We start from the raw sequence: 68490 nt of genomic DNA on the forward strand, positions 1-68490 counted from the left end.
TGTATGTGATACGAAGTTGACCACCCGGTCAACTTCGTATCACGTAATCTAATTCTGAATAAATCAATATTGATTTGTAATTATAATTTTCGTAAACAACAAGTTGATGCTATGTTCGTTATGCGGTGACATTACAAGTTAACCTGACAAAATAAAACTGGGCAGAATTAATTATTAAAAATATATGTTGATTATCTTATTTTTATTGATATCCTAAGCGAGACTCGTTTGTTTAAGAGGGCGACAGGAGGGAATCAACAGACCGTCGAGGCGGTGCGCCCGGTATTCGCGGACCTTGTGAATTGTGACTGGGGGCGTCTAACCTTCCGGTCGATGTATTTTTTCACCGGCTTTTGTTTTCCTTTTGCATTTGCTTTCGGGCGGTACCTGCATGACGATGGAGTGCCACTACTGTGAACTGACACCTGATGGTGTCAACGATGCGGCATCCTACTCTGTCGACTTCGTGGAGGGTGCGATAGACTAGGTCACAACTCTTATGTCAGTAGGCTGAGAGGCAGAGTTGCAGCCTATTTGAAGGCGATTTTTTACCGGAGAAGGAGTTTACGAAGGCTCTGGGCGACTTGTTATTCCAGGAGCAAACGCTAGCTTAATGATCGGAAGCACAGCTGGCCCGGAGCGGGTGGGCGGCAAAAATGTGCCGTGGCCCCTCCCCTAACATGTAGAGGCATGGGGCCTATAGCGAGCCCCACCCGGCTGTAGCTGGCTTTGTTGTTGTGTAAATATTTTAATATTGTTACGCGCTGAGGGTTCTGGATAAATAAAATTTCACCAAAGTACGACTCAACTAAAAAACTGTATTCAACACTTAAAACACTTCACAAATACTTTAAAACACTCAACAAACACTTTAAAACTCTCAATTCGCTTGTTCCGCTTCGCTTCAGGTGATCCGTTCGCTGTTTCGCTTCGAGTAGTTCCGATTACTGACTGACTACGTGCCATCTCAACTACGCTTTTATAGCCGATACCTCATCCCTAGAACCATCGAGAATATTCCACACCTCTCTAGTAGCAGTTTCCGCTATTTCACAATAGATGGCGTTGTAATTCTCGAGCAGTCTGGATCCTTCGATATTCGTTCGACTATTCAGCGATAGATAGCGTTATTATTACCGGCGTAACAATATTATGTACTGTAAAACTGCTACTGTAATATAATACTTGTTATAGTAGTTAGTAATTACTTATAGTTAGTAAGTAGGTAGATCAAGCAAAAAATTGGAGCAATGAGCCGCCGGTTGGTGGAATTGCTCTTATAAGCCGCTGCGCGGAGTACTCTGCATGCCGCGCCCTCTCAACGGTCTTACCACCGGTTAGCTCGTACTTTCAAATCGGATACGGTAGTAACCTTGCCTCCCTAGTAGGCTTCCTTTGGGCCGACTTGCAGCGTTCGATGATGACGAAAAAGCAGAGCTGCTGGCCGATAAATTGCAAACCCAGTGCACGCCCAGCACTCGATCTGTGGACCCTGTTCATGTAGAATTAGTACATGGTGAGCACACGCAGAGCCTCCTTGCCACCCTCAAACGCGTTATCATCCGTCACCCTGATGAAAGTTAAAGATCTGATCAAAGACCAAGGCTCCCGGTTCAGACGACATATCTAACCGCGTTATTAAACTTCTACCCGCCCAACTCACCGTGATGTTGGTGTTTATTTTCAATGCAGCTATGACGAACTTCATTTTTTTCACCGTGTGGAAAGAAGCGGACGTCATCGACATACATAAACCCAGTAAACCAAAAAATTATACGACGAGTTACCACCCGATTATCCTCGTCATGTCTCTAGGCAAACTGTATGCGCGCCTATAACCGAACAAAGCCGATCTACACGGGAGTTCTCTTCTTCTACGTCGCAAAAGCGTTCGTTCGACAAAGTCTGGCATAACGATTTGATTTTCAAACTATTCACATGGGCGCGCCGAACAGTCTCGTGCTCATCATACGGAACTTCTTGTCGAAGCGCTCTTTTCGATTTCTTTATTTTTTCTTATCAGCCTACAGACGTCCACTGCTGGACATATACCTCCCCCAAGCCTCGCCACAAAGACCGGTCCTGCGCTGCCTGCATCCAGCGGATCCTCGTGAACCTCAACAGATCGTCGGTCCATCTTGTGGGAGGCCTACCCACGCTACGTGTTCCGTTACGTGGAAGACATAAACTACATAGAAGGCGAAGACGGAAGACTACGTACATCTTGCTGATATCGGGTCGAGGGAATTATTATTCGCTGACGACACGACCGTTTACTACTCCAGTACAAACAAGCCCCTAATCACTCCTTTTTAGCTTGTGTACTAACGACATTCCCCGGTGTAGCCGTGGACCCATTCAGCCTTATTCGCCGACGGCACGACCGCTTACTACTCCAGTAGAAACAGGTCCCTAATTGCGAAGAACCTTAGGACAGTGGTTCCGAAAAGCACAGCGTTGCTATTTCAAAGGGGAAACTCAGCCCGTATTTCCTCCCGCGTTAGGAGGAGGAACCTCAGTCTCCCGATCACTCTCTCTTCGGCCAATCAGTACTTGCGCCAGGAAGGTCCAGTACCTGGGAGTTACCCTGGATGCATCCTTGACATTCCGCCTGCACATAAAATCAGTCCACGACCGTGTCGCGTTTATTCTCAGCAGACTATCTACCCTATGATCTGTAAGCGAAGTAAAATGTCCCTACAGAATATGGTTTATAAAACTTGCATAAGGCCCGTCATAACTTACGCGTCCTTACGGACCCATCAGATCCAATAACTCCTGCATTAGACGCCTTTAGTTTTAACACCGGGAGCAAGTTTAGAGACTCTGGTAGCCTTACTCGTCGAACCTAATCCATACATCAGCCCGCTAAGTTTCACGCCGGATCTTCTCAGCGGGTCGCGATTCCGATCGGATAGTAAATGCATTCACAAAGCACCTACCCTTGAGATGTTAGATCTTCTTCGGAGGCGCTCGGGCAGCTGTTAGCAAATCCCACCACTCTTGGCTGAGCCTTTGCTCGCCCATTTGTCCTGGTGAAACTGAAAAGGCCTCCGGATCATAAGTAATCCTTTTTCCTAAAAAAAAACATAGGCGGATACTTTACTTTTTCGATGTTAACTTCAGTTGCAGATAAAATTGTAAGCTAAATTTTAAATTACTGATCCCTTAAACCGTCTGATCTTTTGACCACTGAATGGACAAAAAAATATGTAAGCATGCACATATATTAGACAATACCGAATTTAATACTTGAATCAAATTGATTTAATTGTATATTTACATTTTAAAAAGAATTACCGTAAAACAATGAATTAGGTTACTATATAATGCAGTTGTTTATTGAATTTGTTTGTCAATTTGGTTATAGCAACATAAGAAAAGTTACCAAATAGTTTATTAAGATGGCCCCGACACCTCAAGACAACAAGATACTAGAAGATGTACCCAAGCAACCTGTCATCGGCGAAAGGGTTGTAATTTCCGGAATGTCTGGCCTGTACCCTGATTGTAAATCTGTTAAGGATTTGGCAGATATTTTGTATAACAAGGTTCGTAACTTGACACTTTAAACTGTGCTATCGTAACATGACGCCCAATTATATCGAGTGATGCGACTGTGCAAGGATCCAAATCCCACATTAAGATAAAATCAATTTCTCTAAAGAAATACGTATCCAATACATGCACATGAACATCTTCCATGATGGAGCAATAACATTGTGTTATAATTTTATAAGCCACTAGCTGACCCGGCAGACTTTTTAGTGCCTCAATCGATAAATAAAAGACCTTTTTCCAATTTGTTTACCTTTTAAACCTACTCTGGACTTCCACAAATAATTCAAGACCAAAATTAGCCAAATCGGTCCAGCCATTCTCGAGTTTTAGTGAGACTAACGAACAGCAATTCATTTTCATATAAAAGTATATAGATGATGGTGGTATGGCGAAATACTGTGAAATATCGTAAAGTTGAACTGATAGTTTAAGCCGTACTATCTTCGTTTACCGCGAAGCAGTCATACCTTATGGTTTGAAGGATGGGACCGCTGTTATGTATTTTCAAACTACAATGTAGTGTCCTCAAGGTGTGCAGCAGCATTCACAATATGTCTATGGGTTACGACCCCAGCGGGGTATTCCGTAGGATAGACCATTCTAACCGGCGCCATCTAGGCGGGCTTCGGATAGCCTGCCGACCGAGAAGGCTGGTGGTCGTGGCGCCGACGATCGCCAGTCCAGCGTCCCGAGAGGGAGGGTGATGGGAGAGATGTGCTCCGCATTAAACGCTTCACTTTCCCCCCTTTGCCTTTTCATGAGTTTTGTCTCATGCGAGGTTTGGACGTTGGTTGTTGAGAGACAGGAGGTTTTAGTCGGTTCGACTCCGACATGCCCCGCCCTCCATCCCCAGTGAAGGGCGGAAGTCCGGCGATTTCCTCCTGACAAAAAAAAAAAAGGGTTACGATGATCACTAGTAGCATTGTCTTTAAGTCCAAAAAACTATAATAATATACATATAAATGCATATACTAAACATCATACAAAAAAATATACATAAAACTTTCAATTTTAAGTATTTTATGATGTATTAAATCTAATTACTTTACCCTTCTAGAAAGATCCAATAACATCCGAGCGTCAACGTTGGAGTTATTCCCACCCTGAAGTGTCACAATGCACTGGAAAGCTCCTTGATCTTGACCGTTTCGACGCTCAATTCTTCAAGGTACATTTTCGTCTTGGAAACAGCATGGATTCAATGGGAAGAAAAGTGCTGGAGCAAACATATCAAGCAATATATGATGCCGGTAAATAGTTCAATGTTGTTACGATATTACTTAGATAGGCAGACTAACAAAATACTAACTGTACAGAGTACAGAGCTCGAAAGGCATAACCGATATGTAATTCTGTTCAAGTGTGTTAGTGCGACCAACTACTAGGCAGACTTTCATCCACTTTTTTATAAACAAATTCAGTATATTGTTTTTTTTTATAATTTATATCTAAATCCAAAAAAAATCCAAAAAAAGTTAGTACAGTAACTTAATTGATAAGCCCTGAATTGCGCTCACATTTTTAAGAAAAAAATGCATGCATTGGAAGTTCTGAACATAACATTATTTATTTATCGTATGGCATTCGTTTACACTGCGTGGTTATAATTTAAATTTACAGTTTGTGAAATAATCGATAGCTTCTTCTGTTAAATTTAACATTAGGACTGGGTTTTATCGAAAAAAAAAATCCTTCCCTTTGTTAATTTTTACAAATAAATGAAGAGCCTTTTAATGCATGTGCATGCATGAGCATCTGGTTTGTGCTACTAGGACTCAGCGTCGTGGACTTAGGTTAAGGGCTCTAAATCGTGGAGCTCGATAAATCCCAGGCCCTGTTGTTTCGCAGGGCCCGGAGAGCGCCGTCTCAGGGGGCCCACATCGTAATCGGAGGCGTTCGCATCGAGTTCGAGGCGACCGGGTTGCGGTACCTCGGTCTTCTGCTGGACGCTCGTCGGAGCTTCCGCGCTCACTTTGGAAGATTAGGCCCCCGACTGATGGCGGCCGCCGGCTCGCTGAGTCGGCTGTTGCCGAACGTCTGGGGACCTGATGTGGTGGTGCGCCATCTCTACACGGGAGTGATGCGGTCGATGGCACTGTACGGGGCTCCCGGTGGTGCCACGCCCTGACCCGCGACAACGTCGCGGCGTGGCGACGTCCGCAGCGGGCAATTGCGGTCAGAGCGGTTCGCAGGTACCGCACCGTCTCGTTTGAGGCGGCGTGCGTGCCGAGACGCCTCCCTGGGACCTGGAAGCGGAGGCGCTCGCTGCGGATTACGCGTGGCGATGCGATCTTCGCTCCAGGCGGGAGCCGCGTCCCGGCGCGGCGGAAGTCCGAGCGCGGAAGCTTCAATCTCGGCGTGCCGTGCTCGAGGTGTGGTCTCGCCGCCTGGCGGACCCCGCCTACGGGCGATGGACTGTTAAGGCGATCCGCCCGGTCCTCTCGGACTGGGTGAATCGCGACCGAGGACGTCTCACCTTCCGAGCGACGCAGGTGCTCACAGGACACAGCTGTTTCGGCCGCTACCTGCACCTCGTCGCCCAGAGCGAGCCGACGCCGAAGTGCCACCATTGCAGTGGCTGCAACGAGGACACAGCGGAGCACACGCTCGCGTACTGCCCCGCTTTCGCGGCGCTGTATCCTCGTTGGAAAAATAGGACCGGACTTGTCGCTTCCGACCGTCGTGGCTACAATGCTCGGCAGCGACGGGTCCTGGCAGACGATGCTCGACTTCTGCGAGTCCATCATCTCGCAGAAGGAGGCGGCGGAACGGGAGAGGAAGAGCTCTTCTTCCCTCTCGGCGCCGTACCGCTGCCGCCGAGTCGGAGTTGGAGGAGAGCGTTTGTCCAGTTCCGGCCCCTATAAGGAGGCAGTCTCCCCTGAATTGCAGGGGAGTCGTTTAGTGGGTGGGCCCTAAAATTCCTTGGGCCCGCGGTCTGTTCTCAATACCTGCAGATCATTGAGTCCCACATACACCGCGCGCCTCCTAGGCGCGGGGACGTCGTAGGAGGATCGGCCCCCGGCCCGAAAAAAAAAAGAAGGTTTCTAGATCGTCGACTATCGCTTCGACGACCCGTCGGTCGGGCGTCTTCGGCCTGGCGCCGCGAGTCTGGTTGTAGTGTTGACCGCGGGAAACCTTCTAGTCTGACCGGGTGCTGACCCCGGACGAAGATTGGACGTTGGTTGTAAGCGTGCAGTGCAGTCGTTTAGTGCGGTAGGGCCTTGAAACACCCTGGGGCCCACAGTCTGCTCCCAACATCTGCAGATCGCCAAGTCCCACCTACCTGGTCACCCCAAGTCACGCCTAGGAGATGCGCGGGGACTCCGCAGAAGGTTCGGGCCCAGCCCGAAAAAAAAGCCTTCTAAGTAAGCTAAAGCTGAAGCTTTTCACGAATTGATATTATGCCGCGAGTTCATTAAATTGTCTGAGTTAATCATTAATAAATCACTTTCCGAATCTCCGAAATCAAGAATGGTATCGTATCGATCGGCATAACACAAAAGTGTTTTTTTCCATTTCGTGTCATTAAAATAACTAAACACTACTTTCGTTCCTGATCAAGAAGTATAATTTCATTGTTTGTTTGATATTTATCTATTACTAGCGACCCGCCCTCGCTTCGCTTCGGAAACATTAAAACACACATGAAACCAAAAAAAAAAAAATAAAAAAAATAAAAAAAAAGTAGCCTATGTTCATCAGGGACAATGTTGGCTTCTAATGGAAAAATATTTTTTCAAATCGGTCTAGTAGTTTCGGAGCCTATTCGAAACAAACAAACAAACAAATCTTTCCTCTTTATAATATTAGTATAGATAGCGACCCGCCCTCGCTTCGCTTCGGAAACATTAAAACACACATGAAACCAAAAAAAATAAAATAAAAAAAAAGTAGCCTATGTTCATCAGGGACAATGTTGGCTTCTAATGGAAAAAGAATTTTTCAAATCGGTCCAGTAGTTTCGGAGCCTATTCGAAACAAACAAACAAACAAATCTTTCCTCTTTATAATATTAGTATAGATATAGATAGCGACCCGCCCTCGCTTCGCTTCGGAAACATTAAAACACACATGAAACCAAAAAAAAGAAATAAAAAAAAATAAAAAAAAAGGAGCCTATGTTCATCAGGGACAACGTTGGCTTCTAATGGAAAAATAATTTTTCAAATCGGTCCAGTAGTTTCGGAGCCTATTCGAAACAAACAAACAAACAAATCTTTCCTCTTTATAATATTAGTATAGAAGTATAGATAGCGACCCGCCCTCGCTTCGCTTCGGAAACATTAAAACACACATGATACCAAAAAAATAAAATAAAAAAAAATAAAAAAAAAGTAGCCTATGTTCATCAGGGACAATGTTGGCTTCTAATGGAAAAATAATTTTTCAAATCGGTCCAGTAGTTTCGGAGCCTATTCAAAACAAACAAACAAACAAATCTTTCCTCTTTATAATATTAATATCTATTATATCGTACCTAGGGGATTCATGAGGTACAAAGATTGTCTTACATGATGAAAAATCATTCCTAGAGCACCCGTTTTTTCCCGTAATTCCGTGTTTACATCGAGTTAATTTTTATTAGAAATTTGTATTTTAATATTTTTCATTGCTGGAGGCATTGTAAAGTGAGAACAGCTTTTCTAGTAAGTCTATTAATCTAATAGTGGATAATATCCCTAAAAGCGGTGCAAATCTCGTCCGCAGTGTCTGTCTTTACAAATTTATGATTACTTTCTTTACGTTTGCGGATGCGCGAATAGATAGATAGCAGCAATCATTCGTGAACGAATCGCTTCCCTGATTTGCCGCGTACGGTTCAATCGCAGCAGCTACCTGCGGCTGTTCGCCACGCGGTTGGATCTAGACTGCCCAATAATGTAACACTGGACACGTGTGCATATTGAGCACTCTGGATCCAAACCAGCCTTTGGATTAAGGTAGTTTTGACATTCATTTTTGTTTTATTATTATTTTTATTTTATTCCGAAATTGTTTTTAGTTATTTTTTTTTTATTTTTTTGCTATGTGAAATGCTATTGTTAATTAATGTAATATGAATGCAAGATCTGAAGTAAATTAATAAAATAAATATGTCTTCTTTTGGCTTTCCGTGTTGCCCAATTCCCATGTGCCATGATAAGAGAATACGCTTGCGGTAGGCAGCGGCTTGGCTCTGCCCCTGGCATTGCTGAAGTCAATGGGCGACGGTAACCACTCACCATCAGGTGGGCCGTATGCTCGTCTGCCTACAAGGGCAATAAAAAAAAAGAGATATGCTCCGATCCCACATAAAGTGGGATAAGGGAAAGGAGAAAGGAGAAGAAGGGGGCTTTGTCTTCATAATATTTCGCTCTTCACAACATCAAAGTTATTATATATTGGGTACAATTTGGGTATACCAATATCCCGCGTTATTCTGTTAACAGGTGTTAGCCCACAAGATCTTAATGGAAAAAAAGTAGGAGTGTACATTGGGACATGTTTCTCTGAAACTGAAAAGGCTTGCTTTTATGTAGCAAGCTCTAGGACAGGTTTTGGCATTGCAGGGTAAGTTACACAATTTTAAAATGTATTTTTTTTTTCATATAAATATTGAAGGGCTGCCAGTATTAAGTGATTACTGAGGCTCATAGGATTGCCAGGTTAAAGTGACAGTGGGTAGGATACATTGTTCGTGGAACGTATTGCCGCTGAGTCCAAAACGTTATCTAGTGGCAACGGCGTACCGAAAGACCTAGCCTACGTAGATCCTCTCGACGATCTGTTCAAGGCCATGGGAATCCACTGGATGCAGGCAGTGAACACCGATTGTTGTGGCGAGGCTTGGGGTGGCTCCATGTCGAGCAGTGGATGTCTGTGGGCTGATAGATAGAGGTTTTTTTTTATTGCCCTTGTAAGCAGACGAGCATACGGCCCACCAAAAAGTGAGTGGTTACCGTTGCCCATGGACTTCAACAATACCAGTGGCAGAGCCAAACCGCTGCCTACGTCTTAATACTCTCCACAAGCCTCGTTTGAAGAAGGACATGTCATAGAGGTCCACAGATTCCTCAATTTTAATGCTCCCTGCTTCCATTATGGTTGGAGTAAATTGCCTGGGATAACGATAGGACAATTCCGATTCATGATTAACTCAAAATGTGGATTACGACGTGCAACATAGAAATCATAGAAAAAGTTGGATTAAAAATGAAGGAAAATAAAAAGGCTAATAATGACAAGAACTGCGATTTTTATTGTCATTATATTCTTGCCGAAATTTTGAAATATTTAGTTTTCGTCGTCACGGACAAAACGCACGGATCAAGTTGATCGACATTCAACGGTAAAAGTGAATTAATTAGTACTAGGAGGCAAATATTGAAAAACAAAATCTTATACTATTTCAGCTCAATCAATACTTTTTTTTACTGAACTAAGTACCTGCAATAATTTTTGTCATTCTAGGTGCAGCAAAACTATGTTTGCAAATCGTATTTCATACTGGTTGAATGCCAAAGGACCGTCGATGGCAATAGACGAAGCTTGTTGTAGCTCTACTGCAGCAATTGAGCAGGCCTACCTCGCCATCACTCGAGGGGAATGCGAAGCGGCTATCGTTGGAGGAACTAACCTATGCCTTCATCCACATTCCTTAATTCATCACGGAAGGTAAACATGATCTTGTAAATATTGTCAGTTTTGATTTAAAATTGCAAAGTGTGTTCGAAATCACTCTGTGGGTTTTGAGTTTGTTACCACGGCAACACACGCAAATTGACGGGGCATTCGTGTCTTGACATCGGTCACTTTTCGGTTGGCAAGATAGATTCGCGAGTTGGCCGCGCAGCCACGGTATCCCCGACTTTCCCTACCACATCCTCATCCTAAAACCTCCAATCCTACGACGCAATACTACGAGATCATCGGTTTGTGGTGAGTGATAAGCTAATAATCTCTTAAGAAAATAAATCATGGCGCCGCGCGATTGCGGCATGTGTTCAACAGGCACCTCGTGCTGATTTCCGGAGCCTTAGGTTACCACGAGGGGGCTGGATTCGGATTGAACAAAGTACGAATTTAAAATATTAACAAACTGAATTTATTAATTCTAGGCTCGTGACTATTTGCATGGATGCGAAAACGAAATCCTTCGATCAAAACGCCGATGGTTGTGCCAAATCGGAAGCTATAAACGTTTTATTTCTTCAGAAGGCCGAAAATGCGCTCAGGTAAAAAAGGGTCAAAATTTTATTACTTCCAAAATGAAACAATATTTTAGAAATTATAAGAAAAGAAATAAAAAAAAATTCTACTACGTAAGCTGCGTTAACTTTCAGAGTTTACGCAGAAATTGTTTTTGTGAAAACAGAATTTACGGCTTTACCGAATGCCGTAACCGGACCAAAGTTTGGATTTTGTCGTGATCCAGAGGTCATTGCAAATTTCCTAAAGAAATTTTATGAAAATGCTGGAGTGCCACCTGAAGCTGTCGAATACGTAGAAGCTTTTGGGTCAGGTGAATAAATATTTATTACTGTATTATAGTTATAGCACAATATCAAGCTAGAGTTTCCTACGGGTAAATCATTGAATGAATAACTGAACTAAACTGTACTTATGTAAAAAGATCATTAAAGAATAAACCTTAACAACTTATTATTTAATTAATAATCAAATGTTAGGATGTCACAGGTGGATAAATCCATAACTTTGCAACATTTTTTTAGCTGTATCTGAAGCGGATCGATCAGAACTAGAAACTATCGATAAGGTCTTTTGTAATAACAGAAATGATCCTCTACTGGTCGGCAGTGTGATGTCAAACATAGGATACAGTGAAGCTGCTACTGGAATCTCCTCCATTACAAAGGTTACTATACATTTTATTATACTTTGTAATTGATTGATTGCGAGATTTAAACACTGGCATACATAAGCGGCACTGAAAATTTCGGAAATTAACGAAGTGACACAGCATTACTATTTAAAAATGTATTTATTTATTTATTTATTTATTTATACTTTATGCACAAAACAAAACTTGTACACAGGCGGACTTAATGCCATGGGCATTCTCTTCCAGTCGACCATAGGGTGGTGCAGAGATAATGCATGGTAGGTGCATTGACAAAAGAATAACAAACAACAACAACAAAACAAAAAAAAAAAGAACAAACTCAAAACAAAAATCTTCCTTAAAATAATATCTCAGTATTATAGAATACACATACTACAATTCAATATACCTATGTATAAAATAGTAAAATACATACATACACATAATTACACACAATAATATACACAATTTAGTATTATAGTTAAGAATGGCTAAAAGTAAATATATATATATATATATATATATATATATATATATATATATATATATATATATATATATATATATATATATATATATAATATAATAATAATAATTGAAAAATGAAATAAACTAGTTTGGAGATGATTCTTCCAGTTTCTTGTGGATGTGTTCGCGAACTTTGAGTTTAAAAGTAAAGCGATTGCTGATCATCCTGATTTCTTTGGGAAGCGAATTCCATAATATTATGGACTGTACAAAGAAAGAAGAATGTAAAAAATCTGAGCGATGGATAGGACATTGTAAGAGACGATTATGTGAAGAACGTAGAATTTTGTCATGGCTTGCGTTCAAGTATTTAAAATGCGATTTTAAGTAAGAGGGTGAAGAGGCAGAGTCCAAAAGAGAAAACAAGGTAGTAAGCGCTCTCTCCTCTCTACGCTGACGGATCGGTAACCATTTCAGACGAGTTCGATGCGCGGACACATGGTCATATTTTCTAAGATTGAAAACGAATCGAATGCAGTTATTGAGAAGGCGGTCTAGTTTGTTGAGGAGTTCTGCATTCAGGTCATAGTAGCACACATCACCGTAGTCTACCATAGGGAAAATTAAAGTCTGCACAAGCATGGCCTTTACATTCGATGGTAGCATATTTTTTAGCCGATAGAGAGATCGCAAGGTCCTGATGACTTTTTGACTAATGGATGTTATTTGCGCTCTCCAACCAAGTGTAGTGTCAATGTGTAATCCAAGATTTTTCACGTTTCGGCTAAAGGGGATGATTATGTCATTGAAAACAACAGGCGGCAGCTTAAAATTACTGATCTTACTCATATTTCGATGGCTACCAACAATTAACGCCTGGCATTTGGTAGGATTCACCGCCAGACCAAACCTATCGGACCAATTTTTGATTGATTTTAAATCATTGTTTAGTTTGGTAATAGCATCCGATATGTGATCAACATCGGTTTGTGCGTACAGTTGTAGATCATCGGCGTAAAGATGAAATGCACACCGTAGCTCAGGGGTGAGAAAATTTATAAAAATTGAAAACAAGAGAGGAGAGAGGACACCGCCTTGTGGGACGCCAGATTCAAGATTACACCAGTTTGATGAGAGTTATTGCTTTTCGAAGTATTCTCCGCGAAATTTGACACATTTTTCCATACGATGGAACCAATCATTGAAGCAACCATTCCATTCGGAAGTTGGGGTCTCCAAAATGGCCGTTTTGTAGGCGTCCACAGCTTCTTCAGGTGATGAAAATCTCTGTCCACGCAATTTATTCTTTATTTTAGGGAAAGTATAGAAATCATTAGGGCTTAGGTCGGGGCTGTACGGCGGATGGTCTAATAATTCTATGTTTTCTTGCTCTAAAAACTCTTTTGTTCTGTGCGCGGTGTGAGAACTCGCATTGTCGTGATGGAGGATGATGCGGCGGTTGCAGTTCTCTTTACGGAGTTCAGAAACGACCTGTGGCAAACAAATGCTAGCATACCATTCTGCATTAACCGTTCTTTGTCCCTCAAGAGGAATAGTCGTAACATGGTCGGTTTTGGAGACAAACGTGGCCACCATTTTTTTTGCAACACTCCGTGAACAAACAATTTTTGTTGGCTTTAACTCATTTTCGAACACCCAAACTCGTGACTGGTTTTTTGTTTCGGGTTCGTACGCGTATATCCAGGATTCGTCACCTGATACAATGTTGTATACAGCATTTGAGGATCCTGCGTGGAATCTTTCGAGAGTTCTGACGCACCAAGTAACGGCAAACCCCGGCAAACCGCGTCGACTCGCGGGCCAAACTGGTTGAGGGGGACAAGCAATTGAACAAGCTTGTCTATTATCTTACCCAAAATGCGGTACTCCCCGCAGTGCATAAAGTCTATCCCGGCGGTGAAGGCAATACGACCGCTAATAAGAGTCTGAGGTTGGCGGACACGGCAAAAAAAAAAAAAAGAGTAGCAAGGCATCGTGAGAAGGCTAAAGGTGGCCGGAGAAGCTGATTGTACTGCCACCTAGATCACTTCGGTGCTTCGTCTGCTTCGGTGGTGAAGGCAATTCTATAGCTGATAAGCGACTGGTGTTGGTGGATCCGGCGTGGCAGCAAGGCATTGTGTTAAGGCCAAAGGTGGCGGTGAGAGTAATCTTGCTTCTGCATAAAACACAGCATCCTGTTTTCTTCCAATTGTAGCGGGTTTCCGTTCCATTGGGGTCCAGAAAGCAAAGGACGAGAGAGTGTATTTGTGTGAAGCGCAAACAGTTATGCACTTAGAAAATGGTCGTTTGTGCAGTTTAATATTTACCGGACGCTGAAACTAAGTCCTCTGGCGATGGACAAAGGTAGAGAGGTCTGATACTGATGACACAGAGGCGGCATAGGGAAAGTGGTCGCTTCTGCATCAACCCGGAGTAACGGTGCAATTCGGCAGCACACTATGCGACGAAGCTGCTCTATTTAGAGAAGCACAGCTTCCCCCGCTCAGCCGGGAGGGGGCTAGAAAAGGTGCCCTAAAGTAACGCTTGCTCCAGAGTTAAGTGGAGGTGGTAACCACGGCTGCCTAAGCATCCCAATAACGTGGTCGACGCTACTATAGAAATAAAACAATAACTAAATCAATGTCTTTCGGCGCGTGGAATGTGCGCACTTTGTTAGACCGGTCCAGCAACATATGCCCTGAACGGAAAACTGCTATAGTTGCGAGAGAGTTCCAGCGCTATAATGTGGATATTGCTACCCTGAGCGAAACCCATGTAGCTGACGAAATGACAGAGCGAGGTGGTGGTTAAACGTTTTACTGGAAGGGCACACCGGCTATAGACCCAAGGCGCTCAGGGGTTGGGTTTGCAATTAAGACAGAAATAGTGAATAGGCTTAACGAACATCCTGTTTACATATCCGATCGCGTAATTATTATTATTATTAAATTCTTTATTTCAGATAATAATCCATATAAATGTTAGTAACAGTTATTTATTAATATTCGTAATTACTCGTAATAATTTCGTAATAACTCTGCGTGTCCATTTAAATGAAAAAAATATTCTAAATGCTATTAGTGTCTATGGGCCAACGATGGATAATACGGATGAAACTAAGGACAGACTCTATGAAGAGGTCACTCAAGTTCTTTCCAGAATTCCGAATAGGGAACAAGTTGTTTTGCTTGGTGACTTTTGAAGTATGGCCTAAAGTTTTGGGCAGGCATGGTGTGAATGAATATGAACAGCAATGCCAACTACTGCTTGATTTTTGTTCCAAATTTAAGTTAGCTATTGCCAACACCATGTTCCGCCTCTCTGCCAAATAAAAAACCACGTGTATGCACCCGAGGTCAAGGCATTGGCATCTTATTGACTACGCCATTGTTCGTCAAAGAGACATTGCTCATGTTCATTTGACTCGAGTAATGCGAGGGGCTCACTGTTGGTCGGATCACAAACTAGTGATCTCAAGGTTACAGATACTACTTCATCCTCCTTCTAGATCTGGTAAAGCTCAAGCTAAGTGAATAGACTTAGAGAAACTGCAAGGCAACGAAGTGAGAGGTATTTATAAGCAACAGTTAAGTGAGTATGCATCGCAAGTGGATATTGAGGGTGGTGACATGCAACTAAAACGGTGTGACTTTACATATCAGATAATCAAAATTGCTTCTGACACGCTTGATTTACAAAAGCGAGTTAATGAGGATTGGTTTGATGAGAATAATGAGGTCCTTGTCGTTGCTATTGGCCGCCATCGGGAGTTACTAAGGAATCAGATTCGCACTTCATAATGTAAACCATAGTGAAAGAGTCAAACCCCGTGCATCAGAACTCAGAAAGTTGACGCGAAGTATTAAAGATAAGTAGTGCCTAGAGAAGGCTAGCTACATGCAAATGCTATCTGATACAAATCAGCTTGGACTTTTTTTGGTGAAGTGCGGAAGATTGTTGGGCCACAGTATAGGGTTAATGTACCGTTGAAGGCTGCAGATGGTCGTTTAATATCTGATAAGAGGGAGCTGTTGCAGCGGTGGGCTGATAATTTCCGATGTTTGCGGGATGTTGACCGTACGGCGGATATTTCTTACATTAACCTACCTAGAAGAAGAGAAGCTACCAGAGCGTCCGAAACTTCTTCAGTTGGATGATGAACCTACTCTTTCGGAAGTAGTTTGTGCAATTCAGCAGCAACGTAATAAAGAAGGCTGTGGGTTTGGACAACATCGCTGGAGAATTATTAAAGTACGGTGGGGATGAATTGCATGTTGCTCTGTGGAAAAATTTCCGAAGAATGTGGCTGGAAGAATGTGTACCCAAGACTTTCAGGAAGTCGAACATATGTGCTCTGTACAAAAACAAAGGTGATCGTGCCGATTGTAATTCGTACAGAGACATATCACTTCTTTCGGTTCCTGGAAAATTGTTCGCTAGGCTCCTTCTCAACCGTCTTATGAAATTGTCTGAAACAATACTGCCTGAGACACAATTTGGTTTTCGGCCAGGTCGGGGAACTTGCGATGACATATTTTCGATTCGCCAGCTGCAAGAGAAAAGCAAGGAGTAGTAACAGCCGCTATATCTCTGTTTTGTCAATTTAGAGAAAGCCTTCGATAGTGTTCCCCGCGAAGCTTTATGGGTGCTATTGCTTAAATTGGGATGTACGGAAAAGTTTCTTAGGGTTTTGAGACTACTGCATGATAATATGGGCTATCGCGTTGTGACTAATGGTGACCAATCTAGCTTCTTCCCAGTAAGTTGTGGCGTAAAGCAAGGTTGTATCTTGGCCCCAACACTATTTGCGCTGTACTTTTCTGTGACCGTGGGAAGGGCTACAGAAACGTCTAATAACGGAGTTCATTTGCGTTTCAGAGCAGACGGGAATATTTTTAATATTGGAAGACTGAGAGCTTGCTCCAAGTGTTCACTTAAGATCATCACGGAGATTGTGTATGCCGATGATCTTTGCTTTGTTTCTGACAGTTCAGTTGGTCTTCAGGAACTTATGACCAATCTTAATAGTGCCTGTCAGATATTTGGCTTGAAAATTAACATAACTAAGACAGAAGTCATGGCTATGGACCGCACGGAGCTTGTTGTACCTGTCGATTATTGTGTGCTTAAACAGGTTGATAAGTTCAGGTACCTTGGTAGTGTGATAACAAATAAAGGAGACCTCGATGCGGAGATAAATGCTCGGGTTGGTGTTGCTTCGGCGGCATTTGGGAAGCTCCGGGATAAGGTGTTTCGTTCGCATGACCTTGTGTTGGATAGATTTCACCTTAAATACTACCGAGAGATAATGAACATATCGTGGTCACATCGTGTCAGGAATACGGAGATTTTAAGAAGAGCCGGTATTGGCGGTATAGAGGTTTATTTAATGCGGCGTCAGTTGCGCTGGTGCGGCCATGTGATGAGGATGTCCGACGAGAGGATAACAAAGCGCATCTTCTACTCTGAACTCCAGACTGGCAAGCGAAAAAGTGGCGGAAAATTCTTAAGGTATAAAGATGTTCAGAAGAGGTATATGAAGAAATGCAACATTGACCCCTCTCGTTGGGAGGCCCAAGCACATAATCGTTTGCAGTGGAGACTAGGAAACTTTTAAGCTATTGAACTGAAAATTTTGGTCGCCGTTGCCGAAACCGGCTTTGAACCATGATGATGATGATGGTCCTACATTTTTGTGATATTTATCAAAACAGCATTTTATCATTTAAAATAATAATCAAAACAATGTCTTAGTATTACTAAAGTCGTTATCCACGACACGGCCAACCTGACAGGTTACACGTCATCGTGAGCTCCTGTAACAAATAATTACATTTGGAGTAACAGGGTAATCTCGATCATCCCGACCAGATCGTAGTAAATCTAACAACTGAACCATAACAATAATTGGCAACACAATGTCAAAACGCAATAATCAGAAACTATACCAACTCAGATCGTATAAAACGCTCAGGGCTTGGCTGCCAGCGCAACTAGTGGGCATTGATGCTACCCACATTATCATTACCACAAATGATAAAACCAATACACATCACTTCACAGTATAGATTCAGCGACTCCCAGCGGCGTGCTTGCTCGTCGAGGCGCCACCTTGGGACCTGGAGGCGGAGGCGCTCGCTGCCGATTACAGCTGGCGTAGCGACCTCCGCTTTAGGGGGGAAGGGCGCCCTGTCGAAGGTGTAGTTCGAGTGCGGAGGCTCCAATCTCGGCGGTCCGTGCTGAAGGCGTGGTCTCGCCTCTTGGCGGACCCGTCGGCCGGCCTCCGTACCATTGAGGCGGTCCGCCCGGTTCTCGCGGACGTCTCACCTTCCGGCTTACGCAGATGCTAACCGGCCACGGATGTTTTGGCCGGTACTTGCACACAATTGCCGGAAGGGAACCGACGGCGTAGTGCCACCATTGCGCAGACCGCGACGAGGAAGACAGCGGAACACACATTGGCGCGTTGCTTTGGATTCGACGAGCAACGCGCCGCCCTCGTCGCGGTCAAAGGAGATGACTTCTCGATGCCGCGCGTCGTGGCTACGATGCTCGGCAGTGCGCGTCCTGGAAGGCGATGCTCGACTTCTGCGAGTCCACCATCTCGCAGAAAGAGGCGGCGGAACGAGAGAGGGAGAGCTCTTCCCTTTCCGCACCGATCCGTCGCCGTCGAGCCGGGGGGCGGGAATGCACCCGTACGTCCCGGCCCCTGTAGGTAGCGGCCTCCCCCCGGTGAAGGTCAAGGGGCAACCTGAGGGGGTAGAGGCCGCGCGGCGCGCTACCAGCACTCTAGCGCGCTGCCGTGGAGTGATTAGAGCGACCGGTCGACGGTGTATCGCGTCCCGACCCGGCAGGCTGGTTCTGGTCCAGCGGGGTATTCCGGGACACCAGCGGCACCGTCTGGGCGGCCCGACGGGCTGCCGCACCGAGACGGCCGACGTTTCAGAGCCTTCGATTCGCCTCGAAGGCTCCGTCGGCTGGGCGTCCTTGGGTTGAGCCGCGCCGTCTGGTTGTAGTGTTGACCGCGGTAGCCCCCCTACCTCATCCGGGTTCTGACCTCGGAGGGGATCGGACGTCGGGTGTAAGAGTGCAGAGGAGTCGTTTAGTGGGTGGGCTCTAAAATCCTTGGGCCCGCGGTCTGCTCACAACACCATGCAGATCGTTGAGTCTCACATACCCCGCGCGCCCCTTTTGCGCGGGGACCTCGTAGGAGGTTCGGCCCTCTACCCGAAAAAAAATAAAATAAAAAAAAATAAAAATGGTTTCCTTTTTTTTTTTTTTTTTTTGCCTTTGTAGGCAGACGAGCATACGGCCCACCTGATGGTAAGTGGTCACCGTCGCTCATGGACGTCAGCAATGCCAGGGGCAGAGCTAAGCCGCTGCCTACCAACTGCTTCGGTGAGTTTCTGCACCGGATCGGAGCCGAGCCGACGGCAGAGTGCCAACATTGTGGTTGCGACTTGGACACGGCAGAGCATACGCTCAGCGCCTGCCCCGCATGGGAGGGATGGCGCCGTGTCCTCGTCGCAAAAATAGTAAACGGCTTGTCGTTGCCGAGTGTTGTGGCATCGATGCTCGGGGACGAAGAGTCGTGGAAGGCGATGCTCGACTTCTGCGAGTGCACCATATCGCAGAAGGAAGCGGTGGGGCGCGTGAGAGACGCACAGACCCGCCGCCGTCGAGCGGGGGTCAGGGAAGTGGATCTCGCCCAAGCCCTGACCCTCTAAGTGTTTCGGGTCTCCCTCACATGTCGGCCTGGAGACCGGCGAAGGAGTCTAAGAAGACGACTTGCAAGCTGCTCTGCACGCGTTTTAAGCATGAGCATCCGGGTGATGGAAGGCCAGCTATCCTCAACCCACGCTGGTTCTGACCCAGCGGGGTATTCCGTAGGATAGACCATTGTAACCGGCGCCATCTAGGCGGGCTTCGAACAGCCTGTCAACCGATGGCTGGTGGTCGTGGCGCCGACGTCCGCCAGTCCGGCGTCCCGAGGGGGAGGGTGAGGGGAGAGATGTGCTCCGCACCAAACGCTTCACTTTCCTCCGTTTGCCTTTTCATGAGCTCTGTCTCATGCGAGGTTTGGATGCTGGTAGTTGTGCGACAGGAGGTTTTAGTGGATTCGACTCTGACATGCCCCGCCCTCCATTCCAAGTGAAGGGCGGAAGTCAGGCAATTTCCTTCTGACAAATAAAAGGGTTTTCAGGTAGGTGATTTTATATAAGTTCTAATATTTATTGGCTCCGCTTCATACCCATAAATTCCTATTTAACGGTTTACCACCAGGACGTCCATCTGACAGTATACCATTAACGATTTACATGTAATGAAAAAAGTAACATTTTGCTTAATCCCAGGTATTACTAGGATACGAAACAGGTGTACTAGCAGGTAACTTGCACTATACAACACCTAGAGCTGATATCAGTGGAATCCGGAACGGAAGGATACGCGTATTGAGTGCAAATATGCCGTTCAGTCGCAACTATACAGCCGTCAATGGCATCTCAGTGACTGGTGTCAATTCTCATGTACTTTTGAAAGGACACTATAAACCAAAGGTAAATGTATTTTACGTAGTCAAACACGGAGAGAGTAAGTAACAAGCCGAGTTAGTTTCATAAATTTTTTTTCCACAGGATCTCAGCCGCTACCAGGCTAGTATACCGTATTTGGTGACCATTTCGGGAAGGCAAGATTCGGCTGTTAAAAACCTTTTGGGTGACTTAAAATCACGTCAAATAGATCCGGAAGAAATAGCCCTATTACATAATATTCACCAAACAAACATTTCCGGTCATATGGGACGGGGATTCGCGATTTTAGGTGACGCTCCTGATTACTAATTGCCATAAGCGAAGATGTATTAAACTTTAATCCAACTACTTACGGATAATGTATGTAATTTACAGATACAAACGACGAGCAGAAAACTATTTGTCTAAAAGAAAGAGCAGAATACTTTGACGATAGAAAACGTCCATTGTGGTTTGTATACAGCGGGATGGGATCGCAATGGCCTACGATGGGATCACAACTAATGCGGATTCCGACATTTGTGGCTTCTATTGAAAGGTAGTACTAAAGTAATACGAATAATAAAACGCAGCTGTGTCAGTTAGTGTAATTGTAGCATTCTAATTTTGGCTAATAAAAATATTGTAAATATGCTTCAGGTGCCGAAAAGTATTGGAACCTAAAGGGGTGGACATTGTGCACATACTAACATCTCCCGATAAAGCAATTTTCGACAACATTTTACATTCGTTCGTTGGGATAGCTGCTGTTCAGATTGGACTTACTGATATTTTAAGGGCACTAGAAATAAAACCAGATAAAATAATCGGTATGAGCAACGTTGAATATTTCATATTTAAATCTATTCGGCAATGGAACTGATTTACTTCATAATTTAAGCTTTTAACTTTCAAATTTTTTGTTTAATCATTTTTCTTAATACAAGACAACACAGCACTTTAGGACTTTCCGGGTGTTATCATGTAACATTTTTAAACGCTGGCCGGATCGGAATATTTCATACGTGTAAAACGATTACACTGTTTATATAATTATTAAAACAAAATGTAACGCGCACCGAACCAGCCTACAGATATGATTTCATTGAAGCATTGAAGATATCGGTGTACTCGCTCCCTGCCTCTCTATGATTTATTTTTATGATATTATTTTGTTATTTTATATCAGCTAATGTTTACTTCCGTATTTGTGTTGATTTCAAATGGAAATCAGGTCATAGTGTCGGTGAGTTGGGGTGCGCTTACGCGGATGGGTGTTTAACAGCAGAAGAGATGATACTATCGGCGTACAGTCGTGGTCTTGTTTCGGTACAGACTCCATTCATACGAGGTTCCATGGCTGCCGTTGGGATAGGACATCAAACGGTAATATTTATCATTTTTTGGTAAACAAATTTTCACACTGTTCATTTGATGATAAAAATGTAACTATGTATTAGGTATCAGCGATGTGTCCAACTTCTATTGAAGTAGCTTGCCATAATAGCTCAGAATCAAGCACAATATCCGGTCCCGCTGAAGATATGAAAAAATTCGTCGCAGAGTTGGCAGCTAAAGGAATATTCGCTAAGGAAGTTCCATGCTCGAACATAGCCTATCATTCAAGATATATTGCAGAAGCAGGTAAATTTACTTAATTATTTTTCTTTTTTTGTGTATTTATTGACTGGAATTATTGGCTGGATGAGTTTAAGCCTGTCAGTGTGCTGACCGGTGCCGAAGTCTATATTTGACTAGTAGTCTACAATGCATCTTCATCATCATCATAATTTCAGCGTTTCCACGGTCCGCTGTTGAACATAGGCCTCTCCAATCGATCTCTAGTGCGGTTGGTCTGTTTCCACCTGGATGCCAGCGATCCCACGTTGACCCAGCGATTTTCACTAGGTCTTCGGGCTATTAGTACTCGGACTGACATTTCAATCCAGGCTTCCGCCGCGTGCGAACTTGCTCATCGCCCATTCGATTGCCCGACCTCTGCTCGTGGCACATCTGGCGTCCAAGTGTTTTCTCGAATTATTACCTGTGATACTTGCGTCGCATCGCCATTTGTGAACGGTCGGACCGCCTAAATTTCTGGAACTCGTTCAGTAACTCAGTGGGCTCTTTGTCATCAGTTGGCTATGCGCCGTAATTCAATCCAAACGTCGAGGAACTCCTACGCTGGGGCCTTGTCGCAAGACGAGCGTATGTAAGACCTGGGGTAGTCCCCCTGGGAACTCAGCAAGCAAGGAGTTGACCATCGCTCTGTTTGCGGAATTCTCCGCCTACAACAGCAAAAGTTAATTTCGGATTTTCTAGCCTTCAGGGCCGATCACGCCGCGAACTTTCTCACGGATTCTCTCACACTCGCCGCTCTGGCGTCTCTTGTACCCGCGCGCAAAACACCCCGTTGTATACCGCGGCCTCCGTCGCGCTCGCTACTCCCGTGTCGTCCATACTTGCGCGTAAAACTCCTTCGTCGTCCGCCGTGACCTCTGTCGCGCCTGCCGCCATAAAGAATATGAATCAGTCCGCAGGTCGCCCGCGACCGCCTCTTCGTCCTTCGATTCTAACTCGGAGGTTGACTTCGCCCTCGCCTTGTTGACGGACGGATACACTTTCGTACAAAAGGGCAAAAAGTGCCGTGGAGTTCCGAGCTCCCGTTGCTATACGCGTAGTAGTTATACGTGGCATCCCCAAGGAGTCCCACGATCCCCCAATACTCGCTAAACTCGAAGCATCGATATGTTGAATCTCACGTTGGTTTATCTTCTACATAATAAGATCGTTCTAAGCAATGATATACTCATTAAGACACGCTTCTCTATTTTACACAATCCTGACAGACACTATGATGTTTATAAGAAACTCGTGGACAATAAACCCAACACCACCTTGGGACTTTTGCTCTCTCTTGGTAATAGAATAAGTGGCCGGACTACGAGGTTATCGTATTCTCTCCCTGTCTTCGGATTTCCCATAAACCAATAAGGTTCCCGTGCAACCTGTCCATCCCTTCTTCCAGCTGGTCGAACTTAACGGCCAGGTTCAAAGTGCACACGTTATGTGTTACCAAGGCCAGTGGTAGTTTTCGTGGGTGTTAGCCGGGTCTCTGTCAGCGATTCTTAAGAAGTCGTCGTGGCCTAAAGGGTAAGACGTTCGGTGCATTTGTATCTAGCAATGCATCAGTGTTCGAATCCCGCAAGCGGGTACCAATTTTTCTGATGTAATACGTACTTAAGATATCTTCACGATTGGCTTCCACGGTGATGGAATAACATCGCATAAGAAAATCAAACCCGCAAAATTATAAATTGCGTAATTACTGGTGGTAAAGAGAGTCCGCACGGGTAGGTAATCCTGCCTAATTCTGCCGTGAAGCATTAATGCGTTTCAGTTTGAAGGGTGGGGCGAGATCTTAGAACTCATATCTCAAGATGGGTAGTGTCATTAACGTTATAGATGTCTATGAATTCCGGTTACCACTCAACACCAGGTGGGTCTTGAGTTCGTCCACCTACCTAAGCAATAAAAAAAAAAAAAAATGTTGAGTGCTCGGACCCATCGAGCTATAGGCCTAACCAAGGCGATGATGCGAATAATAACTACGCAATTCCTGAAGCTTGTTGAGGATTGCCAACTAATCAATGACTGACAGTACGGTTTCCGTCATGGTCGTTCAGCCCGCGGGATTCTTGTGTAGCTTACTCACAGGTGGACTGAAATCTTGGAGAGCAAGTGCGAGACTCCTAGCTGTAAGCCTTGATATCGCGAAGCCCTTCTACAGGGTCTGGCTTACGGCATTTTTGTCGAAGTTACTATCTTACGGAATCCTCGCGGGACCCTGCAAATGGATCGCTTTTTGAATGGACAGAGTATCCTGGTCGTTTTTGACGGTTCCTGCTCTGATACCATGACCATTTACGCTGACGTTTCATAAGGTTCGGTGCTCTGTATGCTATCTGTTGATAGTAAGCATGGCTATGCGGATGACAGCGGGAGATGTGCGATATATCGGCCATCAGAGCTTTTTGTCGGAACGTGGTGTAGGAGAGGCTCAAAACTTGTTGTGAAGCGGAGAACTCTCTGGGCGAGTCTCCGAGTGGGGTAAATTTAACTTAGTTTAATATTTAGTTTAATAATTTGTTTAGCGCAATCGCTGTTCCGAGCGAACATGATGTTGATTGGTTACCGTCGCTTATGGACGTCGGCAATGCCAGCGGTAGAGCCAAGCCGCTGCCTACAGTTAAACGTTAACATTTCCGATTAGAATATTATTTGATGAAGAAATAAACAATATGTATCTTTTCTTTTAAATAGTTTAATTGAAAACTATTTTTACAATTTTAAAATCACTAAATTACTAAGTATAATATATTTTATTCAATTAGTGTTGAATATTTCAGGACCTACTCTATTGGAATATTTAAAAGGAGTAATTAAAACGCCAAGACTACGAAGTGATCGTTGGGTTTCTACATCGGTTCCTCGGCACAAATGGAATGAACCTGTTGCTAAGTATTCATCTGCTGAATACCACACTAATAATTTATTGGTAAAAGACTTCAAAAAAAACCTTAATATTAAACTTGGAGGCGAAATTTTCCAGATATGCTAATTAATCTTGCTTCAATTTATATAGGGCCCTGTTTTATTTGAAGAAACTACCAATTTAATACCATCGAATGCTGTGGTCATTGAAGTAGCACCTCATGGCTTACTTCAAGCAATACTTAAACGCTCATTGCATTCAGATTGTCGTAATATAGCTCTAACACGAAAAGCGCATCCAGACAATGTAGCATTCCTACTTGAGGCTGTTGGAAAGTAAGTAACTTCAGCATATCTTATAATAAATTAAAACGCATGCCACTACTCGTTGAAAGGATAAAAATTTGTTTCAGCTTGTATATGGAAGGCTATAATCCAAGACTACAGGAATTATATCCGAAAGTAGATTTCCCAGTGGCGACTGGAACACCAATGCTGTCCCATTTAGTGGAATGGGTCCATACCGAAAAATGGTAACTATAATATTGATTATGAAGACAATCTGTGTGTAATGATTCCTTAATTACCTAAAATTTTATTGTATAGGCCATTACCGCTCTATATGTCGGCCCATAGAAAAACTGCTGCTTCCTGTAAATTTATTATTACCATTCATGATGATGAAAATAAGTATTTGAGTGGAAATCAAATAAGAGGTAATTAAATTATTTATTCATAGTTCATTTATTTATTGAAATGTTATTAATATCTTTTGATGTTAAAGCAACTTCACTATTCTGAGAAACGACTAAATATTTTTCATTTTCACTCTAAGCTCTGTCTATTACAAGAAATATGGGTCTTAAATAATATGAGTGGATTACAATAACTATACTTACTAGGGGTCCCGCAGTTGCCCCGCATGGGAGGGGTGGCGCCGTGTCTTCGTCGCAAAAATTTGAACCGACTTGTCGTTGCCGAGTGTTGTGGCATCGATGCTCGGCGACGACGAGTCGTGGAAGGCGATGCTCGACTTCTGCGAGTGCACCATCTCGCAGTAGGAGGCGGCGGGGCGCGTGAGAGACGCACAATCCCGCCTCCGTCGAGCGGGGGCCAGGGAGGCGGATCTCGCCCAAGCCCTGGCCCTCTAAGTGTTTCGGGTCCCCCTCACATGTTGGTCTGGGGACCGGCTAGGTGGGCCTAAGAAGACGACGTGCAAGCTGCTCTGCACGCGTTTTACGCAAGAGCATCCGGGTGATGAAAGGCCGGCTATCCTCGACCCACGCTGGTTCTGGCCCAGCGGGGTATTCCGTAATCGGGGTAACACACTCTAACCGGCGCCATCTAGGCGGGCTTCGGACAGTCTGCCGACCGAGAGGGCTGGTGGTCGTGGGGCCGACGACCGCCAGTCCGGCGTCCTGAGGGGGAGGGTGATGGGAGAGATATGCTCCGCACTAAACGCTTCACTTTCCCCCCTTTGCCTTGTCATGAGTTCTGTCTCATGCGAGGTTTGGACGTTGGTTGTTGAGCGACAGGAGGTTTTAGTCAGTTAAACTCTGACATACCCCGCCCACTATCTCCAGAAAAGGGCGGAAGTCCGGCGATTACCTCCTGACCAAAAAAAAAAAAAGAGTCCCGCAGTAGTCGAAATTCGACTATAATTAATTGGAATTGTAAGTTTGTACACTATTATGATTGTATTTTATACTTCTATAATCACAAATTTCGCCAAGATTACACTATAAAAAATATTAACAAAGATAAACAACATTTAATCTATTCTCAATTTGACAACAGACGTCAAGAACAAAAGCTTGACAATAAATAGTATGCATGCGTGTGTGCGTCAAATACATGGTATCTATGTAGTGTGTGTAATGTTTTCTTTATTGATTTAAAGTATCTTATATGCATTATTTAAAAAAAATATTAGCATTGTGCACTTCTTCTCTATATTCTCTATAAGTGTGAGAAATTTCGTACTCCTCCGTCCGCGCAATTTTCGTAAAAAGGGGTACAAAGTTTTTGCTTTACTTATTAATATATAGATAATGATGTCCATATGAAAAGGGGACTTTAATGTTTTTATGTTAAATTTATTTTTTTAGGTAAAACTTTGTTTCCATTTGCGGCTGCATTAGTAGCAGTATGGGACACCCTGGCTATGACAATTCAGGCTCAACGAAAACAAATTTCAGTAAAGTTCCATGAGATAAAACTTTACTCTGAACCGACACTTCATGATCAGCGTCAACTAAGATTGACTGTAGCCCTGCATAGGGGCACGGGAAGATTTGAGGTAGCGTTTTAATATAATTTATTGTATCTTAATAATTGTTATCCAATACAGACTAATAATGTTTATTTGGGATGTAAAGGGACAAATTAACACCACACTGTCTCAAGTGCCAACCGAGTACTGCGATCGCCAACCCGCCTGCCAAGAGTGGCGATTACGGCATAACCCCCCTTATGGCAACCACAAATAAAAACAGCCCCCAGTTCCCGCCAGCCTTACTACTCCGGGCTACGGACAGCTACCACCAACCCTGGGGACTCTCAATACCCAGACCCTGCGGCTTTACGAGCATGTTGACGAACTGGAAGTGGAATTAGGAAGGATACGATGGCACGTCTTAGGTTTGGGCGAAGTCCGAAGACAGGGAGAGGACGACATAATTCTAAGCTCAGGCCACCTATTCTACTTCCGGGAATGAGACAAATCTGGACAAGGTGGAGTTGGCTTTCTCGTCAAAAAAATCCTTACGGACAAAATTGTATAGGTATCCAGTGTGTCGACACGGGTAGCGTATCTCATAATTAAGCTCACCGAAAGGTATTCCCTCAAGGTGGTGCAAGTATACGCACCGACTTCATGATACTTTGATGACTATGTGGAGGTTGTGTACGACAATATCACCAGGGCTTTGCACAACAGTCATGGCCGTTGAAGCCGTCATGGCCTAACAGATAAGATATCCGATGCATTTGTGTTGAGCGATGCACCGGTGTTAGAATCTCAGGCGGAGTACCAATTTTCGTAATGAAATACGTACTCAACAAATGTTCGCGATTGACTTCCACGGTGAAGGAATAATATCGTGTAATAAAAATGAAACCCGCAAAATTATAATTTGCGTAATTACAGATGGTAGGACCTCTTGTGAGTCCGTGCGGGTGGGTACCATCACTCTGCCTATTTCTGCCGTGAAGCAGTAATGCGTCTCGGTTTGAAGGGTAGGGCAGCCGTTGTAACTATACTTGAGACCTTAGAACTTATTCTCAAGGTGGGTGGCGCATTTACATTGTAGATGTCTATGGGCTCCAGTAACCACTTAACACCAGGTGGGCTGTGAGCTCGTCCACCCATCTAAGCAATAAAAAGATAAAGAAAAAAACATAGAAATCTGCAGCGGATCTTTGTTAGTACGTGTGCTTTGGGTTGTCATAGTCATTAACCACTTATGAGACATTTTTTTTTAAATCTTGAAGAAGTTGTCACCATTACAATCGAAAGTTCCTTCAGGTTTAAAATTTAGTTTCGAGTTCGAAGGTTTTAACAGCTTTGTCTGTTATTCAGATTTCTTTCTGGGCATTGGATTGAGAGAATGCGTTGCTCTCTCAATATGCCTTCAAGTTTAGTATTGATGTTTCGTATCAACTGTTTCACCAATCTTAGCGATTAAATATTTTTTCATGACCAGTATATAAAACAGAGTTGTCATAAGTTATATCCGCTCTTAGCTTCTCACTCCCATCACCTGGCAATGAATCACTTAGCGTGCGAAGGTTACGTCAAAGAAATATAGTCCATTACGATTTTAGGTTTTAGATGAATTTATTAAAGTGGCAACGGGTTATATCACAAACGTTCAAGAAGTATACAAATTTACGACTGAAACTGCATTAAAACGGAATGGTATGGAAATAAATAGCAATGATATTTATGAACTTTTAAACGTACGCGATTATTCCTACGGGTAAGTATTTTTTTAAGTTTCAGAATTTTTATTGTAAATTAATAGTTCCATGATCATGATATTTTTATTTACTTCATAACTTCATACGATGTGTTTTTGTTTCTTCGACAAAAATTTTTTCAATGCTAGAAGTATCATTGAATGCAATCCAAAGCTGTCACTACAGTTTAACGTACAATCTGTTACAATAATCTTAGAATGTAGTTTTTTTTTTGTATTCCTAGAATTTGTTAAATTGTATTATTTGAATAATTATAGATTATACTAATGTTTGCTTCTCGTTTTTAAAGAACTTCAGAATTGTACGCTAACAATGTAGGTCAGTACGATAGCAAATGTGCAGATTCCGATTCTCATTCCGATAGAGGCACCCGTCACGCGCGGACGTGCTCATCGACCACTCGATCGCCCGGCCTTTGTTCGCCCGGCTTTTGTTAGCCCGGCCATTGTTCGCGCGGCCTGTGTTCGTGGTACATCTGCCGACTAAGTGCTCTTCCTGGAAGTTTTTATTTGTTTTGTTTCCTTTTGTTATTTCTGTGTTCGTGGTACATCTGCCGACAAACTGTCTTCCTGGAAGTGTTTAATTGGTTTGTTTCTTTTTGCTATTTCCGTTTTGTTGTGATTTTTCTTTGTCCTGCAGTAATCGTGCCGCATCGCCACCTGTGTTCAATAGAACCGCTCAGGTCCGAGAAGTTGGGGCCTCGCCGCAAGGCGAGTGTTTTCTAAGACCCAGGGTAGCCCCACCTGGGCACGTAGACATCATGGACGCTGTATTTGCGGAATTTCTCCGGCTTCGCTACCCAAAGCTCACTTCCGAGTTTCAGGCCTTCAAGGCCGATCACACTGCGAGCCCTCTCGTGGACTCCACCGAGCTCGCTGCTCCTGCGTCGCCTGTACCTGCGTGCAAAGCTTCTGCATCGAGCACCGCAGCCTCCGTCGTGCCTGCCGTTCCCGCGTCGCCTATACTGGCGAGTAAAACTGCTGCGTCGTCCGCCGTGGTCACCGTTCCAGCAGCGCGATCATCCGCTGCCTCCGTCGCGCCGTCCAAAACACCTACTCGTAGGTCACCTGCGCCCGCCTCCTCGTCCTCCGACTCTGACTCGGAGATGGAGGTCGACCTCGCTCCCGCCTCATCGACGGATGGATTCACCCTAGTGCAAAAGGGTAAGAAGCGTGCCGCGGAGTCTCGAGCTCCCGCGGCCGCTAAAATTAGCAAAGCCGCGAACGCGTCGCGCCCCCGCCCTCAGACTCCCGTTGCGCCTCCAGCCCGTGCCACTCCGTCGCCGCGTCCGGTGGCACAAAATAAAGCCCAGACCCCTCCCCCGGTAATCCTTCAAGAGAAGGCAGCTTGGGAACGAGTTTCCCTGGCCCTTAAGGCCAAAAATATCAATTTTACGAATGCCCGTAACCTCGCGAACGGCATTCAAATTAAGGTTCGAACATCCGACGACCATAGGGCCCTCTCTTCTTACCTCCGTAAGGAGCGTATAAGTTTCCACACATATACGCTCCAGGAGGAGCGCGAACTCCGTGCCGTTATACGTGGCATCCCTAAAGAGTTGGATGCCGAGCTCGTCAAGGCCGACCTTCTCGAACAAGGCCTACCGGTTAACTCCGTACACCGCATGCACACAGGCCGCGGAAGGGAGCCATATAATATGGTTCTCGTCGCCCTCCAGCCTACCCCCGAGGGTAAGCAAATATTCAACATCCGAACGGTCTGTAGCCTTTCCGGAATCGCAGTCGAAACCCCACACAAGAAAGGCACACCTAGCCAGTGCCATAACTGCCAATTATACGGGCATTCTTCCCGTAACTGTCACGCGCGCCCCCGATGCGTCAAGTGCTTAGGCGATCACGCCACGGCCCTATGCACTCGCGATCAAAAAACCGCGACAGAACCGCCTAGCTGCGTCCTGTGTCGAACACAGGGTCACCCCGCAAATTACCGCGGATGCCCCCGAGCCCCGAAAATAAATCGCCGTGTCGCCCGCCAAAACCGCCTCCGAGCTTCCGGCCCAGACATCAAAGCCTCGGCACCCTCTGTGTCGCAGGCTAAGCCAGCGTTCGTTCCGGCGCCGGTGCCCAGTGTCTCGGCCTGGGCGAAACCGCTGCCGTACATGAACACGGCTACAACTCCCTCCTCCGCGATTCGTCCCGCCCCCGCGACTCGTCCCTCTCCCGCGACTTGCCCTCCGACCGCGTCCGACAATCTCGCTTTAGCGATCGACTTCTTTCAGTCGATCAACTTTGAGCGCGTTAACGCTTTGGGCGACGCCATTCGCTCTGCCTCCACTGCACAACACTTTATCGCCGTTGTGCAAGAATACGCCGACGTATACGCGTCATTAAATACGTACGTCCTCCCCTCACTCCGCCGGTAATCAATGGCGTATATAAGTAGAATAAAGCCCCTATCCGTAACGATAGGATTTTTTAACGCTTACGGTCTCGCAAATCAGCGTGATCAGGTTTCTGACTTTTTGCGTGACCATCAAATTGATATCTTTTTAGTGCAGGAGACCCTACTTAAGCCCGCGCGCCGTGACCCTAAAATCGCGAACTATAACATGGTCAGGAACGACAGGCTCTCTGCTCGTGGTGGTGGTACCGTCATTTACTATAGAAGAGCCCTGCATTGCGTCCCGCTCGATCCTCCCGCGCTCGCTAATATCGAAGCATCAGTGTGCCGAATCTCACTGACGGGACACGCGCCGATCGTTATCGCGTCCGTTTATCTTCCACCGGATAAGATCGTTCTAAGCAGTGATATCGAGGCGCTGCTCGGCATAGGGAGCTCTGTCATTCTGGCGGGCGACCTAAATTGTAAACACATCAGGTGGAACTCACACACCACAACCCCGAATGGCAGGCGGCTTGACGCGTTAGTCGATAATCTCGCCTTCGATATCGTCGCTCCGCTAATCCCGACTCACTACCCGCTAAATATCGCGCATCGCCCGGATATACTCGACATAGCGTTATTAAAAAACGTAACTCTGCGCTTACACTCGATCGAAGTAGTTTCAGAGTTAGATTCAGACCACCGTCCCGTCGTTATGAAGCTCGGTCGCGCTCCCGATTCCGTTCCCGTCACGAGGACTGTGGTGGATTGGCACACGCTGGGCATCAGCCTGGCTGAATCTGATCCACCATCGCTACCGTTTAGCCCGGACTCTACCCCGTCTCCTCAGGATACCGCTGAAGCCATAGACATCTTAACGTCACACATCACCTCGACAATAGATAGGTCATCGAAACAAGTTGTAGCGGAGGACTTCCTTCACCGCTTCAAATTGTCCGACGATATTAGGGAACTCCTTAGAGCTAAGAACGCCTCGATACGCGCCTACGACAGGTATCCTACCGCGGAAAATCGTATTCGAATGCGTGCCCTACAACGCGACGTAAAGTCTCGCATCGCCGAAGTCCGAGATGCCAGATGGTCTGATTTCTTAGAAGGACTCGCGCCCTCCCAAAGGTCTTACTACCGCTTAGCTCGTACTCTCAAATCGGATACGGTAGTAACTATGCCCCCCCTCGTAGGCCCCTCAGGCCGACTCACGGCGTTCGATGATGACGAAAAAGCAGAGCTGCTGGCCGATACATTGCAAACCCAGTGCACGCCCAGCACTCAATCCGTGGACCCTGTGCATGTAGAATTAGTAGACAGTGAGGTAGAACGCAGAGCCTCCTTGCCACCCTCTGATGTGTTACCACCCGTCACCCCGATGGAAGTTAAAGACTTGATCAAAGACCTACGTCCTCGCAAGGCTCCCGGTTCCGACGGTATATCCAACCGCGTTATTAAACTTCTACCCGTCCAACTCATCGTGATGTTGGCATCTATTTTCAATGCCGCTATGGCGAACTGTATCTTTCCCGCGGTGTGGAAAGAAGCGGACGTTATCGGCATACATAAACCCGGTAAACCAAAAAATCATCCGACGAGCTACCGCCCGATTAGCCTCCTCATGTCTCTAGGCAAACTGTATGAGCGTCTGCTCTACAAACGCCTCAGAGACTTCGTCTCATCCAAGGGCATTCTCATCGATGAACAATTCGGATTCCGTACAAATCACTCATGCGTTCAACAGGTGCACCGCCTCACGGAGCACATTCTTGTGGGGCTTAATCGACCAAAACCGTTATACACGGGAGCTCTCTTCTTCGACGTCGCAAAAGCGTTCGACAAAGTCTGGCACAACGGTTTGATTTTCAAACTATTCAACATGGGTGTGCCGGATAGTCTCGTGCTCATCATACGGGACTTCTTGTCGAACCGCTCTTTTCGATATCGAGTCGAGGGAACCCGCTCCTCCCCACGACCTCTCACAGCTGGAGTCCCGCAAGGCTCTGTCCTCTCACCCCTCCTATTTAGCTTATTCGTTAACGATATTCCCCGGTCGCCGCCGACCCATTTAGCTTTATTCGCCGACGACACGACTGTTTACTATTCCAGTAGAAACAAGTCCCTAATCGCGAAGAAGCTTCAGAGCGCAGCCCTAGCCCTAGGACAGTGGTTCCGAAAATGGCGCATAGACATCAACCCAGCGAAAAGTACTACGGTGCTCTTTCAGAGGGGAAGCTCCACACGGATTTCCTCCCGTATTAGGAGGAGGAATCTCACACCCCCGATTACTCTCTTTAGTCAATCCATACCCTGGGCCAGGAAGGTCAAGTACCTGGGCGTTACCCTGGATGCATCGATGACATTCCGCCCGCATATAAAATCAGTCCGTGACCGTGCCGCGTTTATTCTCGGTAGACTCTACCCCATGATTTGTAAGCGGAGTAAAATGTCCCTTCGGAACAAGGTGACACTTTACAAAACTTGCATAAGGCCCGTCATGACTTACGCGAGTGTGGTGTTCGCTCACGCGGCCCGCACGCACATAGACACCCTTCAATCTCTACAATCCCGCTTTTGCAGGTTAGCCGTCGGAGCTCCGTGGTTCGTGAGGAACGTTGACCTACACGACGACCTGGGCCTCGAATCTATACAGAAATACATGAAGTCAGCGTCGGAACGGTACTTCGATAAGGCTATGCGTCATGATAATCGCCTTATCGTAGCCGCCGCTGACTACTCCCCGAATCCTGATCATGCAGGAGCCAGTCACCGTCGACGCCCTAGACACGTCCTTACGGATCCATCAGATCCAATAACCTTCGCACTAGACGCCTTCAGCTCTAGGAGCAGGCTTAGGGACCTCGGTAACCGTACTCGTCGAACTCGACAAAGAGTTCGCCGTGCAACCTAACCCATGAATCAGCTCGCTGAGTTTCTCGCCGGATCTTCTCAGCGGGTCGCGATTCCGATCCGGTAGTAGATTCATTCGCGAAACAGCTGCTCTTGAGCTGTTAGGTCTCCTTCGGAGGCGCTCGGGTAGCTGTTAGCAAATCCCACCCCTCCTGGCTGAGCCTTTGCTCGCCCACCTGTCCTGGTGAAACTGGAAAGGCCTCCGGGCCACCAGTAATCCTTCAATCATAAAAAAAAAAAAAAAAAAAAAAAAAAATTCCGATTCTGATCGGGTCTGGTCACCGTCGCTTATTTTTGGCACCTAAAGACACGATTACAACGCTAGTTATCGCCGAGACTTCTTGGCTAGTCTAACCCCGAATGGTAGGCGGCTTGACGCGTTAGTCGATGATCTCGCCTTAAATATCGTCGCTCCGCTAACCACGACCCACTACCCGCTAAATATCGCGCATCGCCCGGATATACTCGACATAGCGTTATTAAAAAACGTAACTCTGCGCTTACACGATCGAAGTAGTTTCAGAGTTAGATTCAGACCACCGTCCCGTCGTTATGAAGCTCGGTCGCGCTCCCGATTCCGTTCCCGTCACGAGGACAATGGTGGATTGGCACACGCTGGGCATCAGCCTGGCTGAATCTGATCCACCATCGCTCCCGCTTAGCCCGGACTTTACCCCGTCTCCTCAGGATACCGCTGAAGCCATAGATAGACATCTTAACGTCACACATCACCTCGACATTAGACAGGTCATCGAAACAAGTTGTAGCGGAGGACTTCCTTCACCGCTTCAAATTGTCCGACGATATTAGGGAGCTCCATAGAGCTAAGAACGCCTCGATACGCGCCTACGACAGGTATCCTACCGCGGAAAATCGTATTCGAATGCGTGCCCTACAACGCGACGTAAAGTCTCGCATCGCCGAAGTCCGAGATGCCGGATGGTCTGATTTTTTAGAAAGACTCGCGCCCTCCCGAAGGTCTTACTATTGCTTAGCTTGTACTCTCAAATCGGATACGGTAGTAACTATGCCCCCCCCTCGTAGGCCCCTCAGGCCGACTCGCGGCGTTCGATGATGACGAAAAAGCAGAGCTGCTGGCCGATACATTGCAAACCCAGTGCACGCCCAGCACTCAATCCGTGGACCCTGTTCATGTAGAATTAGTAGACATGGAGGTAGAACACAGAGCCTCCTTGCCACCCTCGGATGCGTTACCACCCGCCACCCCGATGGAAGTTAAAGACTTGATCAAAGACCTACGTCCTCGCAAGGCTCCCGGTTCTGACGGTATATCCAACCGCGTTATTAAACTTCTACCCGTCCAACTCATCGTGATGTTGCCATCTATTTTCAATGCCGCTATGGCTAACTGTATCTTTCCCGCGGTGTGGAAAGAAGCGGATGTTATCGGCATACATAAACCGGGTAAACCAAAAAATCATCCGACGAGCTACCGCCCGATTAGCCTCCTCATGTCTTTAGGCAAACTGTATGAGCGTCTGCTCTACAAACGCCTCAGAGACTTCGTCTCATCCAAGGGCATTCTCATCGATGAACAATTCGGATTCCGTACAAATCACTCATGCGTTCAACAGGTGCACCGCCTCACGGAGCACATTCTTGTGGGGCTTAATCGACCAAAACCGTTATACACGGGAGCTCTCTTCTTCGACGTCGCAAAAGCGTTCGACAAAGTCTGGCACAACGGTTTGATTTTCAAACTATTCAACATGGGCGTGCCGGATAGTCTCGTGCTCATCATACGAGACTTCTTGTCGAACCGCTCTTTTCGTTATCGAGTCGAGGGAACCCGCTCCTCCCCATGACCTCTCACAGCTGGAGTCCCGCAAGGCTCTGTCCTCTCACCCCTCCTATTTAGCTTATTCGTTAACGATATTCCCCGGTCGCCGCCAACCCATTTAGCTTTATTCGCCGACGACACGACTGTTTACTACTCCAGTAGAAACAAGCCCCTAATCGCGAAGAAGCTTCAGAGCGCAGCCCTAGACCTAGGACAGTGGTTCCGAAAATGGCGCATAGACATCAACCCAGCGAAAAGTACTGCGGTGCTATTTCAGAGGGGAAGCTCCACACGGATTTCCTCCCGGATTAGGAGGAGGAATCTCACACCCCCGATTACTCTCTTTAGACAACCCATACCCTGGGCCAGGAAAGTCAAGTACCTGGGCGTTACCCTGGATGCATCGATGACATTCCGCCTGCATATAAAATCAGTCCGTGATCGTGCCGCGTTTATTCTCGGTAGGCTCTACCCCATGTGTAAGCGGAGTAAAATGTCCCTTCGGAACAAGGTGACACTTTACAAAACTTGCATAAGGCCCGTCATGACTTACGCGAGTGTGGTGTTCGCTCACGCGGCCCGCACACACATAGACACCCTCCAATCTCTACAATCCCACTTTTGCAGGTTAGCCGTCGAAGCTCCGTGGTTCGTGAGGAACGTTGACCTACACGATGACCTGGGCCTCGAATCTATCCAGAAATACATGAAGTCAGCGTCGGAACGGTACTTCGATAAGGCTATGCGTCATGATAATCGCCTTATCGTTGCCGCCGCTGACTACTCCCCGAATCCTGATCACGCAGGAGCCAGTCACCGTCGACGCCCTAGACACGTCCTTACGGATCCATCAGATCCAATAACCTTTGCATTAGACGCCTTCAGCTCTAACACTAGGAGCAGGCTTAGGGACCTCGGTAACCGTACTCGTCGAACTCGACAAAGAGTTCGCCGTGCAACCTAACCCATGAATCAGCTCGCTGAACTAGTAGATTCATTCGCGAAGCAGCTACTCTTGAGCTGTTAGGTCTCCTTCGGAGGCGCTCGGGTAGCTGTTGGCAAATCCCACCCCTCCTGGCTGAGCCTTTGCTCGCCCATCTGTCCTGGTGAAACTGGAAAGGCCTCCGGGCCACCAGTAATCTTTTAATCATTAAAAAAATAAAAAAAAACTTCTTAGCTAAACTTTTTGCCAGAAAGTTCATAGCCCCTACATTTTACCATACTATATCAGAGCTGATATAGTATGGTAAAGTGATTTCGAGCTGATTCTAGAGTCGGATAGTGCGTACTAAACATTATCTTGCGATAAGTTGAAACTCGCGGCATCATCTCCCATCAATTCGCTTACGTATATGCAATACGTTGTATAGGTACTGACTAAGCTTTCCCTTAGGGGAAATAACATTATCCCAAACCTGTTTATATATGTAGATTACAATCTGTTTGTGTAATTGAATAGTTTCATAAATACGTCTTCGTGTTATGATATCATTATTAATTAGAAAGTTATTTTAGCATCGCACTGAACAGAAAAACTGGATTCCCTATATTCGTTCACAGTGCTCTGGAATTACCTTGCCTCCTTCGTTCTGACTTTTAGGACATGTTCGTCCTCCTCAGAGATAGGCAGTGACATGTCCCTGATGTTACTGGCATCTGTGAGTAATAGTAACCACACACCGTTATGAGGACCGTATACTTTTAGCCTTCAAAAGCAATAAAAAAGTATTGCTCCTAGATACTGCTATCCTAATGTAATGTTATTAGTTCTATTTATCATTACAGCGAAGACTTCCAGACTATACATCAAGGAAATTTGGCTTTAGATTCATTTTCAATGCTTTGGAAAAACAATTGGGTAACACTTATTGATGGTCTGCTACAAGTTAATGTATTGAGGCAACGACACGTTGGAGTATCACAGCCCACAGAAATTAGAAATCTGAGTATAAATGTTTCTGAACACGAGAAGCATATCACGAACATTGATGGCAAGAATGTAGTGCAGGCCCGTGTTTTCAAACAATATGAGACTACAACGTAAGTTCTATACTTACATAACAAGCAGCCGACCTACCTGCGAAATGCTTACTAGATGTCTAAGATGTCCCATCTTGAACTCTTTAGATTATACATTCATAAAGTATATGATGCATAGTTTTCACCTCTTGCTACAGCTTGGCGTAGTCGAGTGTATGAGATTGTTAGGATCTTTGGAGTCAAAGTATGTAGCGGAACCTACTTCTAAAAAACCAACATATTTCAAATCATTTAAAAATTTAAATATTTATTTTTTGTTTAGATGGGTGGACGAGCTTACAGCCCATCTGGTGTTAAGTGGTTATCGGAGCCCATGAACATTTAGAACGTAAATGCCTCTGATACCCATCTTGAGATATGAGTTCTAAGGTCTCGCCCCACCCTTCAAACCCTTTTGAAATCGTCGTGGCCTAAATGATAAGACGTCCGGTGCATTCGTGTTGAGCGATGCACCGGTGTTCGAATCCCAGGCGGATATCAATTTTTCTAATAAAATACGTACTTAACAAATGTTCACGATTAACTTCCACGGTGAAGGAATAACATCGCGTAATAAAAATCAAACCTAGGACCTCTTGTGAGTCCGCGCGGGTAGGTGCCACCACCATGCCTATTTCTGCCGTGAAGCAGTAATGCGTTTTGGTTTGAAGGGTGGGGCAGCCGTTGTAACTATACTTGAGATCTTAGAACTTATTTCTCAAGATGGGTGGCGCATTTGTGTCGTAGATGTCTATGGGCTCCAGTAACCACTTAACACCAGGTAGGCTGTGAGCTCGTCCACCCATCTTAGCAATAAAAAAAACCAAAACGCATTACTGCTTCACGGCAGAAATAGGTAAGGTGGGTGGTATCTACCCGTGCGGCCTCACAAGACGTCCTTCCATCAGTAATAGATGGATATTGCGCGCATGTCAAATGGGTTGTATGCATTGCCATAATCTGATTTTGTAAAATCACCGAAGGTGGATCAGGAGGATCGAAAATCACATGTCTAGGGCGACGGCAGCTGTGCATTGCCTCGTCGCGGCGTCGTCAAGGGCGAGGATGTAACTTACGGCGGATATAATAAGAGGGTCATCGTGCTGTTCCATTATCTCGAAGAATGTGTTGATTCAGTCTTGAGATATCCCCTTAGACCCAGATACATACAGCCAACATACAGCCATTGATTTTAATGTGAAATTAATCTCAAAGTGTTACGTATTTGCAGATGTGGAGGTGTGACTTTACAGGGAGTTACATTCCATCATTTGCCACATCTGACAGAAAAAACCGTTACACTAAACTTTTTACCAGGCGTTAAGAGCGAATTAAATGTAAGTAATTGATTGGTAAATAAATAAACGTTGCGTTTCCAACGGCCCTAAGATAGAATTTAATTCTGTTACGGGACCGGAAAAAACATTCAGAGTTAAAACAAGCGCAGACCTCGAATAGCAAATATATTACACAAAGCTACAGACCCCCAACGGAGGGATAACGTGAACAATGACGTGGTTGTGATTTCACATGAAAAGGGTTTTTAAGTCAGTATATAAAGGAAAAACTAAATTAATCATAATTCTAAAGCCGGGTATCCACTAGAGACAAACTCGGGTCGAGCAGCCTCGACTTGAAGCAAACAGCCTGAACTGAGGCCGTTTTCTTTGAGACAAAGGCTAGAGGCACGTTGTGGATCAGCTCGAGGCGAGTCGCCTCAGCTCGATCCGGCAGTTGAAAGCCAAAACGCGATGGCACCAGGTGCCATCTGGTGCCATCATATCTGGTATCTGATAAGAAATCGAAATGGTAGTAGGCAAGCCATTTTGAATTATATATGTCGTCTCGTCCTGTAATTAAAATAAAATATATTAATAAACACCCGTAAAATACGCGGCACGTAAGTTGACCTAAAATATAAATTGAATAGTCATCCACTAAAATCCCTATTAACACTTTTGTTCCTAATTATATATGTGCAGACAGCAGCCATTTTAGTTGAACTTATATGCCGCATATTGTATTTTTTACTATTATTCGTCATTCGTTCCTGGACCCTGTTTCTAAAATATATGCGACATGTGTCAGCAGCGTTGTTTTAGTTACTAATAACCTAAAAATGTTAGTTACAGAATGCACAAAAAAAATAACCAGATCCCGTGGTAAGGCTGTTTTTGTGTCGTGATTTTTCTCGTCGATATGACCTTGTCAGACTGGTAATCTTCTTTTCGATAGCGTCCACTGCAATCCCCAATTTCAAACTAATATCGTTCCACGCATTTTGTTTCACATTTTTTATGTAACGTATCCCAGAGAACACGGTGACGCTCATATAATTTTATCAATTTAATAGCAGTTTCGTTGTCAATTGCTATTTGAGGCAACACGCCTGTTTCCATCAAATACACGGCTCGGATTGAGGACCCTTTGAGCACGGCAAAAAACCGACAAAATATGGCTCGGTTCGCGGTAACAAAGTTGCCTCCTGTCGGGGCGTGCCTCAGATTTAGGCAGCGTCTCCACTTGTGCGGCCTCGGAGCGAGGCAGCCGCTCGACCCGAGTTTGCGCCTGGTGGATACCCGGCTTAACTGATCTTCATCTCCTATTTAAATACATACATATTACTAAACGGTCACATTTTCTCAGAGTGCATTATTAGGAAGCAATTGCCACACGCCTTTGCCACAAAAATTGAATTACAACTTTAAGCTGGAAACTTCTAAGATTGGAAACATTCACTCACTGCAGTGGATGCAAAATTCGCAACATTTCAGTTCTGGAATTGAAGTCAAGGTACATTTTCAGTTCTAATTCTTCTTTATTCATACCAACATTGACTATAAAAATATTATGCTGTTCTCACAGGTACATTATGCTAGCATATCGAGACTAGATGTAGAAAAGGCCATAGGTATGATGAATAAGGCTGCAATAGGAACTGATTCAGATGAAAATCATTTTGGTTTCGACTTTAGCGGCGTTACAAAAAGGTAAATTACTTCTGTCAGGCATAAGCAGCCCATAACTTTATGATTGTATACTTTTTATTAATAACACCACGTTTATAGATAATACTAAAACCAGGTACAATAGCTGTTATATTCTTTCAACAGATTTTTTCGCTGTAGAAATATATAGTGCAGTGGAGAATAATATTGGGAATATGATCTGACTCAGTATATCATAAATTATTCTGTAACTGTAAATGACATATGAAAGTCATGTGCGTAAGCACAGAAAAAAACTGAATATACATGGTCATAAGTATACGTCTAATTTCTAGTTTGCTAGTAGAATGTTAATGTATTTCTAATTCAGTGGCGAACGCGTCATGGGTATTGTGGTTGATGGCTCATGTAAGCGCACGGTGAGCGCACGTCCAGATCTTCTGTGGCCGATTCCTGATCATTGGGAGTTTGAAGAAGCCGCTACTGTACCAATGGCCTACATGACGGCGTTTTACTGTCTCAATTCGTGTGTTGTAAGTTGCAAATGTGTTAAATATTATAGTGGCAATTATTCTCGTGGTATACTCCATTCAAAAGCGTTAGCTTTTAAAAGTCAAGCTATGACTCCATATAATTGCGTCGTTAATGGTGGTAGGACGTCATATGAGTCCGCACTGGTAGGTACCACCACCCTGCCTATTTCTGCCGTGAAACAGTAATGCGTTTCAGTTTGAAGAGTGGGGCAACCGTTGTACTGTGAAAAACTGAGACCTTAGAATAACTCCTATCTCAAGGTAGGTGGCGACATTTACGTTGTAGATGTCAATGGGCTTCAGTAACACCTTAAAATAAGGTGGGCCGTGAGACCATCAACCCATATAAGCAGTTTTTTTTTTTTTTATTGATTAGTTGGGTGGACGGGCTCACAGCCCACCTGGTGTTAAGTGGTTACTGGAGCCCATAGACATCTACAATGTAAATGCGCCACCCACCTTGAGATATAAGTTCTAAGGTCTCAGTAGGAGTGCGGACTCACAAGAGGTCCTACCACCAGTACAATTATCGGGACACAAATATTAATATCGCCCGCCACCTCACACATATTGGTTTAAGAGATCTTTACGTTATCGCATGGTGCATGTACAGCTTAGCGTAGTTTGCATTAAGGTGCTGCTTGCCTTTAAATAAAGTTACGTATTCATGACCATGCAGTGTTGTGTATATCACTTCGATTATTGTTTATTATTTTCTTGGGTTTCGCGAGTCGAAGTCGTAATTAAAACTACCTTCACAGTTTAATCTTGCAACATTGAGCTTATTATTGTCATTATAATATATTATTTCCGACATATCGAATACTTTCTAGTTTTTGTGATAACGAACGGTCAGACCCATAAATTAATTCACTAGTAAATTAAATTATTAAAAAATACACGGTTTCTAAATTAAAACGTGTATAGATGTGTAGAGAATATGGAAAATCTCAATATTGATACTATTATAACTCATAGACGAATATCGATATTGATAGACGAAATTTATGAAAATAAATTCAAGCTCACCTTATAGATATTTGTACGTACACAGTTATAATCATGAAAAATAGAGTTACATGAAGTTTACCAGAACGAAATATTCGTCAGCTAATCCCAATTAAAAAAAAACTTATACTAATTAAAAAGACTTAGACGCGAGTATAAGTTCTGGGTTACTATTATATTGCGCCTAAAAGGTTTATTTCATCTGTTTTAATGCTGTTTTTGTTTTTGGCTTTACCAGACAAGTCTGACCAGAGGGAGAATAGGTGTAGAAACTATGAAATCCGATAGCATCCTTATTCATGGAGGTGCCGGCGCTTTGGGTCAAGCTTTAATATCAATGGGATTAGCGATGGGTTATCAAGTATTTACAACTGTAAGTGACAGTGCGAAGAAACGATTCCTAATGAGATTGTTTCCAAACCTAAAAGGTATGACAAATTTTATGAAATACTTTTTTAAAGTTCTATTTACATAATGTGTGTTATGATGAAATTAAATTTAATAACAAACGTTAATTATTGCTTGCTTATGCTTTCTTGCAGAAGAAAACATTGCGAGTTCTAGGAATCCCAGTTTCGGAGACATGGTTTTATCCGCCACCAATAGAAGAGGATGCAATATTGTGATTAATTGTCTTAAGGGAGAGCTAAGAAATGTAAGGTTTTTTTTGTTAATGAACGATTTATTTATTTAAATACTTAAACATTACTTCTTCGAGTTTTCGGTTCATTTTTAATTCTCGTTTATTCATCAGAATTGTAACTATTGTTAAAGAGAATATTCGTTAAATATGCCTATGATCGCTTACGTTTTTATATTTAGTTATTTTTTAACACATAAGAGGCTACTTGAATACTACCATCTACATAGAGAAATGAGGGCCATGCCTAACTTTCTTTTTTTCGGGCCAGAGGGCCGTCTTCCTACGAATATACGGGACTGGACGGTTCGCAGATGTTGGAAGCGGACCGCGGGGGCAAGCAATAGAGTATCGGGCTCTACCCATTTAACGATTCTCACACCCGACGTCCAATCTCTGCCCGGGATCAGAACCCGGTTAGAGTAAGGAGGCTCCCGCGGTCAACACGCCGAGCAACAGGTCGCCGAGGCGATTGTCGTCGACCAATGACGTCAGTCTGCGAGGTACGGCGGCCCGTCAGCCCACCCGGGAGATGTCGCTGGTGTTCCAAGATACCCCGCTGGGTCAGAACCAGCCTGCCGGGTCGAAAGGGTAAACCGCCGATCGGGATGCTCTTCCACAGTATGTTTGGCGACGACAGCCACAACGGCAACGCGGACCATATCCGCCGACGTGTCGCCCCATCCTCCTGGTGCCAGCGCGCTAGAGTGACGGTAGCGTGCGGCGCAACCTCAACCCCCTAGGTCGCTTAGGTTGCCCCGTGACCATCACTAGCAGAAGACTACCATCTCATAGAGGTCAGAGCTGGACGAACGCCCTTTTCCTCCTCCCCGGCTCGGCGGCGGCGGTACGGCACCTAGAGGGAAGAAGAGCAAGATGGTGGACTCGCAGAAGTCGAGCATTGCCTGTTAGGAAAATTGGTCGCTGCCGAGCATCGTGGCCACGGCGGCAACGACAAGTTCGGTCCAATCTTCGTGAAGAGGACGCGATACTGCTCTGCGAAAGCGGGGCAGTGCGCGAGCGTGTGCTCCGCCATGTCTTCGTCACAATCAGTGCAGTAGTGGCACTTCGGCGTCGGCTCCATGATTCGGCAATGAGGTGCAGGTAGCAGCCGTGTACCGTGAGCACCTGTATCGCTCGTAAGATGAGACGTTCGCGGTCGTGATTCACCCAGTCCGAGAGGATCGGGCGAATCATCGTCCGTAGACGAGGTCCGTCAGGCGGCGAGAACAAGCCTCGAGCACAACCCGCCTCCGCGCTTGAACTCCCGCCGCGCCGGAACACTGCACGTCTAGCTGCTGTCCCAACCCTCAAACTGAACTGCACTGCTACATTGCTTACCTTTGATCTGGCTTAAGATATAGCAATAACCTGCGGCTTTACCGTAGCCCTAGCATTGCAGATGTTTTTGTGGGACAATGGGAATTAAGTTGCGATTTTTTATGGCAAATAACATGATAAATAAAAAGAAAATTAAGCCCGAAACAACGAACGTGAGATTTTTATAACACCTGAGCTTATATGTTATATGTAACTACGTAAGCAATAATAAGCTTATATTATTAACGGCTTAACGGCCGTCTGGTGTAGTGGTAAGTGACATGGTCACTACACAAGGGGGTCGCGGGTTCGAATCCCGCCAAGGGAAGATATTTTTGTATGATAAATATAAATGTCTTTTCTTTTTTTTTTTTTTATGATTGAAAGTTTACTGGTGGCCCGAAGGCCTTTCCAGTTTCACCAGGACAGGTGGGCGAGCAAAGGCTCAGCCAAGAGGGGTGGGATTTGCTAACAACTGCCCGAGCGCCTCCGAAGGAGACCTAACAACTCAAGAGTAATTGTTTCGCGAATGAATCTACTACCGGATCGGAATCGCGACCCGCTGAGAAGATCCGGCGAGAAACTCAGCGGGCTGATGCATGGGTTAGGTTGCACGTCGACCTCTTTGTCGAGTTCGACGAGTACGGTTACCGGGGTCCCTAAGCCTGCCCCTAGTATTAGAGCTGAAGGCATCTAATGCAAAGGTTATTGGATCTGATGGATCCGTAAGGACGTGTCTAGGGCGTCGACGGTGACTGGCTCCTGCATGATCAGGATTCGGGGAGTAGTCAGCGGCGGCAACGATAAGGCGATTATCATGACGCATAGCCTTATCGAAGTATCGTTCCGACGCTGACTTCATGTATTTCCGAATTGATTCGAGGCCCAGGTCGTCGTGTAGGTCAACGTTCCTCACGAACCACGGAGCCCCGACAGCTAACCTGCAAAAGCGGGATTGTAGAGATTGAAGGGTGTCTATGTGTGTGCGGGCCGCGTGAGCGAACACCACACTCGCGTAAGTCATGACGGGCCTTATGCAAGTTTTGTAAAGTGTCACCTTGTTCCGAAGGGACATTTTACTCCGCTTACAGATCATGGGGTAGAGTCTACCGAGAATAAACGCGGCACGGTCACGGACTGATTTTATATGCGGGCGGAATGTCATCGATGCATCCAGGGTAACGCCCAGGTACTTGACCTTCCTGGCCCAGGGTATGGGTTGTCTAAAGAGAGTAATCGGGGGTGTGAGATTCCTCCTCCTAATCCGGGAGGAAATCCGTGTGGAGCTTCCCCTCTGAAATAGCACCGCAGTACTTTTCGCTGGGTTGATGTCTATGCGCCATTTTCGGAACCACTGTCCTAGGGCTAGGGCTGCGCTCTGAAGCTTCTTCGCGATTAGGGACTTATTTCTACTAGAATAGTAAACAGTCGTGTCGTCGGCGAATAAAGCTAAATGGGTCGGCGGCGACCGGGGAATAATGTCTTTTCCAGGGTTATGGATGTATATTCAATATTAAATATATGTATGTGTATAATAAAAATCTTACATTTATTTCCGTTATCTGGTACCTGTAACACAAGTTCTTTACGAACTTAGCACTGGACCAGTTAACGTGGCGTGATTAAAAACAAAAAAACAAAAAAAAAAATTGCCTACGTGCCTCCCCCAAGGTTCGATATAATGACCGGTTCTTACATCACTAATATCTGTAGGTTTCATTAAGATGCTCATCAAGATGGACTCTGGACGTTTCAAAATACAATCCTCAAGACAGTTCTTTATTCGGAATGGCCAATTTGAATGATGACAGATCGTATGTGACTATAAATGTGTTGAGCTTATTGATGAGGCGAAATTCCCAGCAGCTGAATGTAAGTTTAACAGCATACTTTTTCATTGTTAGGTTGTAAGAGATTTACGATTTTGTTAATTAATGACTTATCGCTAGGCGTTGGTCCAACTGCGTCAGCAATGCGTGCGTGCATGTGCATGCATTAGCATTAAGCATTCAGACAGCATAAATAAGGTGTAAGCGTTTAGCAACAAAATGAAACCGTTTGGAATTACATGCCTTGTAAACACGCAAACTGTAGGGCGCGTCCAGATAATGATTTGGTTTCAAAGTAATGAATGTATAGAAAAAAAAAAACTTTTAACTATTTATCGTACTGTGAATCGTAATCGGCAGCTTCAGGTTTGAACTTTCGCTCCCGTAGTCGCAACCGCACTAGTCCTGTACTATTTATTCTAGTGTGCGTTAAATTCCTAGATTCCATGTAAAAAAACCGATTACTCTAGATTTACTTTGGTCAAAATGAAACTCGCCATTGAATACGACGATTTTCCAAACCGTTGTTAGATCTGTCGCACTGCAAAATATTGCTCCATTATAATAGATCTTGTATATGGCGCTCTCTAGTACGGGTTTATCAGTGATAAACTGGTACTTGATGTTTTCTGATGTACATTAAGGAATAACTGATTGTGTCTTCGAGTGTGAATAATTAAGTTAAATACGCGTATATATATTGAGTCATTATAAAAATTAAGTTAAATATGTATCTATTTACTATAATTGGGTACGTAGGCCGTCGACTCGGTACATTAGAAATAATTATGTCGAGTCGATATTCTTACAATCTATAATATAAGCAAAGTAAGTACATATAGTGAACTGGTTTAAATAATACAATAACATTCACATTAATATAGTATACTAACGTCCATGTTCCAGATCTTGCAAAAAGCATTAAGCGAAGGTATATCCAGGGGTTACGTTCGTCCTTTGTCTCGAGTGACGTATGCTGCCGAAGAGGTATCCCGGGCCTTCCAGCTGCTTGTAACTAGACAACATCGTGGTCGAGTGCTGCTGAGAATTGATGGATTCCAACCGTCGATCAAACATAGGTAAATTTTCATGTTTCGTTATTGAAACTAGAATTATAATCGATTTACATTAGTTCACTAAGTTCTTGAATCAATGTTGGTGTGCCTAAATTACAGTTAGTTGTACTGTTAGATTATTAGTTTGGCAGTGCGGTGAAGTGATAGCTTGAATCAGAGGATTTAACCATCTGAACCAACATACGGTAGGCGAGCACCATACAATACTATTTTTGGGTAGAAGGCAATCGCAAGGTATGCTGGAGTTGAACGAATAAAATAAACTCCTGTTACTGGTGTCAACAGGCATCCCACCACAAAGTGCGAGATCCGCGAATGAACCTGTCTGTGATAATGGTCAGTGGGTCTGCCTCTTAAGGTATCTCCGTATCGGATTATCGATCGCCGGCTTAGTATAGAGGGAGGAGGATCCTTTGATATTGGAGGGAAACTTACAGAGTGCAGTATGTCTCACCCCCAGCAATCCGTAGTATAATTGAATTCCACAAACGTTACTTGACAAGTGCATAAACACTAATTTAAAGACAGTTGTTTTAAAGAACGCAACTGTCCAAGTATATTTGTGTGATCTTCAATCTCTTTAATATCTATGATTGCTTTTAATATTTTTCAGAATACAATGCAATCCAGATGTTTGTTATGTGATATTTTCTACACAATGCACGTTTGGGATACAATTGGCGGATAGGTTGATAGAGCGTGGTGCAAGAAATTTGCTTCTACATTATGATTCGTTTCCAGGATACCTTCCATGTAAAATACAGTAAGTTTTACAATAATTGTTATGTCAAGGTTTTCTTTGAGAATGATACCAGCGCACTAAGATAGATAGTCATCAGGCCAAGCCATTGGAACGTGGAGCCCACGTTTCAAGGTATGCAATGAAATTTATGTTCTGATTTTCGTGACCTCCATTACCATTCAATACTAAGTAGGCCGTGATCTCATCTGCTTTATTCGAAAACAAAAACACTATAGTAAGAACTAGGCGTAAAGTGATATTTCGAGAGTTCGGCTAATCGATAACTATTGATATCGATATAATCGGTTATTTAATGACGAAAATCGATTATGAAACGACGAAATTTAACAATCGTTAGATAAACCATTTATTGTAATATGCAATTAATTTTCTATGTTATCGAACTCTAACGACATGCTTTTATTGTTTTCACAGATTATGGAAAAGTCAAGGTGTTCAAGTACAAACCTCTTGTGAAAATATTAATAACATGGACCAAATTCTTACAGTGTTAAATAACGCAGCTAGCTTAGGAAAGGTTGATGGAATTATTATTGATGAACTACAAATGTGTGAAAAAAAACAGATTCTTAAAAACCTAGAACTCGCATCAAAAGAACTGTTCCCGTCACTCAGGTCGGTGTAAAACAGATTAGGTTTCGCATTTACTGATTTCTGTACTCAAATTACTATATTTTATATCTTTACGTACCATATATGTTTTTAACATTTTATTTCTTTTTTGAACACGCTGAACACTTATTTTTCTTGTTTCTATTAAAAGTGCAACTTCAAACAGGAAACAAATTACTGACGAATGAGAACTCTAATATACTGACACCTTTCTTTGTAACGCTGGGGGATCGTTTATGAATACCTGGTCGAGGGGGGTAACAGACCCTGCCATATCGGACTCCGGCGCCTCTAGAGAATAAGAAGGAGAATCGTAAGACCGAGGTCCTCCTCCTCTTCCAATTCCTCCTAGAACACTCACTACGCCTTGTAAATGGACCGTGAAAGGGCCGCCCGAAGTGAGCCACGCAAGACCCGCTCCGCAAAACCGACTACCGACTAAGCTCCACTAAGCACTCCAAGACTAAGCACTTCGGTTCGATTTTTTTCCCCTCCCTATTCGCTTGTAGCCCAAGGGGCTATTCCAGCTTCGACCGGACGGGTCAGTGAGCTCCCGGGCGAGAAACTCAATGGGCTGTGTCTATGGGTTAGTTAGCTCGTCGAACTTTTCGTTGTAATCGACGAGTTCCATGAGGATGGAGACCGGTGCTTGAGAGGATTAAACGCACCGATAATGAATTGTGAGGATCCGACAAGACATGTTTCAAACGACTCGCCGAAACCTACGCTATCGCATAGTGCGCGCCGAAAGTCCGATGGTCTGAACCCGATTATAAGAACCTCGGTGTTCTTATAAATTGCCTATATTATTCAGAATCTTGGAATCTACTTGCATTATTTACCTGGTATCAGTCAAAGTGAATCACGTAATCCAAGGAAGAGCGTAAATACACTAAGCTCTAGGCTAGTTACAAAGTCTAGCCATGTTCGCCTCGTCAAAAGCACCGACACCTGCGCCGACACCGAAGTTCTCGTTTGAGTCGTCACAACCCTTTGTTTCGAAAGGGGTGAAAAACACAGGCCGCATTTCTTTCATGCTCCACAATATTTTTCCGCGACGACCTCCTAAAAGATGAGAACTGCTCTCTGTGACCCAACGCTGCAAAGAATTTAATGAATTTCCAAAATACAGGCGGAATCGACAAATCGGAGCCTCCAGCTCCAGCTATATTCAAATCTTTAACTCAGACCTTCTTTAAAATAAACTTCATAATAGCAGCTTATTTTAAAGTATGTAACAACTTTATAGTTACTATTTTTGGTCTCAATTTTCCAACATTGCGCAGTACGTTATTTAGACTTAAACCAACAACACTGCGCTGTACTCTTGAACAACAAGTCCGAATAAGAAATTATTTCAAGATATTTATTTATTTAGGTTCTTCATGGTAATAACTGATGATCATTTGAAAACCGAAATATGTTTGCCAAGAAATAATGACGGATACCCAGCTACTATACTTCACCTCGGTGCTTTGAGAAAGGTATGCGGCGTTGAAAGCGAGATAATCTTAGAACGCCTCTAAAGTGTTTATTTACAAGAAATAAAACAAGTTTCTTATGACAACATCGGTTGGCATATTTTTTTCGCAGGACCGCGATATATCGTCTTCCCAAATTAATCGTCTGTGTGTGGAAGCTGTAGAGGCTGCCTTGTGCTCCGGAGAATATGTAGTGATTGCAGCTCCGCATGTTATTCCTCGAAAACCGCTCGTACAACAACTATGCAGTATCGCTGGTGAGTGGAATCATTCTAAACAATTCTGTGATCAGATTTTATAAGCTCTAGTTAGTGGAATTGTTCACAATAATATTAAATATGTATATTATTATGCTATTAATCGGAAGAAACTAGTATTGTCTCGCGGTAAGCAAACTTTTTCGTTTGTGTTGCTGTTCATAATGGCGTTCAGAAGGCTCGCCTGCTCGTATTTGACATAGATATTGAAAAAAAAAATAACAACTTTAATTCAATAATATAAATTTTAGCTAATTTAGAATACAAGAAAGCGAATCACTTTAAAAAAACTGTTGCTAAATATTATTGTTATTTTTAGAATTGTTAAAAAAAAATGAATATTTTTTTTTGAGATAGATTTACTATTTAATAGTACATAAATTGCCTGTTTTTGTTTCCCGGAGTAGTGAGAAAGCGATATTAAATTGCGAAAAGATTATGAAATGTTGTAGCCATTCAGGACGTTCATTTGTCAACAAAGTTATGATTCTTCAAACAGGTTTAGAAATGTCAGAGGATTCTAAAGACACAACGACTCTTCGCGAGCTGGGTGTCGTAGCTGAGAGAATGCCAAATATAACAAACTATTTACGGGACTATCATAACATCACGTTGATTGACAGTGATGTGTCTTCTCTAACATTGCAAAGGTGACTTTGATTACTTTAAGAAGGTTCTATCTTTTCGTATTTTATTGTGCATCATTGGGTGAACAAGCACATGGCCTGTTGGCAAAGTGATTGGCGCTGTCCTGGACATTTAAGGTCTCAACTGTAATAGCGACTGTCCCACTCTTAAAAATGGTGCTACTTATGCATGCGGACTTCCAAGGTGCCCTACCAACTAACTACGCGAATAAACTTTGCGGCCTTTTTTATTTCTTAGATAGAGGACGAGTTCACGGACCGCCTGGTGTTAAATGGTTACCGGAGCCCATAAACACCAACAATGTAAATGCCACCAACCCCACCTTGGGTCATTAATTATAAGTCTTAGTTTTATAATACAACGATTGCCCCACCCTTCAAATCGAAACGCATAACTGCAGCATGACAGAAAAATACGGGTGTACACACGACGCCGTATCACTAGTAAAAAGGGCTTTAGTTTGATATTAAATAATATTAGTAAGTGTAGTATTAAGTGTAGTAATTATTTTACTATTTAAGGTCAGCCTAAAGAGGTTCAGTGTTCAAACATGGGGTACTTCGGTCTGAGGTTTTCATGCTATTGAATTAAGTTCCATAAAAAGACAATGAACAATGTACCTTGGCTTTGAAAATGGGCCTGGGTGGCTGAACAGTTAGTTGGCTTTTACGTTTTGTCATCGATGAAATAACAATTAGAGAACGAATTAATGTCAATCGAACAAAGCATTAAACTTTATGACCAAACCGAATTTTATATTTTTATTAATTTTACAGAATTAACGAGATAGAGGACGCTATTGTTGCGCCTGGTTATAGTACTAAGAATGGGTTGGAAGCGTTCTACTCATATGTAGATCCAGACGAACTGCTAGCCACAACTGAAATGGTGTTCATGCCGACACTCACCAGTAGCGCGACCATGGTAAGCTTCAGCAAAATGACTTAAATAGCTTAGGTAAAAAATTGCTAGTGACGTTTAATAAAAATTGCAGCGTGATGATGAGTTCGACGTGAGAGTGACATCGCTGTGTATCGTCCCGGGTCTGGAGGGACACCACGGGCGGTTCCGAGCTTTGTGCGAGCGACTCAAGCTGCCCGCGCTCGTGCTGCAACCCGGGCTGGACAAGCTGGACGAGACCATACAGCACACAGCACAACGATATGCTAGTGTAAGGCATCTATTAGATTTTGTTCAATTTACATGCTGATAATTTGAATTATATTTTCGTGCATTAGATATTCTTTACGCACAATGCTATAGTCGGATATTCATGAAAATAATGAAATTGAATCTACTTTTCAGTCTCTGCTAAGAAAATCGGCGATCAAAAATAATTTCTACATTTTGGGATATGAAACTGGTATATTTGTTGCGTTAGAACTCGCGGCTATTCTGGAAGAACACGGTAAATTTATGTTTGAACGTTTGATTCTTGACTAGGCATTAATGAGCTTATATTTTATTAATCCGCTGTTTACTTTTAGGTATGACGGGTACATTGTTTTTGTTGGGAGGATCACCAAATGATGTGTTGAATGAGATAGAATATCAATTGCAAAGATTTAAAACAGAAAAGCTCCGAGAGGCTGTGGCAAGGCACATGCTTAAAATTATGGCCCGTGAACACTTTAGGGAAGTAGAGAACGCATTTTCGAAACGTACTCTGTGGAATGACCGAGTGGATGCGGGAGTACGAACGCTGTTGGGTCACGTGTCCCACTCGGCGCAGTACGCGCGCGCACAGATCGAGGCGGCGTGCGCGCGGCTCGTCTACGCGCGGCGCTACGGCGGCCCGGCGGCGCCCCTGCGCTCCCGGCTGGTGCTGCTGCGCTCTCCGCTCACCGCGCGCTCCGCTCCGCCAGAATGGCAGCGGCTGTCGCGGGGAGGGGTCACCGAATACAACTTGCTGGCGCCGTTACCGCATGCCACCATGGACATGCGTTGCGCTACCATCATCAACAAATATCTGGACGATGATATTTTAGACCAATTCGATAAGAAGAATTTGTGTGAAACTTACCTTCTAAATGCGGATACTTTCATGTCTGACTCAGTAATGCAGGAAAAGTAAAATTTTACTTCTTGTTCAATTTCTTAACTTTCAAAGCTGTATGCTACTTTATAATGTATGTATAATACTTTAATGTTAGGTGCCCGACTGGCATGAGACTCTCGGGTTGTCAGTTCCGGTATCGACCGGGGACGCGTGTATTCCGCTTCAAAGTCTGGCGCGCACTAATTGGGGGTGCGAATGATGCAATAGATGCGCGGGCGCGGGTAGCGCGGGGTGGGCCGTCGCGGCACGGACCTGAGTCACAATCCCTTTGGCTACTGTTGCCCCGCGAAACGGAACGCTGCGTTACAATACTTATAATATAATACTTTATATCTATGGTATTATAGTATGCTAAAAAATTTCAATCTTAGTTTTATTATTAAATTATGCTTTTAATTGTATATATGTGAACTTTTATTTTTTTCAAACATCTCATCTCTTGTCATATGTTCTTGATTGATCTATTGGTGGAAGTTTTCGCTTTGTCAGAAGATCTTAGAAGAATTGACGATTATTGCCTACGAAGTCATTTGTCATATTTTTTGTGTAAATGTGGGTGTCAATTTTTGGGGTATAGTGACTAAATCATTAAAGGGGTTGAGTTATTACAAAATAAATCTTTAAGACAGTTATTGTTTTTTATTATTTTTTTTCAACCGACCGACGTTACGCTAAATACATACAGACAAACACTGGATGAATAAGAAACGATTATAATTAATAGGTGGGCTGAAAAGTTTGAAGGACGTCTGAAGGACGAAATCGTGGAAAACCGACCCCATTTGAAAAAGATGAAAGTGCTGTTTCATAAAGACAATGCACCGTGTCACAAATCAATGATGCATCAAAAAACTATGGCAAATAGCATAAATTGGGCTTCGAATTTCTTTTACATCCACCCAATTCTCCAGATCTAGCCCCCACCTAAGTTTTCCATTTCTCAGGCCTCAAAAGGATGCCCGCTGGACTGACACTTTGGGCCGATGAAAAAATAATTGCAGAAACTGAACTGACTTGAGGCTAAAGACAAATAGTACTATGAAAATGGTACCGAAAAAATGTAAGACAGCTTTAATCGTTGTATCGCCCTAAAAGGCAACTGTTTAATTTAAAAATCTCAAATCTGGTTACATTAATTCAACTAATAATATATACTTAATAACTCTTTTTATTAATAACCGTAAAAGGAGGATGGATAGAAATTAAGAAAAATCAATCAGATTTGAAGTTAGTGATTAAGCAAAATTGTTCGCTCGTTGTTTTTTCTTTTAATAAATTTTTGGGTTAAAAAGTGTAGTTTTAACATGTTTGGTCCTTCGAGCCGGATTATTAGTGCAAAAAACAATAGTGTAAAAGGCTAAGTGCTAATTTCTGCGAGTTGGTTTATGAACTATTTCAAAAACTTGGACATTTAAACAGTGCGTAATTAATTTTGGATTAGGTAATGATACTTGGACTATAGTAATAGCTAATATTTAGAAAGTGATTTGGACGAATACGATTTTTGTTACGTAAACAATGGCTCAACTTTGTGAATCACAAAAAACGTTATCAGAACGTATTTCTAAGTTACAAAGTAATACTAAAAAGACGTCTAAATCAAGATACACACTTGGCTATCTACAAACACGCTTAGAAACATTAGAAAGTTATTGGTCTAAGTATCAAACTCAATATGAGATGATTAAGTCAACGGTTACTAAAACTGAATTGGAGCAATTACAATTTAATGTCGAAAGTCTATACGAGACAACTGAAGAGATATACCTAGAATTTAAGGGATTATTAAAGGATTATTTGTTGGAATTTTCGAAAGGTCAAGGTCAACCACAATCATATAATACTACGCAGAGTTTTTTAGCAACAAATGATGGTGAGACCACCCCGATTAGAACTAAATTACCTCCTTTATCGATTCCAAAGTTCGCCGGTAATTATAACGACTGGACAAGTTTTAAAGATTTGTTTAAGGCTCTCGTGCATGACAACGTGCATCTAACAACGATTGAAAAACATCATTATTTAAAAACGAGTTTATCGGGTGAGGCTGAACAACTTCTAAAACATTTTGCACTCACGGAGGCTAATTACGATAAGGCTTGGAGCACACTTGAGAGTAGATACAATAACAAACGTATGATTGTCACTACAATAATTAGCCGCCTTTTAAATCAAAAGAAGATGAACACAGAATGTTTTAAAAGCTTAAAGGAAATTTTAGATACTACGAAGGAATGTTTGAATTCTCTTGACAATATCGGCGTGGATACCTCCACATGGGATGCAATTATCGTTCATTTAGTTGTATCCAAATTGGACTTAAAAACACACAAACAATGGGAACAGTCACTTGGATCATCTCAAGACATACCCACATTTACCATTTTATCATTATTTTTAGAAAATCGTTTCCGTTCTATGGAGATGGTAAATGTTACCCACAAAAAAGACCAACCGCAGAAAAAAGACTTAACTAAAAATTATACAACCCAAAAACCCACAACTATGAAGTCATTTGTCACAGAAGTAAGCAGCAAATGCACTTATTGCTCACAAAACCATTATATTTGTTATTGTAAAGAATTCACCGCATTAGATGTTCCTCAACGTCAGGATTTTATTAAGAAGAATGGCATTTGTTTTAATTGCCTTGTAAAGGGTCACTCCGTTAATGCGTGTAGGCAGAGCACCACCTGTAGAAAATGTTGTCGACGACATCACACTCTGTTGCACTTCACAAACCCTAACAAGACCACAGCAGTGCCGGAAAGCGATGCAGCAACACCCAGTACACCTGAAACAAGCCAAACCACATCAACCGTCGTTTACAAGGCTGAGGTTGACAAAGACAGTGAGGAAGTATTATTGGCAACCGCACGAATTGCAGTTAAGTCGAGGAACGGCGACACGATAGTCTTGAGAGCACTGATTGATCCGTGCTCGCAATCAAACTTTGTTACTGAAGCGGCAGCTCAACTGCTTAATCTCGAGCGCACTTCAATCAGCGGAAATATTACTGGCATATCATCTATACCGCTGACCACCAAGTCACAAGTTACGTTGAACTTTCATGCTATAAGAAATTCTTCACACATGATCACAGCTAAGGCGTACGTCCTTAGACGAATAAATTCGAGATTACCATCACAAGAGCTCCCATCAGATACCTGGCCTTCTTCTGAGATTTCGGATCTTGCGGATCCACACTTCCACAAGCCAGGATCTATCGACGTGCTATTAGGTGCAGTTGTATATGCGCATATTATTCTTGACGGAATAATAAAACGCAATGAGTCTCTGGTCGCTTTGAACTCAAGATTGGGATGGCTGGTAAGCGGCGAAGTTGCGCAGTCTGGCCATCAGTCACACAATGTAGTTGTTATGCACACACAAGTCGAAGTTGATCAGTTGCTACGTCAATTTTGGGAGATTGATGAATATTCACCAAACATGAAGCCTCTGTCAAAACTTGAAATGCAGTGTGAAGAGCATTTTAAGAAAACTCACACTCGAAACACTGACGGTCGATATGAGGTTCGCCTACCCTTCAAGGACAAAGACGCTCCAAATTTAGGCAATTCCAGACAACTTGCTTTGAAAGGCTTACATCAGATGGAGAATAAGTTTAAGCGAAGACCCGAGTTTCACGAAGAATACAGCAAGTTCATGAGACAATATGAGTCACTCGGTCACATGGAGGTCGTCCCTGAAACAGAAAAGATGAATAGAGCTTATTACCTACCACATCATGCTGTTCTTATATTTGAACTGGTAGTTAACTTACCTCATGACAACGACGTTGTTACAAAACGAAGTGTGCTATCTGCGATAGCAAAAACGTTTGACCCTCTGGGTTGGCTAGCACCTTGCGTGATTGTGTTAAAAATGTTTATGCAGAAGTTGTGGCTGGCCGGCCTGGACTGGGACTCTGAACTTCCTGAAGACTTGAAAACTGAATGGCAGAATTACCTGACTAATGTTGAACACATGCAGGCCATTCAGCTTCCACGTTGGCTAGGGATTGCAAATAATGTCAAAATTGAATTGCACGGCTATTGTGACGCCTCTTGCGCCGCCTACGCTGCGGTTATTTACATCAGAGTCATCACGGACAATGAGATAAAAGTAAGTCTAGTCGCAGCCAAAACAAAGGTCGCTCCCGTTAAACAGATCTCATTGCCACGTCTTGAACTTTGTGGGGCAGTCTTATTGTCTAAATTGATACCATATGTCAAATCTAGTCTAAATATTGATGATAATTGTGTATTTGCTTGGACAGATTCCACAATAGTTTTGGCTTGGTTGCGTAAAACTCCAAATACTTGGAAGCCATTCGTTGGTAATCGCACTACCGAAATCTTGAATGTTACGAATAGTAGTCAATGGCATCATATTAAGTCTGCGGATAACCCCGCGGACTGCGCTTCACGCGGTATCAGTCCTGGCGAGCTGATGCAGTCACTATGGTGGGAAGGTCCAGCCTTTCTTCGCGAGTCTGTTGAGATTCGTTACCCTGATTTCACTATACCTGAAACCACACTCGAAGCAAAACCGAAAGCAAAAGTTAGTTATTTATGCACCTCTGAACCCAATGAATGTATTATGTACCTCAATAGATACTCAAATCTACTTAGACTTATACGTGTGACAGCCTATTGCTTTCGATTTTTGCGGCTATGTAAAGATAAGGCTCTCAAAAGGAACGATAACGTAAAACTGACATACCTCACTACTGATGAAATAAAAAATGCATTAAAAACTTGCATTCGAATGTCACAGTCTGTTTACTTTAAAAGTGAAATAGGATTGTTATCACAGAGCAAACCTACCCCAAAAAATAGTAAACTTTTACCTTTGAATCCGATCCTAGACAATGAGAAAATTATTAGAGTCAGTGGACGTCTTGTAAATGCTCAAATACCACCTGATATGAAGTCTCCTATAATCTTACATCACAAATGTAACTTAGCAAAGTTGATTGTAATTGATGCTCATTTGAGAACACTACATGGTAGAAATTCGCTCACATTAAATGTTGTCCACCAAAAATATTGGATTCTCCGAGCAAAGAACTTAGTAAAAAAGATTTTAAGATTATGTAAACCTTGTTTTATCCAAACTGCACGACCTATGACTCCGTTAATGGGTAATTTACCACAGTGCAGAGTCAATCCGTCACGCCCGTTTTTGACCAGCGGCGTAGACTTTTGTGGTCCATTTACGCTGAAACTGTACTCTGGTAGATGCACCAAAACTTGTAAAGCTTACATAGGTGTGTTTTTATGTATGGTTACAAAGGCTATTCACCTTGAGCTGATTAGTTCACTATCCAGTGCTGCGTTTTTAGCAGCCTTCAAACGTTTTACTTCCCGACGTGGGCATTGTAAAGACATCTGGAGTGATTGTGGGACTAACTTCATAGGCGCGTCCAAAGAATTGGATCTCGCCTTCAAAAACAGTAAATCCACTGTCGTTGACGAAATCTCCCAACTGTTAGCTAACGACAGCACAACATGGCATTTCATTCCCCCTGGTGCCCCTCACTTTGGAGGATTGTGGGAGGCAGGAGTTAAGTCCGTAAAAGGACATCTGAAACGTGTCGTAGGCGAGTCCTACTTAACATTCGAAGAATTTTGCACTCTGACCACACAGGTCGAGGCTTGTGTCAACTCTCGGCCTCTTACGTTGATTAGTTCTGCCGTTGATGAACTCCCTTTGACTCCTGGTCATTTTTTGATCGGCGAAGCACCGGTTACTATCCCTGAAGAAAGTTTCGTGGATACTCGACCTGACTATTTAAACCGATGGCAAAAGGTGCAAAGTATGGTACAAAGTCTGTGGCGACGCTGACAATCTGAGTATCTTACTATGTTGCAACATCGATACAAATGGTCCCAGAATCACCCCGACATAAATGTTGACTTAGTGAAAGATGATCGTTTACCTCCAGGTAAATGGCTTTTGGGACGAATCGTGGCGAAGCACCCGGGAGCAGACGGTGTAACGCGTGTAGTCTCCTTACAATTTAAGGATCGTGTATTTAAGAGACCAGTTACTAAACTGTGCCCTTTGCCTCTAGCTGCTTCAGAGCCTTAGTTAAGTTATAGTTTATAGTTTTGTTTTGTAGATTCTCACTCTATTTAAGTTAAAGTTCAGATGTTTGTATCTTCCACGGTTAAAGGACCCATATAGTCCTTGGTCCGCGGCATGTTTAATTTAAAAATCTCAAATCTGGTTACATTAATTCAACTAATAATATATACTTAACAACTCTTTTTATTAATAACCGTAAAAGGAGGATGGATAGAAATTAAGAAAAATCAATCAGATTTGAAGTTAGTGATTAAGCAAAATTGTTCGCTCGCTGTTTTTTCTTTTAATAAATTTTTGGGTTAAAAAGTGTACTTTTAACAGCAACTATCTATACTAATATTATAAAGAGGAAAGATTTGTTTGTTTGTTTGTTTCGAATAGGCTCCGAAACTACTGGACTGATTTGAAAAATTATTTTTCCATTAGAAGCCGACATTGTCCCTGATGAACATAGGCTACTTTTAAAAAAAAAAAAATATTTTATTTTTTTGGTTTCATGTGTGTTTTAATGTTTCCGAAGCGAAGCGAGGGCGGGTCGCTAGTTGAATAATAAAATCAACATCTATATTCCAATTAAAGACTCCAAAGAAATATTGTTTCTATGCTACACATTCTATGCTGCCTTCGAACATTTCACACCAATTGTTATTTGATAGTCGTCGTGGCCTAAAGGATAAGACGGCCCGTATACTTGTATCAAACAATGCAACAATTGCGGTGTTCAAATCCCGCTGACTAGTTTAAGTTTTTCTTATGAAACACGTACTTAATATGACTTACTAATTTTTTTTACGAATAATATGAATGACTTTCACGATTTTCTTTTCATACCTAAGCAGATAACCTTAGACGGTTATGCCAGCGTAACGGAGCGAGTAGGTGAGCTCACGGAACTCCGACCTGAGGGACGTTGCTAACACTAGCCCTAGCAAAAGCAGTGCGTCACAGGCTACCCCCAAATCGGAAACGCGACCCACTGAAAAGACCACGAGAAACTCAGTGAACTTTGTCTGTGGGTTAGTTTACTCGCAGAGCCCTTCGTCCCAAGCGACGGGTTCGAGGAGAAAAGTGACTGGACTTGTAGTACCTAAAAGCACCGATAGTGGATTGGGAGGATCCGAAATGACCTGCTTCGGACGACGTCGACTGCTTACTATTCGGTCCGCAGGATCGGGTATGTATTTACCGGCGGCCAAGACAATAGGGTTTTCGTGTTGCACCGCTTTCTGAAACGGACGAGGTCCCCGCGCCGAGGGGGCACGCGAGGTATGTGGTCCGCGATTAACCTAACCACGGGCCCAAGGATCAAATCTAGGACACTACCCACTAAACGACTCCCTGCACTCTTCGTCCAAGCGTTCGATTCCCTTCGAGGTCAGCACCCGGATGAGGTACCGCGGTCAACACTTCGACCAACACAACGTAGTTGTGTAGTAGTTTGTAGTCTCGGTCAACACTTAATGAAATACGTACTCAACAAATGTTCACGATTGACTTCCACGGTGAAGGAATAACATCGCGTAATAATTTAATTCATTTATTCAGTTAGTGCCTGAATTTTTTCAATTTTTTATTTTCATATTTAGTATGTTTAAAAAATTTTTATTGTTAAGGTGGGCGTGGCTTGTCCAAGCCAGAGTACCCGTTTTCGGCCGTAATCCATCCCTCTGGGAAATTAATTTTTTTCAAAAATCATCTAGACGGCGTTCCGAATCGAATGACATCTCATTTATAATTTTCGGACTGCTGAAAAAAGTTGGTCCAAATGGCACTTGTTGACTAGTCTACCACGGTTTTAAGAAAAGACATTATTCTAAAGAGCTATTACTGTACTAACGGAACCGTGGAGACTTCATAGACTTCATTTGAAGTCGTCGTGGCCTAAAAGATAAGACGTCCGGAGCATTCGTGTTGAAGCGATGCACCGGTGTTCGAATCCCGCAGGCGGGTACCAATTTTTCTAATGAAATACGTACTCGACAAATGTTCACGATTGACTTCGACGGTGAAGGAATAACATCGTGTAATAAAAGTGAAACCCGCAAAATTATAATTTGCGTAATTACTGGTGGTAGGACCTGTTGTGAGTCCGCGCGGGTAGGTACCACCGCCCTGCCTATTTCTGCCGTGAAGCAGTAATGCGTTTCGGTTTGAAGGGTGGGGCAGCCGTTGTAATTATACTGAGACCTTACAACTTATATCTCAAGGTGGGTGGCGCATTTACGTTGTAGATGTCTATGGGCTCCAGTAACCACTCAACACCAGGTGGGCTGTGAGCTCGTCCAACCATCTAAGCAATAAAAAAAAAATGACAACTAAAAACAGCGCTCATGTGTGCCACGGAGGCACAAGGTTTGCTAATCTGCCATCGATGTTGCTGGGTATAACGAGCGGCACTTAATGAAGATCTCCAAACTTCTTCAGCAAAGCTAGTTTATGGAGAATCTCTCAGACTCCTGGAAGAATTCATTCAAGTACAGTAGAGGTTTCAGATTTTGCATCAGAGTTGAAGAGGGATATGGCTAATTTAAAACCAACACCAACATCATACTATACAAAACGACGATATTTTGTGTCCAAAGATTTATCTAACGCCTCTCACGTTTTTTTTACAAGATGCTTATGTAAAACCATCACTAAAGCCACCATATATCCGATCTACGTCTAGTCAAAAACAAGAATGACAAGACAATCAAATTGAGGATGGGACATAAAGATGTAAAAGTGAGCCTTGTCTATGTGAATCATGTATTCGTTTTTTATTTTTTGTTATTGCATATATCGATGGACGAGATCACAACAACCTGGTTTTAAGTGGTTACCGCAGCCGCAGTTACAGTTAGATATCTATAACGTAAATTTTGCCACCCTCCTTGAGATAGATGTTCTAAGGTCTCAGTATAGTTACAAAACCTTAAACGACTTATTGGAGAACTACAGGCCCATGACACTGGTGAGACATACCTTCTCGAGAGTCATCACGAATCGTTTCGAACGCAGGTTTGATGACTTTCAGCCTATCGGACAAGCCGGTTTCCGAAAAGGCTTTAGCACCATAGACCATATACCTAGTCAGGTCATAAGTATTGTCACACAGTAAAAACTTTTCTTTTAGAATGCTGGCCACAAAAAAGTTTTTTGAATTCGAATTTCGAATTGTTCATGAAAATAAAAATGTATACTTTTAGAATTTTTACTCATTTTTAAATATGGAGTGGACGCTTAAAGAAGACCGTGTTGCAGTTATTGCGTTGCATCGTTGCGGTTACGCGCCAATTCAAATTTTTAACATACTGAAAAATTTGAATATAACCAAAAGATTCGTTTATCGTACCATCAAACGATACAATGAAGACTCTAGTGTAGATGACAGGTCAAGAAGTGGTCGCCCTCGGTCTGTTAGGACTCCAGCAGTGATAAAAGCTGTGAAGGCGCGAATTCAAAGAAATCCCAAACGTAAGCAGAAACTGTTGGCCCTTCAGATGGGGTTAAGCAGAACCACGGTGAAAAGGGTGTTAAATGAAGACTTAGGGCTTCGGGCATATCGAAGAAAAACAGGACATCGTTTGAATGCTCGTCTAATGGACCTGAGACTGAAGAGATGCTGCGCTTTGTTGATGCGGTACGCGGGAAAAAAATATCGGGATTTTCTTTTTTCGGATGAAAAAATTTTTACCGTAGAAGAGAGCTACAATAAACAAAATGATAAGGTGTACGCACACAGTAGTGAAGAAGCGAGCAACCGTATTCCGCGTGTCCAACGAGGTCATTTTCCATCCTCGCTCATGGTATGGTTGGGAGTTTCTTATTGGGGCTTAACAGAGGTACATTTTTGTGAGAAAGGTGTAAAAACGAATGCAGTTGTGTATCAAAATACAGTCCTGACGAACCTTGTGGAACCTGTTTCTCAAACCATGTTCAATAACAGGCACTGGGTATTCCAACAAGATTCGGTGCCAGCTCATAGAGCGAAGAGCACACAAGACTGGCTGGCGGCGCGTGAAATCGACTTCATCCGGCACAAAGACTGGCCCTCCTCCAGTCCAGATTTGAATCCGTTAGATTACAAGATATGGCAACACTTGGAGGAAAAGGCGTGTTCAAAGCCTCATCCCAATTTGGAGTCACTCAAGACATCCTTGATTAAGGCAGCCGCCGATATTGACATGGACCTCGTTCGTGCTGCGATAGACGACTGGCCGCGCAGATTGAAGGCCTGTATTCAAAATCACGGAGGTCATTTTGAATAAACTTTAGTGTCATAAGAATCTATGTTTTGTTAAGTTCATTTTGGTATATGAATGGTTACATAATGAATAAACTTGTTTCAATTATTTTACATTAAACATGTGACAGAATTTATGACCTGACTAGGTATAATATACAAGAGAGGTCAGTAGGTGGAGCCAGGTCGGCCGGGCAGCGTTCGGTAAATTAAAAAAACGTGTTCTCGTCCAAAGTCCCTCCGTGCCTTAAGACAGAGATGTAAAACCAATGTGTGTTTCAAGTGACGACTTACGGTTCCAAGAAGTCAGTCGTCCTTCACAAAAGATTTTTTTAGAAAACTTAATGACGTGCAGCGAGCTATAGAGAGGGCTATGCTTGTTATTTCTCTGCGAGAGTAAATTATCAACGAGGAGGTCCGTAAAAGAACCAAAGCTTTTGACATAGCCCGTAAGATTAGCAACCCGAAGTGGCGGTGAGCAGGCCACATAGCGCGAAGATCGGAAGGCCGATGGGGCAGAAAGATCCTCGAGTGGAGTGAAGACCATGTACTGTCAAGCGCACTGCGGGACGACCATCTACAAGATGTACCCCGACTTAGTGAGAATCGCGGAGTCACGTTGGATCAAACGTAGCAGGTCCAGGTCTTGGTCTTCGATCCAGGTGGCAACGGACCGGCCGCACTGGACATAATTGGAGAGGCCTATGTACAGCAGTGGACAGCTTTATTTTATTGATTATTTATTATATATCTTTATTAATCCCCACAGATTATTAAACACAGATATACTTTCCAAGTGGTCTTACGACTGTTTTTCCTGGACATGGAATCGTATAGCTATCCATTTATTGTAGAACTGTATCACTTGACTGATCACTGATTCCTTTATACAAAAAAAAAAGTCCAGACAAATGAAGCTCAGTTAAAAAACATGTTCATGCGATTAAATCGTTTAATTTACCTTTAAATTATAATAGTTCAAGATCATTTGAAATTCAGATTGACCTTTTTTTTTTGTTGCCCTTGCAGGCAGACGAGCATACGGCCCACCTGATGGTAAGTGGTTACCGTCGCCCATGGACTTCATCAATGCCAGGGGCAGAGCCAAGCCGCTGCCTACCACTACCTAACTAACCTTTGATCGCAGAATTATATTGACAGTTAATAAAGTATATTAATTGAGGCCGTCAGCGCAAAAGTGGCCTAGCCCACAATTTTTAATAATCATGCTTATAATTACGTATATTGCAATTTATTTAAAATAAAATAAATCTTGATCCAAAACCTACTTATCCATAGTTTCACCCATTGTTAACAGATGGCTTTGTAAACATTATTTTTTGCGCATATGTTTTTTTTGCCTACTCAAATTCAAATTCATGAAAACTTAAACCTCTTTGATCCATGATAATTATGGTAAGCTTAGGCCACTTTTGCACTGACGCTCTCATTTAGAGTACTGCTTTTTTGGTTAATTCATTATTATTTTTAGTTTTAAGAATATTTTAAGCTGTAATCGTTTAAAAAATTGTAGCAACCAAAGGTTGTAAATAATTTGTAGCAAATCCGGTCTACAGCTCTGATACTATTTCAACCGTTACCAGAGGCCAAATCCGGGATGTTGCCTCCATTTAAAAAGTTAGCGATACACTTTTCAAAATCCATCGGAGATTCAGTAATCTAGTAACTTGGACAGTCCAACACTAAATTGGGTAAAGTCCTTCGCGAGATCAAGACTCACTGCAAGAACCACATTTTTAGCCTCTAAGTCTTCGGCCAATCAATTGATGAGGTATTCAAAATCGCCAACTGTGAGACCACGAAGCATTTCGTACTGTTGGTAATCCTAGAAGCTGTGTATTGAATATTGTTCTCACACGTTGAAAAGCAAGGACGTTATATAGATAGGTCCGTAACCAAGGGTGTAACTCATCACTTACCCTTTTTGGGTGGCAAGTGGTAGACATAGCCGGACAAAAGTCTATCCTGTACAAAAGGTGATTTGATATAATAATACGTAGGTATATATTAATAATATAATATGGAATATGTCTTTAAATATATAATAATCTATCTTCTATCTTTCAGCCCCCAGAGGTCCACTACTAGACATATGCCTCCCTTAAGCCTTGCCACAACGATCGGTCCTGCGCTACTTAGATCCAGTGGACCCCCGCAAACTTCAATAGGTCGTCGTTGGAGGCCTACCCAAAGCTACGTCTTTCAGTACGCGGTCGCCACTCCAGAACGACTTTCCGGCCCCAGTATAATACTTATAATTTTAACAGAAATTTATACAGGTAAGTTGCGAATAATAAATACTCAACTCGATAGGGCAATTAATTAATTGGCTAGCTAATTAACAATGAAAAACGCTATTTAAAATTTGAAACACCAGTATGTAATTGTTGTTCAATTTAAATTATTTTTGACGTCATTCCTTATTTTTTAAATTCAGTAGTACGGATGTTCTGGTCTTCATTTGAATTTAATGACCTCAGTAATTTATTTGAATTTCAACACAATTGTCAATTCAAGGAATAAAAATTACATCAAGTACTTTTGTCACATAGTACAACACAAGAAATGGTTGAAAGTTGACAAGTTTTGTTTTTGAGAAAATTGCAAGAGCTAAGGAATTCAAATAATTATTTGCAACTCATTTAATCCAGTATAACATTACAACGTTACTGTCTATAGTAATTACTAGGTCAAGGTTGTCATTTCAATGATAAAGAGGCTCAACAGTCACCCTGAATTAATAATTAATTACCCCCCAAATTTTTGGTACAAACAGATAGACGGATATGATGAATTAAACATCTCGTAGACGTTTTCCTGTTTCCAGTGCGTTATAATTTATTGTTGTAAGTTGTTATAATGAAAAAATAACAGCATGAGAGAACGAAGAATGGAAGAGAGAAGCCCGCAAGAAAAATAACTGAAGTGAAGAGAAAAAAATACAGAAGACTATATACCAAACTGGCTATACGAAACTAGATAGGCACCCTAACCGGCCATTGAGGGCCATCTAGCGTGAGGGCTATCTAGCACCCCTATATCTAATATACCTATATTTAAGTCGTCATGGCCTAAAGCAGTCTTTCTCAAAGTGGGCGATAACGCCCCCTGGGGGCGTTTGAAACCTAGAGGGGGGCGTTAAGGGGCCCAGGAAAAAATGGGGGGCGTTGATGTGGGTTAGGGGGGCGCTGTAAAATTTGTAATTTAATTTACTTAATTTACCCAATACCGTCCAATGTCAAATAGTATAGTAAGCCTAAACAGCTCACTTATTGTAAACATTGTTTACTATTTTATTTCTATATAATAATACGTTGGGGAAAAAGTTTCTTCGCATTTTTTAAGAACATTCACAACATTTTTTAATATAGTTTATTCGCATTTAAGTAAAGTATGTCGGTACCATTTTGTTCGATAACTTTTTGCCATCTTGTAGGTAGGGACATGATCCCATTGCTATAGAAAATTTGGGGCTTCTGATCAAAATACCGCGACAATTGGTTTTGGCAGTCCTCTCGTGATGTTAACCTGACACTGCCTAAAGAATTCTGAAGAGACCGAAACAGGTAGAAATCTGAAGGTGCAAGGTAACACCTCCCAGCCAAGCTCTCTTAATTTTTGCTGAGTGGCTAAAGATGTGCGAGGTCTAGCGTTATCGTGATGAAAAACCACACCCCTTCTGTTGATTAATTCCGGCCGCTTTCTCTCAACTTCTTGCTTTAATCTCATCAGTTGTTCGCAGTAGAGTTCAGAATCGATGGTCCTGCCTGGTGGTAACAGCTCATAATGTATAATGCCCTTCCAACCCCACTACACACACAGCATCACCTTGTTGCGAGTTAACCCGGGTTTTGCCAGAGTCTGTGAAGCCTAACTGGCCTTTGACCACAACCTTTCTCGTACGTTCTTGTCGTACGTGATCCACTTTTTATCACTAGTTATCAGCTTCTTCAAAAATGGTTCGGTTTCATTACGTCGTAATAAAGAATCACCGATGAATACACGGTTCATTAGGTTTCTTTCAGTGAGCTTTTTTGTGTACCCAGTTTTTTTCTAAAGCGCCATAACTATTTTGTGGACAATTCCCAGTTCTTCAGTTACGTCGTAACTACTGATATGCCAATCTTGCTCCACTTTTTCAAAAATGGCATCGATTTTATCCGTAATAGGGCGACTAGAGCGACGTGCATTTTTGACATCAAAATTTTCGGATTGAAAACGCTTAAACCAAATTTGTGCTACTCTCACAGACACTGCACTAGGTCCATAAACATCGCAATATTTTTTCACGGCTGGCGTTGCTTTTTTACCTTTTTTGTAGTAAAATTTTAAAATGTATCGAATGTCTTCATTAAATTCACTCATCTTGACAGTACGAAAAATAAATAAAATCACACATCTGCCTAATTTTAATTTGGAATTATCTTCTTTCGAACTTAACATTTTAATGATACCAAAACCAGCCAGATACAAATAGTATAGGCAAGGAGATTTTATTACAAGTTCATACATTTTTAAGCTCGTCGTGGCCTAACGGATAAGACGTCCGGTGCATTCGTGTTGAGCGATGCACCGGTGTTCGAATCCCGCAGGCGGGTACCAATTTTTCAAATGAAATACGTACTCAACAAATGTTCACGATTGATTTCCACGGTGAAGGAATAACATCGTGTAATAAAAATGAAACCCGCAAAATTATAATTTGCGTAATTACTGGTGGTAGGACCTCTTGTGAGTCCGCGCTGGTGGGTACCACCACCCTGCCTGTTTCTGCCGTGAAGCAGTAATGCGTTTCGGTTTGAAGGGTGGGGCAGCCGTCGTTACTATACTTGAGACCTTAGAACTTGTATCTCAAGCTGGGTGGCGAATTTACGCTGTGGATGTCTATGGGCTCCAGTAACCACTTAACATCAGGTGGGCTGTGAGCTCGTCCACCCATCTAAGCAATAAAAAAAGAAAAAAAAAGAAGCTATTGCATAGCTTTTATCGCGGGCCTTGAGCGCGGCGATCGAATCATGAAATTCCGTAACGAAAAAAACCTAACATCCCTTACTCC

At 43.3% G+C, this 68490-nt stretch overlaps 1 protein-coding gene across 1 annotated transcript; it reads left to right on the forward strand.

The window, feature by feature from the left end:
• Nucleotides 1-3354: 3354 nt before the first annotated feature.
• Nucleotides 3355-53727, forward strand: LOC101745748 (fatty acid synthase). Its single transcript, XM_038016585.2, has 37 exons — nucleotides 3355-3551; nucleotides 4619-4811; nucleotides 8991-9111; nucleotides 10012-10215; nucleotides 10659-10775; nucleotides 10884-11062; nucleotides 11274-11416; nucleotides 20206-20409; nucleotides 20488-20674; nucleotides 20761-20923; nucleotides 21025-21194; nucleotides 21599-21750; nucleotides 21825-22008; nucleotides 24774-24922; nucleotides 25010-25194; nucleotides 25272-25391; nucleotides 25465-25574; nucleotides 26967-27157; nucleotides 28684-28838; nucleotides 37688-37942; nucleotides 39153-39258; nucleotides 40568-40714; nucleotides 40787-40911; nucleotides 41240-41402; nucleotides 42649-42838; nucleotides 42953-43065; nucleotides 46084-46242; nucleotides 47106-47278; nucleotides 47889-48038; nucleotides 48453-48653; nucleotides 50029-50134; nucleotides 50244-50388; nucleotides 50888-51038; nucleotides 51813-51960; nucleotides 52031-52207; nucleotides 52342-52444; nucleotides 52524-53727. The coding sequence occupies exons 1-37, from the start codon at nucleotides 3405-3407 to the stop codon at nucleotides 53108-53110; spliced, it is 6273 nt and encodes a 2090-aa protein (XP_037872513.1). The 5' UTR covers nucleotides 3355-3404; the 3' UTR covers nucleotides 53111-53727.
• The last annotated feature ends 14763 nt before the right edge of the window (nucleotides 53728-68490 follow it).

Source organism: Bombyx mori, chromosome 16 (assembly GCF_030269925.1).
Source record: "Bombyx mori chromosome 16, ASM3026992v2".
In the NCBI taxonomy this organism is placed as follows: domain Eukaryota; kingdom Metazoa; phylum Arthropoda; class Insecta; order Lepidoptera; family Bombycidae; genus Bombyx; species Bombyx mori.

Bases quoted from the DNA above. Each gene is read 5' to 3' on its own strand.
- LOC101745748 (XM_038016585.2), top strand. From the start codon at position 3,405: ATGGCCCCGACACCTCAAGACAACAAGATACTAGAAGATGTACCCAAG. The intron at 37,943-39,152 runs GTAAGTTCTATA...ACGTATTTGCAG, and splicing joins AAACAATATGAGACTACAAC to ATGTGGAGGTGTGACTTTAC. The intron at 40,715-40,786 runs GTACATTTTCAG...CTGTTCTCACAG, and splicing joins GTTCTGGAATTGAAGTCAAG to GTACATTATGCTAGCATATC.